This window comes from Rhinopithecus roxellana, chromosome 19, assembly GCF_007565055.1.
Source record: "Rhinopithecus roxellana isolate Shanxi Qingling chromosome 19, ASM756505v1, whole genome shotgun sequence".
Classification (NCBI taxonomy): Eukaryota; Metazoa; Chordata; class Mammalia; order Primates; family Cercopithecidae; genus Rhinopithecus; species Rhinopithecus roxellana.
Window position 1 is genome coordinate 43,515,030 of NC_044567.1, and position 70,432 is coordinate 43,585,461.

A 70,432-nucleotide genomic window follows, 5' to 3' on the forward strand; every position below is an offset into this window, starting at 1 on the left:
ATGGATCTCTTCATTTGGCTGGTCCTGATTTGTACCCTTTATAATAAAACTATAATGGTAAGTATAGCACTTTGCTGAGTTATGTGAGTCATTGTAGCAAATTATCAAATATGAGGGGGTTGTGGGAATCCCCATATTTGTAGCCAGTTGATCAGAAGTGCAGATGTCCTGGGAAACCCCGTATTATGTAGGGTCTCTGAAGTGAGGGCAGTCTTGTTGAAGACTATGTCCTTAACCTGTGGAGTCTGTACTAACTCCAGGTAGTTGACACTGCAAAAGTATGTACTGCTGTATTGCAGAGCTGGATTCATGAACGCCTGTTTCCAGACTTGGATTTAATTTGGTTGGTGGTGGGGAGACATAGAAGGTTTATGAGCAGATGAATGACAGGATTGGTAACTGAGATTCTGGAAGAATAATTGGGTAGCAATAAAGGTTATGTAGAGCTCTCCCTGAGTCACAGGATCCCTTGGTCATGCACTCTCAACTTTGACACGTGATACTGGTCACCAAAGATGCTTCCTTTCAAAAATGAACAGCAGCTATAAAGGAACTCACATATATTGGTAGGGTTGGAGCCATCCCGGGGCAGGCCAGGCCCAGGAGCTACAGGAAATCCTCACTTCTAGAAGCAGAAGGTCAGTTGCTTCTTCCTGGACCACACCCTCTGCAGACACGGGCTCATGGAGGAGTCCTGGAGGCATACACAGCCCAAGCCTTTGCTTTCCACCATAAGGGGATGGCAGCCGAATCTGGGTACAGCTTCCTCTTGGAGGTTTGGGGAACCTGGTGACATTCAGGAGCCCCCTTTTTTAAACCTTGTGTTCCCTCCAGCTTGCTTCTTTCCAGCAACAGCTAGCCACTGGGGCATTGTATTTCAGTCTTTCTGGGGCATCCCCTACAAGATACGCAATGGCACTGCTTGCTCTCTCTCCCTGGATCTGATTTAGCCTTCACTGAAACCCTGCCCAAGGTGATGACATACACGTTCGGACTTAACCACATCCATGGTCATTCCAGTCACAAACACAAAGGGTGCTATGAATTCTTTCCATGAAAAGTAATTTCCATTGTATTGTTTCTGTCATCACTCATTTCATGATAAGTCAGTTAAAACAGCCAGTCCGAGTCTGTCATTGATCCCAAGAGCCCCATAGTCATGTCCTTAACTTATTGATGGTTTTAGGTCTTAATTGTTAGCAGCAAAGTTTCTTTTCAGGAATTCTGTTTTCTCATTGACTTTGATGAGAAAGAAAATTTAGAGAGATGCTAGCGAAAAAATTTCATTGCCCTCAAAGAAGTAGCAGTCTTTTTTCTTTAATATACATTGTGCATCAAGCAAAATCATTTTCTGAGAACTAGTTCTAGATTGCATCCAATGTCATAGGTTGTGTGTTTTATTTATTTATTTTCATATTGAGATATAATTCACATACCGTAAAATTCACCATTTGAAAGTATACAATTCAGTGGTTTTAGTATATTCAAAAGACTGTACAACCATCACCACTAATTCCAGAACATTTTCATGACACAAAAAAGAAAATTCATCCTCATTAGCAGTCACTCTCCACTTCTGCTGTCTTACATTCCCTGACAACAACTAATCTCTCTTCCATCTCTATGTACTTGCCTATTCTGGACATTTCATGTAAGTGGAGTCATATAATATGTGGCCTTTTGGTCTGGCTTCTTTTACTTAGCATGTTTTCAAGGTTCATCCATGTCATGAGATATATCTGTGCTTCATTTCACTTCATAGTTGCATAATATTCTATTGTATGTGATGCAGGGCAGGTGAGCCCCAAATTGGGACTTAGCCCATGAGGGTTTTTGGCTTTGCCCAGGAAAGAATTCAAGGGCAAGCCAGGGGTAGAAAACAGCTTTATTGAAGCAGCAGTGTTAGAGCTCTGTGACTACTCCTGCAGAACAGGGCTACTCCATAGGCAGAGAGTAGCAGCTCAGGGCGTTTTGTAGTCATATTTATACCTACTTTTAATTATATATAGATTAAGGGGTAGTTTATGCAGAAATTTCTAGGGAAGGGGTGGTCACTTTTGGGTCAGCTGGTCATTGCCATGGAAAGAAGTGGTAACTGCTGGGTGTTGTCATGGCAATGGTAAACTGACATGGCACACTGGTGGGCATATCTTATGGAAAGCTGGTTCTGCCCCTTCCTTGTTTTAGCTAGTCCTCAGTTTGGTGTCTGACCTTCATCTCTGGAGTCGAATCTTACTTCCTACCTCATATGGATATACCATAATGTGTATATCCATTCATCAATTGATGGATATTGTATTGTTTCCAATTTTTGGCTATTATGAATAGTGCTGCTATGAACATTCATGTGCAAGTTTCTGTACTGACATATATTTTCACATCTCTTAGCTATATACGTAGGAGTGGAATTGACATGTCATATAGTAAACTCTATGTTTAACCCTACTGAATTAGAGTATCTGGGACTAGGGCCCAGCAATCTGTTTTCACAGCTCTCCAGGTGATTCTATGATCACCACAATTTGAGAGGCACTGCCCTACAGTAAGGGGCAGTAAACAGCTAGGTAGTAAATATTGGGGTTTGCAGGCCAAGAATCAAAACTGAGGATGTTAGGTAGGCACTTATCTGATAAGAGTTTTTCTGTTTTGGAATTTGTTTCGAAATTTGATAACAAATTTCCAAAAATTTTTATTGACAAATTGAAAAATATAATCATAATAATTGGTAACAGGGTTGTTTCTGTTTGTTGGTTTTTGGTTTTTTGAGACAAGGTCTCGCTCTTCCTCCCAGGCTTGATTGCATAGCTCACTCCCGCCTTGACCTCCTGGGCTCAAGTGATCCTCCCAAGTAACTTGGAGCTACAGGCATGCACCAGCACACTGGCTACTTTTAAAATTTTTGTGGAGACGAGGTCTCCCTATGTCGTCCAGGCTGGTCTCAAACTCCTGGGCTCATGTGATCCTCCCACTTCAGCTTCCCAAAGTGCTATAGGCTTGAGTCACTGCGTCCTGCCAGGAACAGTTTTTTGTAATGCAGGTTTGCTAATGCGAAGAATGTGTTTGGTTTTTTGTTTTGCTTTGTTTTGTTTTTTTGCAGGGTTGGGAGGGCAACATTTTACTTAATTGGGATTCAAAGTTGGTGTTCCCTGTCATCAAATCAATTGCAGACATTCATCTGTAAAAACCATTCTGCTGGTCGGCACGGTGGCTTATGCCTGTAATCCCAGCACTTTGGGAGGCCAAGGTGGGCGGATCATCTAAGGCAGGGAGTTCGAGACCAGCCTGACCAACAAGGAGAAACCCTGTTTCTAGTAAAATACAAAATTAGCTGGTCATTGTGGTGCATACCTGTAATCCCAGCTACTTGGGAGCTGAGGCAGGAGAATCGTTTGAACCCGGGAGGTAAAGGTTGCAGTGAGCTGAGATTGTGCCACTGCACTCCAGCCTGGGCAACAAGAACAAAACTCCGTCCCAAAACAACAACAACAACAACAACAACAACAACAACAACAACAACAAAAACCATTCTTCTCTCATGGGCTGTGAAGTAATAAGCCGTGGGCCAGACTTGGCCTGTGACTCTATGGTGTCAACTAGTTCTGGTGCATAGCAGCCCCCAAAGTTTTAGCAGCATAGTTAGTGGAGAGCTGTGGCTTTTGCCTCCATCTCAATTTTCCTTTGAGCAAATTACCTCTCCTGAGAGTCTGGTTGGGGTTGTCAGTTGTGGGGTTCTGGCACCTCCCATCCTGGCCCCAGCTAGAGCAGGTAGGCCCACAGGAATTTGAATCTGGAGGGAGTTATCAGTGGTGGAGAGTAGAGGCTGCAGGAATCTTCATATAAGTGGAGTCATATAATATGTGGTCTTTTGGTCTGGCTTCTTTCACTTAGCATGTTTTCAAGGTTCATCCATGTCGTGGGATATATTAGTGCTTCATTTCACTTTTGATGGCAGGGCCCTGAATTAAGTCCTGCCCTGAGGATTACACTGTTACTTCTAAGCCTTGTGGGATTCCTGAGAATTGCATCCCATCTGCCCCTGCTCTAAAATCTACACAGCCTTTGCCATATCCATTTATTGATCTGGCTCAGCAACATCGACTAATGATGCTTAAATCCTGGGCAGGTATACTTGAAGTGGCCCCAGAGGTTAAAGATCTGGATGTTCTCCCTCCAGCAACAGCTCCACTGCCCCACAGCCTGGGGATTTTCTGTTCTGTTTGTTATTAATCACTTATTTATTGCATTATTATATGTGACCAAAATGGGATCCTCTCTTGCCCTATTTGGGTCATGAAATTGTAAAGTGGTACCCATCTTCTAGAAAGCAATCCAGCAATATATGAGAAGAGCCACAGAAATGTCCCCCCTTGGAGAAAAGAAATAATCCTAAGTAGAGAAAAATGTATTTGAGCAAAGTTGTTCATGGCTGCATTCTGCCCTTCCATGTCCAGAAATGGATAAAAGCTGAATCTACTGCCAGCAAGTACCACCTCCACTCATTCAGGATGCAGAGGGTCCCCACCATTGGGTTGCCCCACCATTGGGTTGCCTTCCAGAAAACAGCTTCCATGATGCCCAGTAATCTCTGTTTCCCTTGATCTCTCTCTTCTCCTTCCTTGTCTAAGTTTCTTCTCTTAGAAAAGGAGCTTCATCCCTTTTGGTCAGTAGCCAGCAAATCTGGATTGCTCCCCATGGCCCTTGTGCACAAGGTAGATAGAACCACCTGCTCCACATCCTCCCATCCTCTGAGTGGAGGGGCCTTGAGATAATCCATTTCCCTTACAGTGGATTCTTGATGTATCACTCTAATGATTTATGAGGTTAAAAGGCCCCCTTCTCAGTAGGGGTGAGGTTAAAAGATTCCCTCCTCAGTAGGGATGAGCATAGAGAGGGAAAATGGGTTGACAGGGCCAGAGGATCCCATCCACCACATTTACAATAGTGAAAATATTAGAAGCCATCAGATGTTCCAAACACCTCTTGTACCAGCCAAGGGGGCTGACCCAAGGCAGGATCCCAGGAGCTAGGGTTGAGTGGGTGGGGGAGGCACTCCAGGCAACAAAGCATCAGATCTGAGTATGGGTGCCAGACTCAGCCTAAGAAGGTAGGCCAAAGCCCAGTTCTAGAGAAGCAGCCTGGATAAGCTGTTTTATTTTGTTTTTAATTGGTTGTAGACACAAGGGGAATATGGAGAGCCATTGGCTCAGGTCTCAATGGGTGTCAAATTTAGACTTCTGCTATTTTTTTCTTCAAGTGCAATTGCATATTTAGTCCCAGAGAGTGACTCTGACAAGACCCAAAGAGAACATTTGTCATTTGGCCTTGACCTTGTCTCCACCTCTGGAGAGTTGGTATCACCTGTGGTACCTTATTTGTACATTTCTCGTGCGTTTCATAACAATGTTATACTACATTACTGGTGAAAGGAATATTAATTTGTTCAGTGTAAACATTGAAATAGTTGACAACCTTTTATTTTTAATTTTAATCTGTTTATTTGTTTTGAGACTGGGTTATGAGACTGGCTAATATTTGTATTTTGGGTAGAGATGGGATTTTACCATGTTGCCAAGGTTGGTCCTGATCTCTTGAGCTCAATAAATTGGCCGGGCACGGTGGCTCACGCCTGTAATCCCAGCACTTTGGGAGGCCGAGGCGGGCAAATCACGAGGTCAGGAGATCGAGACCATCCTGGCTAACATGGTGAAACCCCGTCTGTACTAAAAATACAAAAAATTAGCCAGGCAAAGTGGCGGGTGCCTGTAATCCCAGTTACTTGGGAGGTTGAGGCAGGAGAATGGCGTGAACCTGGGAGGCAGAGCTTGCAGTGAGACGAGATTGTGCCACTGCACTCTAGCCTGGACAACAGAGTGAGACTCCATCTCAAAAAAAATAAAATTAAAAAAAAAAAAGAAATCTACCCCCCTTGGCCTCCCAAAGTTCTGGGATTACAGGTGTGAGCCACCACACCCAGCCTAAAATAGCTGACAATCTTTATAACCCTCTTTAGGCATATTTACATTTTATAGTATACTAGGAACCTCAAAAATTGATGGCAGTTCAGGTTTTTCCAGTATTCAAGAAGGCATTATCTAAGTTGTCAGATCTAGGGTGGTGGTGAGTGTAATATATAAATTGGGAGGTAAATCGAAAAGTCTGGAGCAGGCAGAAGAATGTAGGAAGAGGTCAGGGAGTGAGGGACTGGATTGAGAGGGCCAAGATTTGGGGTCTGAAGAGGGCTGACTTTAGGGACCAGGAGTCTGGCCCCAAGTAAAACTTAATGTTATTGTGTGGGTCAGAGGACAATAGAGGATCCTTTAAGGAAACTATGGCCCATCATCTCAGTAGACCAGGCAGCTTTTAGGAATGATGGTCACAAAGACTCTGTGGCAACATAGAAAATGCTAATGGTGTCATACAGAATACAGAACTTTATGGACCTATGGTACAAACACACATATGCATGTACCTGCACACACACACACACAGAGGAAATAAGACTGGAAGGGGTTACACCTAAATATAAGCAGTGCTTGTGTTCAGGGGTGGAGTGATGTTGTGGGTTTATTTCCTCTGTATTTTTAAATAAAACAATGGCTCAACTCAGAAGATAACTGAGTCAGCGTCTCATCCAGCTGCCCCTGGGGCCCCTGGGAGAAGCCACCTCCCACCACCTGGCCAAGAAGATCTAGAAAGGCTGAGAGGCTCCCTCTCCCTCTTCTGGGGTCCCAAGCCACAAATCTAAAACCACATTCCCTGGGTGACCAGGCAGGGACTGGGGGCAGATGTCAAAATTGGCAAGGACCTGCTTTGTGGTACCGAGCCTGCTGTGGCTCCTGTCCTAGTGCCAGCTCCTCTGCTGTCATTCCGTCCCCACCCCACTCATCCCCACCTCTCCAGCCAATTGGGTCCAAGGTGCCCTCACTGATATGTTGGGGGAATAATCTGCTTCTCTCCATCTCCTCAGGAGACCTGCGTGAGAGGTCCTGCATCACGGGCTACTGTGACACATGCTCTGAGTCCCCTCCCGTGGGCCTGAGCCCACCCACCGTGGCTTAGCTCTTCCCACCCAGGATCTCCTCAGGGCTTCTCAGCATTCCAGAAAGACAAGGAGATTTTCTTGGGGCCAAGGCGTTGCTGGGTCTCTCTGTCCTGGCCAGGCCCTCAGCAGGCTCCATACCTCAACTCTACTGCCTTCTCTCTGGTCCTCTCTGTCACCCTTCAGAGACTTTTAAATCCCATAGTCTGGGCTTCAGGGCCTCCAATAAAAGCAGAATATGACCTATAGGGACTTAATAGAGCTTTTATCTATAAAAGAGACAGACCATCTAATCTAACTAGAAACTAAGGTAAAAACAATGAAAAGAGTTAGACTTAAACTCTTAAAACAAAATAAAAAAGATTCAGTACTGTCAGAGTCAGCCTGATGTGGTAGACAAATTGCTCATGAATTACTCATGGCGTTTGCTAAAAAATGCAGGTTCCTGGGAGTCTCTGAGCCTACTCTGGCTCGAGAGGCTGCCCAATTTAAAAAATAATAATAATAATAAAGCAAGTTCCTGAGCCTAGCTCCAGAACTACCAAATCAAAATCTTGGGGAGGTGAGGACTGGGAATCTGAATGTGTAACATGTTCCCTAGGTGATTCTGAAGCACACTGCACCGGTGGTTTAGTGGTTTCCATGCCAGGAGAGCATTGCGCCCTCCCTGGGAACCCTGCCTCCCTAGCACTAGCTGCTGGGAGTCCAGCCAGCACAGACACAGTCCTCCTTCCCAAGAGATTACTAGACCTGGCGAGGAGGAAGACTCGATGGGTAACAGGAGTTGCAATATGGATTTGTACCCAGTTCTTGGGGAGCACGGAGGAGAGGGGAGTTCTCGGAGAGGGACGATGTCTCAGGGAATGAGTCTCTGGGGCTAGATCCTGAGGGCTCACTGTAGCATTGACTAGCTAAAGAAGAGAGCAAAGGTATCCCAAATTGAAGGCATAGCATGGGCAGAGGCACAAGGGGGAGCTGTAAAGAGTTTAGGGCCTGGGCACAGGTAGGGAGTAGAGGGGAGGAGGCCAGAGAGATGAGTGGGGCTGATCCTCCTGCTGTTTTGTGTTTTGTCCATTTGGCTAATTTGGGAACAATACCTCCCAGAATCCCCTTCTCCAGAGTGGTCTAGGGTAGAGTTGGTCAAAAGAGGAGCTTGCATGAGATTTGGAAAATAAAAGTGAAGCAGCATCCTGACTCTCAGAGGGTTGTCATGGTCATGTGCTGTGATGACACCGAGGCAGAGATGCCTGGCCGATCCACCTCTCGGGTTGCTGGCTCCCTGTTTGGCCTGTGTTCTGGCCAGCTGGCCTTGCTGAGCCACAGCTGCCCGCAGACCTGTCCACTTGGCTCCCTTCACGGCCTTACTCAGGCAGCCAATGTGCTTGGTTTCTTGGGCTTCCCTGCAAACTCTGACTTGTCACCCATATTAGGCCATTCTTGCATTGCTATAAAGAAATATCTGAGACCAGGTGCGGTGGCTCATGCCTGTGATCCCAGCAGTTTAGGAACCCAAATCAGGAGGATCACTTAAGCCTAGGAGGAGGAAGTTGCAGTGAGCCAAGATTGCACTACTACACTCCAGCCTGGGAAACAGAGCAAAACTCTGTCTCAAAATAAGAAAATGTTAAAAAAGGAAGGAAGGAAGAAAGGAAGGAAGGAAAGAAGGAAGGAAGGAAGGAAGGAAGGAAGGAAGGAAGGAAGGAAGGAAGGAAGGAAGGAAGGAAGGAAGGAAGGAAGGCAGGCTGACCTGAGTCTGGGTAATTTATAAAGAAAAGAGGTTAAATTGGCTTGTGATCCTGCAGGCAGTAGAGGAAGCATGGTGCTGGGCATCTGCTGGGTTTCTGGGGAGGCCTCAGGAAGCTTCCAATCATGTCAAAAGGCGAAGGGGGAAGCCAGCACCTCACATGGAGAGGGGAGCAAGGGAGAGAATGGGGGAGAGGAGGGAGGTGCTACACACTTTTTTTTCTTAGACAGGGTCTTACTCTGTCACCCAGGCTGGAGTGCAGTGGTGCAACCACAGCTGACTGCAGCCTTGACCTCCCAGGCTCAGGTGATCCTCCCACCTCAGCCTCCCTAGTAGCTGGTGCTACAGGTACACACCACCATTCCTGGCTAATTTTTTTTTGTGTTTTTTGCCACATTGCTTGGGCTTGTCTTGAACTCCTGGGCTAAAGTAATTCACCTGACTCAGCCTCCTAAAGTATTGGGATTACAGGCATGAGCCACCACGCCCAGACAGGAGTCCCCCCCACTTTTTTTTTCTTTTAGACAGAGTTTCACTCTTGTTGCCCCGGCTGGAGGGCAGTGGCACAATCTCGGCTCACCACAACCTCCGCCTCCTGGGTTCAAGCAATTCTCCTGCCTCAGCCTCCCGAGTAGCTGGGATTACAGGCATGTGCCACCATGCCCGGCTAATTTTTGTATTTTTAGTAGAGACAGAGTTTCTCCATGTTGGTCAGGCTGGTCTCGAATTCCTGACCTCAGGTGATCCACCTGCCTCAGCCTCCTAAAGTGCTGAGATTATAGGCATGAGCCACCGCACCCAGCAGGAGTCCCTTTTTAAGAGCAGGAAGGCCGGGCGCGGTGGCTCAAGCCTGTAATCCCAGCACTTTGGGAGGCTGAGACGGATGGATCACGAGGTCAGGAGATCGAGACCATCCTGGCTAACACGGTGAAACCCCGTCTCTACTAAAAAATACAAAAAACTAGCCGGGCGAGGTGGCGGGCTCCTGTAGTCCCAGCTACTCAGGAGGCTGAGGCAGGAGAATGGCATGAACCTGGGAGGCGGGGCTTGCAGTGAACTGAGATCAGGCCACTGCACTCTAGCCTGGGAGACAGAGCGAGACTCCGTCTCGAAAAAAAAAAAAAAGAGCAGGAAAAATATTTTCCATAAGCAACTCCTCCAACACACACACACACACACACACACACACACACACACATGCTCACAGTCCCTCCATGGCTCATCAGGGGTAGACCTTTTAATGTCCAGGGCTGGAGAAGGACAATCCCTTCACACGTGAATGCTGTGAGGGCTGTGTCCTTGTCCAGGGCACCTGCCAGGAGGAGTAGGCAGTGGGTCCAGTCTTTCAGTGGAGGGCTTCTGCAGCTTCACATCCTCTCTAGGAGTCTGGAGGTCTATTTTGTGGCTTGTATTTCTGGAACCCAGTCATGCCTGCTTGAAGATAAGGGGATCAAACAACAGGATGCTGTGGCTTCTCCTGTTCCAGGGGCCTCAAGGGCAAATCAGTTCGCTTCCTGGGGGACCAGATCCTCCTGGCTGGGATCTTTGGGCCAAGTTGATTTAATTTATATCCTTCATGTCTGGCTTCTCCTGCATGTTCAAGTCACAGGAATTTTAAGTCAGGATCTTTTCTGCATCCCCGAGTATGACAGCCAGCCCCTGCCCTCATGAAACTCCCAGTCTAAGGGAAGAAATAATAAATCAGTGGCTGGGCATGGCAGCTCACGCCTATAATTCCCAGCACTTTGGGAGGCCGAGTTGGGCAGAACACTTGAAGTCAGGAGTTCGAGACCAGCCTGGACAACATGGTGAAACCCTATCACTACTAACAACACAAAAATTAGCCAGGTGTGGTGGCATGTGCCTGTAGTCCCAGCTACTCAGGAGGTTGAGGCAGGAGAATCGCTGGAACCTGGGAGGCAGAGGTTGCAGTGAGCCAAGATCGTGCCACTGCCCTCCAGCCTGGGCGACAGAGCAAGACTGAGATTATTATCATCTCAAAATAATAATAATAATAAATTGGCAATTAGAGGGCACTTTGCCAAGGCAATATGAGGGAAATTACAGTCTGTCAGGAAAACACAGGGGAAGGCCCTAACTGGCCTGGAGGCTCAGCGGGACATCCAGGGGGATGTATGAGAGCCGAGGCAGGAGTAGCAGGTGGCACAGGAAAAGCACTTAGCTGAAAGACCCGCTGCCCAAAGGCCGGAGGTGGGAGAGAGTGCGGGACTTGCAGGAACTAAGAGGAGCCCAGAGAGGCATCTGAGAAGAGAAGGGCCTGGAGAGCTGGGAGCATCAGATCGGTTTTAGACTGGGGGCCTGGCTGAGGTAAGTGCTCTCCATCCTGAGGCCACAGGAAGCAGAGGAGGGACAGGATCAGATTCTGTGCCCAGAGGAAGACTGGCTTAGAGGAGGTGAGTCCAGAGGCCAGGAGAACATCAGAGGCTGGGACAAGGGAGATAGCGGCCAAACCAGGGAAGTGGCACTGGAGAGAAATGGATGGATTCAAGAGACATTAGGCAGATGGATAGAAAACAGAAACGGCACACGTGGTGGTTGGTGAGTTGAATGCATGCAGGAGATAGGGGAGCAAGGGAGAACCATGGGGGTTGATTCCAAGGGCCTGGTGGAGCCCCTGAGGGGTTGGAGACACCCAGCTGGTCAGCCACGCAGAAGCTAGGCAGTGTGAATGGGTCCTGTACCGACTTCAAAGTGTGCACCTCTGTCTCCCCAGACAGCAACAGAAGGACCAGGGAAAATTCAAAAGGGAGTCTATGAATGATAATGTAATATAAAATCTCTAATGAAGATGTGACTATTAGAAAAAAGGGAAATAAAGTGATTGAGGAAAGGAAAACATCTTGCGCATAAAGAAGCAAAGAACAAGCAACCGAAAAGCTCAAAACATTTTTCCAGGCCTGGGGGATGAAGTGGAGAGAGTCTGTTACTCCCACTGCAGAAGGACTACCTGGGACTAAAGCTGGTGTTTGTGATCCGATATATATATATATATATATTTTTGAGACGGAGTCTCGCTCTGTGGCCCAGGCTGGAGTGCAGTGGCTGGATCTCAGCTCACTGCAAGCTCCGCCTCCCAGGTTCACACCATTCTCCTGCCTCAGCCTCCCTAGTAGCTGGGACTACAGGCGCCCGCCACCACGCCCAGCTAATTTTTTGTATTTTTTAGTAGAGACAGGGTTTCACCGTGTTAGCCAGGATGGTCTTGATCTCCTGACCTTGTGATCCACCCATCTTGGCCTCCCAAAGTGCTGGTATTACAGGCTTGAGCCACCGCGCCCGGCCTGTGATCCGATATTTAAATGACATTCTTAGTGGTGGTGGTAGTGGTAGCAGAGCAAGTGTGCCAGGGCCCACCGGCCCCTTGCTGGTTCATTCACTTGCCAACATATACGAAGCACTTGCTGCAGGCCAGGCTCTGTGGTCTCCGATCTCAAGAACAAGCCAGCTCAGTCCCTGCGTAATAGAGCTTACAACTGGGCAGCGGAGGCAGACCTGCCATGAGACAAATATAAAATGACAACTTATGACAAGGGTTAGGAAAAAAAATAGTGGGATCCTGTTTTAGATGGGATGGTCAGGGAAGGCCTCTGAGGAGGTGACATTTGAGCCGACATCGGATGGATGGCAGAGAATGCAAGAAGAGTGTCCCTGGCAGAGGGAACAGTGTCGTCACAATCAGGAGCCGGTGCTTTCGAGGAACTAACAGATAGGCAGGGTGGGTGGAGGGTGGGAGCCAGGGCCGGGCTGGGGGTGTGAGGACACTGACAAGAGACCAGCTGGAGAGGGGGGCAGGGGCTGACCATGCAGGAATTGGAATCTTTCAGTAAAGGCCAGACCAAATGATTCTTCAGGGTCCTTGTTCCCCCAGGTTTCAATGGCACCTGAAAGGAGCTGTCATAAAAGGCTGGGGAGTCTGTTTCTACCCCCCCATCTCATTTAAGAAGGGGGGTATCCAGGCCATCATGGAACAGATGACCTGGAAGATGTTCTTTGGTCCAGTTTCTGCAAACTGCCCCGCAGCATTTTTAGAAAATGTTCCCTTTTAGATTCGATTTGTCTTAGCCAAATTGACCAGGGAAAATAAGTGCCTACAAATAGCGATCACTGGCAAACAAGGAGAGTTATTATCTTAAATTGAGGCTGGTTTCTAAGAAAAAAAACAACAACAACACTAAATGCTACTGGGCCACCCCCCACAAGCCCCAATCCCCAGTGCATATGTGAGGATGATGGCTCCACCACCCTCCCTGTAAGTACCAGGCTCAATGCTGGGCTCTGTGCAAACGGAAAGAAACAGACAGAGGAAGGAAGGCAAGAGATTAGAGAAGCTGACAGATGTAAATAGCCTCAGAGGGGCCACACTGTCCCGGCATTTCTCCCCCGGGAGCCTTTTGTACCAAGGAATCTGGTTGCCTGAATGAAAAATGATATCATTTATTTCTTTAGTCAGAGCTGAGCTGTTTTCTTCAGACATAGAAATAACTTAACATCACAACACCAAATTGTTGGCCAAATGACAGAGATATCTGTAACGTGGGCGCTTAATAATGTCCAGGGTAAACAACCATGGACTTGGTTTCTTGGGAAGGGCCCTGTTCCCCGCTATGGTTGCAAAGCTACAGAGGGACTTGAATGAAAGAAATGCTTTGGAAAAGTTGTCCAAAGCTTTTGCCTGCTGCTGAGCTGGGAGGAAGCTGGGCTTTTCATTCCTGCTGCTCAAATCATGCTCCAGCAGCCAAACATCCATTAATTCAACAAATATTTATGAAGCCCAGATTCTGGCCAAGCCCTGTGCAAAAGCACTGAGGCTACAAATGTGCAAAGGCCGGGGTCCTGTCCTCAATAGCCTCATAGTCCAGAGAAGAGACAGCCAAGTTCAGCCTGTGTGGCAATCTTGTAACACAGCGTGGATGTGGTGTGGTCAGCTCTGTGGAGGAGGCAGTCTCCTCAAAAGGAGACTTGAAGGGGAATTTCCAGGCCAGAGGAGTTGGAGGATGGGATCCTAGGCAGACTAAGGAGAATGTGCAAAAGCAGAGGCTTGAAACCCCCTGGGCGATTTAGAAATTAAGAGAAATACGATATTGCAGAGAACAAAGTGCTAAGGAAGTCAGCAGTCAAATGCGTGGCTGGACAGGTAGGCAGATATCAGATCATGTACTCGTAAGCTAAGGAGTTTAGAGTTGACCTTTTAGGTAATAAATTCCATGGAGGAATTTGAGCAGGGAAATGGTATGATTAGATTTTTGTATTAGAACACTCACTCCTCTCTGTCTTGAGGAAACTCTAGCATATGTCACATCAGGAGACAAATTCAGGCATCTTCCTTAGTGCATTGGTTTTGATAGTGAAAACACTGGAAACAAACTAAATCAGTAGAAAAATAGATAAGCAGGCCAGGCGTGGTGGCTCATGCCTGTAATCTCAGCACTTTGGGAGGCCGAGGCAGGCAGATCACCTGAGCCCAGGAGTTCGAGACCAGCCTGGCCAACATGGTGAAACCCCGTTTCTACTAAAAATACAAAAAATTAACTGGGCATGGTGGCGCACGCCTGTAGTTCCAGCTACTCGGGAGGCTGAGGCAGAAGAATTGCTTGAACTTGGGAGACAGAAGTTGCAGTGAGCCGACATCGCGCCATTGCATTCCAGCCTGGGTGACAGAGCGAGACTGTCTCAAAAAAAAAAAAAAAAAAAAAAAGAAAAGAAAAATAGATAAGCAAATAGTGGTATAGTCATAAAATATAATGCCATTCAAGATTTTAAAATAATCCAACATGGCTAGATCTTAAAAGCATAATTTTGAGTAAAAAAAAAAAGGTGAGTTTCAGAATATGTATGATATGATAAAATGCATGTGAAATTTAAAAATGTTTGTATATTGATTATAAATAATATATGTAGGGCTGTATAGAAACATGGATTATTGCCTTTGGAGCTCAGGAGTTCAAGACCAGCCTGGGAAACATAGTGAGCCCTCGCCTCTAATAAAAATAAAAAAAACATTAGCTAGGTGTAGTGGTGCACACCTGTAGTCTCAGCTTCTTGGGAGGCTGAGGTGGGAGGATCACTTGAGCCCAGGAGATAGAGGCTGCAGTGAGCTATGATTGTGCCACTGCGCTGGAGTCTGGGCAACAGAGTGAAACCCTGTGTAAAATGTAAAGAAGTACTGTAGATGGAGCTAAAATGCTAACATATTCAATTTCCTGTGTTTAAAATATTGTTTGAACTTTGCTTTTTTGAAAAACAGAGAAAGCAAAGTCCATCTGGCAGTGGCATAGCAGATGGAAGGGAGGGGATTGGGGAATGAGACCCCAAGCCAGTCTCTGTCTCCACACAGCTCCTCCTGGGTGGAGGACAGCTGGAGGCCAATCTTGGGGGACCTGGGGGTAATGCATACAGAGAACACCTCATCTTCTTGGGCTGCTTTTGGCCTCTGGGCAGAGTGGAGGTGTGGTCCTGGCATCTTGTCTGGTGTCCCTGGAAGATATGGGGCTCTGTCTTCATCGGAACTGGCCACCATTCTGACCTGGGATGTCAGCACCATTTTTGGACACCTGCCAACCAAGGGGCAGAAACAGGAGGATTTTAGAATACCTGGGAAAGCTTGACATTGTATATTCAGAGTAAAGATGGTGTGAATGTGTGTGTGCACATGCAAGCGAATGTGCACATCCAGAAGCACAGTGAAAGCAAGTCTTCCCCAAGGGGGTTTGCAGTGGATGCTGTGATGAATACATTCACCGATGAGGATGCTCTTACGGTTCAGACAAGTAAGAATGAATCATGAATCTTTCCAGAAAGAATTCATTTCTAGACTCCTTCTTACCCTTCAGATCTCCATCACTTGACCTAGAGTCTCAGCTGAGTAGCATAAACCTGTATCCATCTACATATATTTATGCATCTGGCTTAGAGCCACAGCAGGTCAGAATTCACAGCAGGAAAGTGCTTGCACTTTCCCAGGCCAAGATAATCCTTTGCCTCCAGCCCAGCCTGGATCTTATAGGTATCCATTAATGAAAACTTCAGGCATTTCTGCAACTAAATATGAATTGTATCACATCTGCATGTTCTAGAAGGAGTTCAAGGGCATCAATATTCCTATTGTAATACATCTGCCCAGTGCTAGCAGCATTACTTAAGCAAACCTATCAAGAGCCTAAAGTATAAAGATGTGGCCGGGTGTGGTGGCTCACACCTGTAATCCCAGCACTTTGGGAGGCCAAGGTGGGGGAATCACGAGGTTAGGAGACTGAGACCATCCTGGCTAACACAGTGAAACCCTGTCTCTACTAAAAATACAAAAACAAATTAGCCGAGCGTGGTGGCACATGCCTATAATCCCAGCTACTCAGGAGGTTGAGGCAGGAGAGTCACTTGAAGCCAGGAGACAGAGGTTGCAGTGAGCCGAGATTGCGCCACTGCACTCCAGCCTGGGCGACAGAGTGAGACTGTCTCAAAAAAAAAAAAAAAAAAAAAAAAAAAAAAGAATAAAGATGTGCACCAGCTTGGGCAACAAGGTGAAGCCCCATCTCTACAAAAAATACAAAACTTAGCCAGATGTGGTGGCAACTGCCTATAGCCCAGTTACTCAGGAGGGTGAGAAAGGAGGATGGCTTGAGCCTGGGAGGCAGAGGCTGCAATGAGCCATGATCACTGCCACTGTACTCCAGTCTGGGTGACAAAGCAAGACTTTGTCTCAAAAGAAAAATGTGTATAGCTACATAATTAATAATATGCAAATATTCTTCTTTAGGGTCACTGGTCTTCAACATATGGAGCCAAGAGAATGTACAGAGACTCATTCTCTCTCTCTTTCAATCACACACACACACACACACACCCCTCTCCACTATAATTATAATTACTATGTTGGTTTCCAGATCAGGGGGTAGAGCCTTGGCATGGAGACGCCTGAAAGGCACCCAAGGCAATTAGTGGTGTCCCTCCTCCACCCCTACATACCTTCAGGCCCTTTGCACTTGCTTCTCCCCCTCCCAGTGCACATCCCCCCAGATCCTCGTGTGGCTCCCTTCTCCCATCACGTTTTCGTCTTAGTTCAAATGCCCCCTCCTCAGAAATGCCTGGCCTGGCCGCCTTCAGGGCTGTCTATATGCCCACCAACTTTATTTTTCTTTGGAAAACTTTCCATTCCCGGGCATTGTGCTAAACATTTATTTGTTATCCGTCCATTATCCATCTCCTTACAGCACTCACTGTGAGCTCCATGAGGCTCCAAGATCACAACCACACGCCCAGAGCTAGGGTGGTGCCTGGCTCACAGCTGGCATCCAGTCAAGTAGCAATGGAATGAATGAATGATCACCCTCTCTTCTCCATCCCCACCCTCTCCTTTTTCACTTCCTCTCCCGCCACATCTCCCCTGCCTCCGCCTTAAATCTGCTGGCAGGACCAGCCCTCAGGAAGTTGTCAGGCAGGGGAGGTGTGTGCTCTGCACCCCTCTCCTTCCATCTCTCTTTCCCGCCTCCCTCATGGGTACCTATCTCTCCTACCTGCAGCTGCTCACTGCCAGCTCTGCCTCTCTTGGTGGGCAGAAGCTTAGGCACCTCAGACAATTGTAGGGAAATTGGGCATTGGAGGGTGGCGATAAGAAAGGATTCAGTACATGCCGAGGAATGATGAGTGTCTCACCCATGAACAGGCATGCACTTGCAGGGCTCGGGTTTGGTCTCTAAAGCAGAAGGTCATTCAGGGCACCCTTCAGTACCCATGACCTAGTGTCTCGCCCTTCCTGCAGGAGTCGGTGCTGCCACTATGGGGACTCAGCCCCTCTCTTCTCCTGATTCGTTCCTGGGTTCTTCCTGCAGTAATTGACAGTATCTTTTTTTTTTTTTTTTTTTTTGAGATGAAGTCTTGCTCTGTTGCCAGGGCTGGAGGGCAGTGGCATGATCTTGTCTCACTCCAACCTCTGCCTCCTGGGTTCAAGCCATTCTCCTGTCTCAGCCTCCCAAGTACCTGGGATTACAAGTGCATGCCACCATGCCCTGCTAATTTTTGTATTTTTAGTAAAGATGGGGTTTTGCCATGCTGGCCAGGCTGGTCTCTAACTCCTGACCTCAGGTGATCCACCCGCCTTGGCCTCCCAAAGTACTAGGATTACAGGTGTGAGCCTCCGCACCCAGCAAGTTGCAGCTCTTAGTAGCATGGGCACCATATAATTGACTGCCCGAATCGGTCATTTTTTAGAGTAAAAGTGGGAGCTGTTAATCATTACGCTCGGCCTACAGGTGTAAACGAGACCACCCTGGGCAAACCAGGCATGTGGTCGCATGGACTAAGAAGAATATTCCCCTGCCTCCTGCATCTCCAGCCACAAAAGGAACCTCCGCTGTTGGTCAAAGCTGCCCAATAACTGAGCCCTTGCCTGCCCTTGGACAAGGGAGAAGACAGAGGGCACGTTCTAAGAATGGGGTGGGGGTGTGGCAGGAAGGACGATGCAGGCCCCAGAGCTATAATCAATGATCTTGGAACCAGGTTGTGGAGCATAGAGCTGTGTCAAGGAGCAGGTGGGAGGTGGGCGGGTGTGGGACATGGCACCAGCATCTGGTGTTTGTGACTCTGAACTTGGCTTACTCACAGGTGGCTTCTGCAGGCTCTCCACCCTCCCAGCTGCGTAAGTCCTGCCTGATTCAAGGAAAACAGGGAATTTTGGGGTCCTGTGGCTTCTCCAAGTTTCTTTTCCTTTACCTCCTTGTGTAAACGTGGCCTGATTTGTACTTGGAGCCTAAGTAGACCCCTACAGAACCTGTGTGTGTGTGTGTGTGTGTGTGTGTGTGTGTGTGTGTGTGTGTGTGTGTGTGAGAGAGAGAGAGAGAGAGAGAGAGAGAGAGTGAGAGAGAGACGTATTTCCTTCTATCCCTCTGTCTGTCTTACTCTCAGGCTATTAATACAAGCCCTGAGTCTGGTTGTACCCCCAGAACATGTGCCCCGCCCCCTACAACAAAATGGTGCCCCTCCCAGCTGGGTCTGTTGTTTGTTCCTTTTCTGATTGGCGCCAGGCTCATAGACCCCATGTAGGTAGAATATAACTTTCCATAAATAACCTCTAACCCGACCTACAATTTAGGCTTCAGGTTTTTTTTTTCCCCTCTTGGTAATGGGATTGCAGCCTGGGCTGGTCCGTCCTGTAACTTCAGGTCCCAGAAAGCAGACCCTAGGTTTGGGCATTGCTTGGAATTCCTGGTATCCCCATGTTGCCTTGCACATGGCAAGGACTCGGTACATGTTGAGGAATGGTGGATTCTCTTCTAACCATAAGCAGCCATGTACTTGCAGTCTTTGCTTAGGCTATGCCTTCCGCCTAGAAGCCCCCTTCTCCACCCGGAATATCTCTAAGCAGCACCCACTTCATGAAGCCTTCCCTAACCCCTATCCCTCATCCCCTCCACAGAGCAAATTACTCCTATCTTGGGTTCCCATAACACTTCGTACAGAACAGTGTGACCTGATTATTGCCCATGTGCCCACCAGGCTCTGAGCAGCTCAAGTGAGGGGTAGGGCCAGGAACTGAGCTCAGTATGGCTGTGGGCAAAACATTTAACTCCTTGGTGCTTCAGTCTCCTCAGATTCAAACACCAACCTGGAGCTAGGTGCGGTGGCTCACGCCTGTAATACCAGCACTTTGGAAGGCCCAGGCAGGCAGATCACTTGAGGTCAGGAGTTCGAGACTAGCCTGGCCAACATGGTGAAACCCTGTCTCTACTAAAAATGCAAAAATTAGCCAGGCGTGGTGGTGTGCACCTGTAATCCCAGCTACTCTGGAGGCTGAGGCAGGAACATCACTTGAACCCAGGAAGGCAGAAGTTGCAGTGAGCCAAGATCGTGACACTGCACTCCAGCCTGGGCAACAGAGCGAGATTCTGTCTCAAAACAAACAAACAAACAAACAAACAAACAAACAAAAAACCAAAAACACAAACCTGGCCCAGAGCCCGTATCCCCACCCCCTGGACCACACTGCCTCTCAGGGATGGAAGACATCTCTGTTTCCTACCTGCTCTCATATTCCGGGCCCTGAGACACTCATGAAGCATGGGTTTTCTGCGGGGGCTCACTGAGGCCTCCACAGGGGCTGGAGCCACAGGAAGGGACCAGCCACTGATACCCACTCACACCTATCAAAGACTTGATGATAATGATTAATTCAAGTGGGTTATTGGTAGTTAAACTGACAAGTCATCAGGAGGGACCTCAGCTTTCTTTGTGGGGGTGGGTTCCCGCAAGGTAGGCTGGACTTAATTTAAAGCTTTCCAGTTGACCATCACACATTAGGGCCACTAAAGAGTAACTTTAGGGTTACTCTTCATCTGAAGATGCTAACTCAGCTAGCATCCAGCACTATTAGACATCCTGGGGAGGTGAGACTTTGAGAAAAGTGCAGGAGGCTAGCCCGCTTTTGAAGATCCTACATTTCTACCCGGGAGACATAAAATCCCCACTTCGAAGAAGACCAAGTTTCCTGTGAACTGGTCCTGAATTGTACTTGGCTTTGTGTTGTCTATGCCAGTACTAAGCAGAGCTTGGCCAGGCTGGTCCTCCATGAATGACTGTCAAATGGAAAACAGAATTAGGAACCAAACTAGAGGTGTGGACTAAAGGGGCTGGAACCTCAGAGGAGAGAGGGATCATGGGAGATTGGAACATCTCTGGAAGGCTGGGGGAAGAGGTGACAAGTAACGTGAATCCTAAAGAAAGAAGATAAGTTATTGGGTGGGCTAAGTGTGGATGGCAAACTAAGGAAGCAGGGATCTGCGTGACCATTTGGAGTCAGTAGGAAGCTTGGCGGAGTAGGAGGTGGGAGTCAAGAGAGAAGCACTCCCATGTCAGACTGGGAAACCTGTACTTGATCCTGGGCAAGGGGGAGCTATGGAAGGCTCTTGAGCAGGTGAGTGATACAATGAGAACAGCATTTTTGGAAGCCAGCATGGAGAGGAGGCTGCTAAAAGGATACAGGGTTGAGGTTATTACTATGCCCTGGGTGAAGAAATGTGGTCTGGGTTTGGAAAGGAAGGGACAGACATGACTTTTCAAAGGAAGACATAATTGCTGCAAGGGCCACCAGAGAGCAGTCAAAGGTGTGTCCAAGGTTTGAACTCTAGTGACCAAGAGAAGGGTGTCAACTTTGACAGAAATGACATCATGTGTGGTTGGCAAAATGAGACCACATCCTTTCGGTCATGATTCATTGTCTTTATTAACAATGTCTCTGGACTCTGGAAGAACAGACTGTTAATTCATAAAGCAATATTAACATTGTCATTCTCTACAAGAAAAACTTTTGCATAAATAACTTAAGTGAGAAAATAAATATGTAACTTAACTCTTTAAAAACCAGTACTTTCATTCTTGTGGACAAGTCCCACGTGGAAGGATTGCAAAAAAACGACCAGTTCTGCAGGCTTTCGTATGGCACGTGCTTCTGTTTAAAACATTTTTTTTAACAGTTAAAAACTACACAGAAAGTAAGAGGTTGTCTGGAAAAGATTTTCAAAAAGATTTTTGGATGGCAGCTATTATGCTCTGCAGCTTCTCAGCATATGTACAGCACTTGTCGTTTTCCCCCCAATAATATTCTTTTCGTGTAAGATATGCCATCACATGTAAGAGCAGTAAGAAGCAATTTTCTAGGCAGAAATGTGTCTGCGAGTGGTGGGCAGAAGGCGGTGTCTCAAAAGGGATGTGCTGGTCTGTGAGTTCGTGATGGCTGCTCCCTTGAGCCTGGTGTCCTGGGACTTTGCACTTCTCTTCGGAAGGTGACTTTAACATATGGCTATGGGTCGGGGTAGGGATGCTGCTCTTTGGGAAGTTGGGGTGGATGTAATTTCTATCCCTTCCACCACCCTTGGACCCTCTCCTTTTCTACCCCAATGGGTGATGTTATTTCTTTGAGATGGAGAAGAGGTGGAGGTAGCCAAACATCTGGGGAAGCCAGGCTGGGAAGCAGCATAGCTTCTTCCAGGAGTTTGTCAGCCATAAATATGTCAGCCATAAATAGACTCTTTACTTTTTTTTTCCTGTTTGTTTTTCATCTTTGGCTGTCAGATGAGAGCATCACAACTCTGAATTCTGGAAGTGACCTTGGCACTGAGTCAATGCAACCTCATTCATTCTCTCTCTCTCTCTCTCTCTCTCTCTCTCTCTCTCTCTCTCTCTCTCTCTCTCTCTCTCTCTCTCTTTCTCTCTCTCTCTCTCTCACTTTTGCCCATTCAAAAGGCACTGGAGTCCTTGGAATCATATGCCAGTAATCTCCTCGAGATCCTATTCCCACATCCATCCTCATTTTACAAAGTGGAAACTGAGATCCCGAAAGAGAATTGTGCAGTTCAAGGTTACATAGCAAGTTAGTGGCAGAACCAGGCCTAGAAACCACATCTACAGATGCCCCCAGTCTTGTGCTCTGGGCACGCCGCAGGCTTTCTGATGGGCAGTGAGGTGCAAGCGGGAATCTTATCCAGCTTTCTTAACCACTCCCTGGACTTTTCACACTCCCACACCGCTCACTTAAAACCCCAGGGCGGTGAAAATGCTTCCATTTCTGCCTCCTCTGAAGTGGGACCAGCAAAGGTCGGCGGCCCCGGAGGCGGGGCTGCGTGGCTCAGTGTCTGTGACTCTCAACTCCCTCCCCTGCCCCGCGGGACCCCTCAGCTGGCTGACTGAGGGGGGCCTTGCCGGCGCCCGGGATTCCTCAGGGCCTGGAAGGTCTCAGCCCCCTGCCCTGGGTTGCAGGCATTTACAATGAAATATAAACAATCAAACCACGCGCAGAGGACAGAAACGTGGGGCGCGGGGCCCCGCCGGTGGGGAGGGGCGCGGGAGGGCTCTAGTAGGCGTTCTCCAGCTCGGCCTGGTTGGCTTTGGCCCCCCGGGCGCGGGGCCGCGGCTTCCGGCCCTTCTGCGGCCGAGCGGCCTCGGGACCGAAGTCCTTGAGCTCCGACTGGTTGTGGAAGCGGGTGAGGCGCTTGCACTTGCACGAGGCCACCAGGCGCACCTTGCGCGCGCGCGGCGCGGCACCACCGGGACACAGCAGCTGCACACGCTGCGCGCGGTAGCGGTCGGGGATGCAGCGGAAGTCGGGCCCACTTGGGCGCCACCACTTGCCGCGGCCGATGGCGTTGGGCAGCAGGCGTGCCGGGCCGCACTGACCGGAGCACACCAACTCAGTGACTGGCTTGGCGCTGCGGCACGGCCCGTCGGTCACGTAGCGGGTGAAGTGCAGCTCTCGGCAGCTGTACTCGGACACGTCTGAGGAGAGAGGCGCGCGTGAGGGTGGCCGCCCGCCTGGCCACCCCTGCCCTGGCCCGGCCCGACTCCCTCCACCCCAGCCCTGCTTTTGCCAAGCCTGTCTCCAGAGGCTTGCAGGAAGGTCCCAGATGCTCTAGAGCTCGTGGAAAACTATCCTGCGCACCCTGTCCCCTCGGAGCCAAATGACTGCTGGGGTTCGAACACCAGGGCTCCATCGCTCACTGCTGGTGTCATCTTGGGCAAGTTCCTTAATCTCTTCTTCCGGTCTGTAAAATGGGCCGCCCCAAACATTGTGAGTTAATCCATTCCACACGCAATGCAGAGAATACCATTTGGCAGATATAGCTGAAAGCATCAGCTGTTATGTTAAATTACTATTATCATTTCTCTCCTAGGGTCCTCTTATGATTTAAGCCACACTTGTGCAGCAGGGTCCCTGGCCTGGGCAGGGTAAGTACTCGGCACACCTTCTGCCTGGCTCTGGCTTCTCCCAAATTCCTTTTCCAGCCACTTGGGAGGGGTGGACAGGAGATGGAGAAAGGAGTAGAGGTTAATTGAAGGTAATAAATCAGGGCAGCTGCTGTGGTGGCGAGGGACCGAAGGGGAGGTGATCAGGACAGGAATTCATTAGACTTGAAAGGAATCAAAGGCAGTGTGTCCAACCCCCTCATTATCAATGAGAATACTGAGGCCCAGCCAGAGAAAAGAACTTGCCCAAAAGGCTGGGCTGCATCTCCAGACTCCACTTCCCTGGGGTCCCAGCACCTTTTGGCTCCCACAAGAGTGGAGGCTCTGTGTTCGAGCACCCATGGGAGGCTGGGCTGGGGGATGGAGCCGAGGGCTGTTTTTTACTCTAGTTATTTTCCTACCATAGGGGGACTGAGCTCTGACCCAAAACCTACAGGTTCAGCTGCCATAAACATTTACCTGGCTCTCTGCTGGGCACATTTCTCGTTCTGTGTTATCTGAATGGGCGTCTCATGGTGATACTCCCTGGGCAGGCAGAGATGGGGCTCTGAGGCCTGGCCTGATCCCCTGCACACACCTTGACCATGTCTCCTATGGTGGACTTAGATGGGTGGGAGCTTTTTAAATAGCTGGTCATGTGAGTACCAGTCCACCCCCCAAAGGTTTCATGGGGATAGTTCCAATGTGACACGAAAGAATGAAAAATAATCTTAAGACCAAACCAGAGAGGAGACAGAGAAGGCCGACCCCCACCCCCCAAAGGTTTCATGGGGATAGTTCCAATGTGACACGAAAGAATGAAAAATAATCTTAAGACCAAACCAGAGAGGGGACAGAGAAGGCCCACCCCCACCCCCCAAAGGTTTCATGGGGATAGTTCCAATGTGACACGAAAGAATGAAAAATAATCTTAAGACCAAACCAGAGAGGGGACAGAGAAGGCCGACCCCCACCCCCACTCTGGAGAGCAAGCACAGTGGGAGAGATGTGGCCACTGCCATTGTCTGGGGCTGCTTTCTGGTTTGTGGTCTGGTTTGCATCCTCACCTCTGCAGGGCTGGGGTGTGTGTGGTCAGGGGGACATTTGCCCAGGGAAGGGGGCATTTGGGGGCTTTCCAAGAATAGTGCCCCAGGTCAGGCACTTCCTCTGCAGATTGTGACTTTGTTTTGAGCACGTGGCTTCCTCGGGGGCTGTGGCCTCTCATGGGAGTCCAGCAGGGTGGACATTTTGTGTTTGGGTTCCTTACAGCCCTTCAGGCGGTCACTGGAGCCCAGCTGACCTTGCCTAGAAGGGGAGCTGTGGGAGGAGGCACCCTTGTCCTCCATTTGGAAGACACAGGGTCCTGGCTGGCCTCTCATACAGTTGCCCTTTTTAGCACCCCATAGCCCCAACAGGTTATGAGGCAGGGAGGGCTGGGGTCCAGGAGCCTGGGCAGTGGACTTCTCTGCCACCTGGATAATGGCCAGAGGGCAGGGAAGCCCTTAGTCTGAAGTGTCATTCCAGCCCCCACCCACGGCCTCGTGATTCCTGCCAACCGTAGAGCCAGATGCACGCTGTCACCTGGGCTTCTCTGTGCAGGCCTGACCAGGAACCCAGGGTCCCTCTTCCTTCTCCTCCCCTGGAATGAGGCAAGGCTGGGAATGGGGTGGCCGCAGAGGACAGATGTGCCTACTCCTGCGCAGAGGATGCTGCCTCCCCTCCAGGGCCTGAACTCAGCTGCACCCATGTCAGGGGCTAAAACTGTGGAAAACTCTCATTCCTTCAAGTGCCAGCTCCCTGGGTAGGCCATGGGCAATGCACACTGCAGGGGTGTCTCTCTGGCCTTCCTCTCCCACTACTTTGTGGAGATCTATCCCCAACACCTCCCACACACACCAGGGCTATCTTGCAGTTGGATCAAACCAGATTCAAACCTCAGCTCTTCTCCTCACTACCAAGTTACTGAGTGCGTGGAGCCTGTTTCTTCCCCTTCGAGCTAGGGGTTCAGCTCCTGGGGCTTCCATGATGTGGGTCTGTGTCATGGGGACAGCCACTGCCAGCATAGAGTGTCTGGCGCCCTGCAGGTGCTGTTCTGTGGATGGGAGGCTCCCTTACCTTGTTCCCTCCCCAATGGTACCAGCAGCTGGACGTGGCTCCTATGTTCCCAGGAGGAGATTCTTTGAAACCTTTTCTGAGTCCCGGAGCCTGTTGTGATAACCTGATGCCATACCCTCACCACCCCAGGCCCCTCCCTGCCCTGGGCTCTCACCAGTGTCTGTTGCCTCATGCCCCTGCACCTGAATTAGAAGGCTGCACCAGTGAGCCATCCTTCCCCCATCTCCAGGCAAGACTGTTCCTTGACCAGTGCTGGCAGAGGCCAACAATCTTCACTGGGTCTACCCCAGTCTTCCCAAAGCCTCCCAAAGAGAAGTTTCTAAAACCTCCCCAGGACCTTTTACTAAGAATTCTCTCCACCACCCCATACCTTTGGTCTCAAAGGGGTGGTGGGGAGGCCGCCCTCCGTTCTCCGCCCGGTTCATGGTCTTGTTGTTCTCCAGCTCCGGTGGAGGCTCGGGGTACTCTCCGAGCTCGGGGATGATTTCCGTGGCATCATTCTTGAAGGCCTGCCACCCCTGGCCCTCCACTACACGGAAGGCTGCGTGTACCAGCAGGCAGACAAGACACAGGGCTAGTGGGAGCTGCATGGTGCCAGCCAGAGGAGGGCACACAGCCTTCCAGTAGCACAGGCTCTGGTCTCCAGCGGAGACACGGTCGCCTTTTTAAAGCCCCCCTCTGCCTCATGCCAGCCAATGAGGACAGGCTGGGGCAGGGCTGGTCCCATGTTTCCCTCAGCCCCGGTGGGGGAGGGAAAGGGGTGTGCTCAGAGCAAACCCTCACCAAAGACTTCTCATCTAGCTCAGCAAACTTCCAAATTGCTGCTGGCACTCCCAGGTGACCCAGAGAGAGGGGGCGTGTGAGGCAGGGCCCAAGCCTGCTCTCCGGCACCTCCCACGTGCTGGCGGCTGTGGTTTTCAGATATCAAAATGAGCTCCGGCTTTTAATTGTCTGTCTCCCTGGGCCCTCAGGCATTCTCAAAACAAACTGTGGACCCGCTCAACAAAGAAAATGTGCAGTTTTGAGTGCTTCGTGGGGCTGAGCCCAGCCTATTCCATTTCTCAGGTCAAGTTCATTTGTCACCCCACCAACAAATGGCCCAAGGGGTGTCTGACCCCCATAGACCCAGCTAGAGGCAAAATGATGCTTTTAAAGAAATCCCATTGGTCCTAACTCCACAAGTCTCAGCATTGATTGACCTGACTAAGAAAGCCTCTCTTGGCATTCTCCAGAAGGCAAGAGAGAGAACTAGAGGGCCAGAGCAAGGGTCACTTGGGAGATGGGGCAGGATTCTGGTTACAAATCGAGGATGTGCTGGTCACTCAGGCTCCTGTGATGGAGAGCACAGAGGAAATCCCAGCTCATGCTCCTCGGGGATCCTGTGCACCGTGACAGGCACTTCTGAGCCAGGGCACTCACTGTGGCTCGCAGGATGATGTACTGAAGACAGTCATTTCCCCAACCAGGCTGTGCGTGCAAGCAGACAACACCAAATTCCTTTCCTTAGCAAAAGCCACATCCAGCGTTTTTAGTGCTGACATTTTATTTTCTTGTCTTCCAGCTGGTTACATTTTTCAAAAACATTTTTGAGTCCTGTATGGAGAGCTTCATTGGTGCACACCACAGGATGTGTTCCATGAAGCCATCCCAGGACCATGCCTTCTTGGCCCTGCATATAATAAGCGGCACAGGGCCAGAGGCGGTGGGGAGGGGAGGGCCGGTAAAGGCATGGGGGAGAAAGGTTTACACCTGAGGTGCCAGAAGAGAAAGGAGGGCCAGAGGAAGCTTTCATTGAAGACAGATTGTTTGAGGACAAGCAGCTCCTGCGAACAGGCTGCCCATATCTTCCTGGTATTTTAACTGGGTAATGAATCAGTATGCCCCACCTGCAGAGCCTCTGCAAGCCCTTTGCCACCTGCCTCAACTTGCAAGTCGCTGTGTCCATCTGCAGCCCAGTGTCCTCCTTTCCATCATCCATCATCCGACACATGAATGCAGCTGCTCTGACAGTTTTACAAGCCAGACAGAAGCCCCCTCAGGAAGGGCCCTCTCTGATACCTGCTTCCTAAGTCAGTTTCCTTCAGGGCAGATGAAAACAGCTGTGGCCATTGTTGGGGGTGATCTATCTCTCCCAGCAGAGCCGGTAGTGTTGTGAGAAGCTGGCCCTCCGCGCCCCGTCCCCTTGTCTATGACCCTCCAGCCTCCTTTTCCCTCGCTCTGGAATGTGGACTGTTAACCCTCTCATGCCCAGAAGACTGCCTTCTCACAATGGACTTGGGAGAGAGCAGTTCTGATGCTTGGGTTCCTTGAGCAGGTAGGATGGATGCTTATAGCCCCACCTGCTGTTGGGAGCGGCTGGACCATCTGCATTAAACAGAGGCAGCAGGGTTCATCCCTGGAACACGTCTGCCACCTGCGGGTGACTGCAGGATGGCAAGGCTCAGGACTGGACGTGATTGCCTGTCTTTTCCTTATTTGGAAGTGAAGTAATATTAAACGGAAAAAGAAGAATCCGGTGGACTTGAACCTCTAAATGATCTCCACCCCTCCGAATGGCTCAGCGAGAAACTGCTGTGACATCTTCTGCCATTTCATTTAATGTTAAGTAATTGACAGCTCTTTATTTTTACTCAGTCCACAAACTTGTCATTGTTCACAGTATTCCCTGGAATTAAACCCCCAGGGTTTTAGCTGACTCCTATTGTGAGTAGTTTAGGCTATTTCCAGTTTTTTTCCTATTTTCAGCAAGGCTGCTATGAACATCCTTGTACGACTGAATTTTTTTTTTTTTTTTTTTTTTCAGAGTCTCTCTGTGGCCCAGGCTGGAGTACAATGGCGCAGTCTTGGCTCAATACAACTTCCACCTCCCAGGTTCAAGTAATTCTCCTGCCTCAGCCTCCCGAGTAGCTGGGATTACAGGCATGCACCACCACGCCCGGCTAATTTTGTATTTTTAGTAGAGACGGGTTTTTCCATGTTAGTCAGGCTGGTCTCAAACTTCTGACCTCAGGTGATCTGCCCAACTCAGCCTCCCAAGGTGCTGGGATTAGAGGCATGAGCCACCACACCTGGCCTCGGAGTAATTTTTTAAATTAAAATTTTTAAATTAGGATATAATTATAAATTTAAATATACTTATAAGAAATAAATAAAAGCCTGGGCAACATGGTGAGACCTAGTCTCTACAAAAAATTTAAAAATTAGCTGGGCATATGGTGTCGCATGCCTGTGGTCTCAGCTACTCGGGAGGCTAAGCTGGGAGGATCACTTGAGGTTGAGGTTGAGGCTGCAGTGAGCCATACTTGTGCCACTGCACTCCAGCCTGGATGACGGAGTGAGACCCTGTCTCAAAAAATTAAAAAAAAAAAAAAAAAAAAATACAGACTCCATGTATCCTTTATCCAGTTTCCCCCAACAATAACACTTTGAGAAACTATAGGACAATATGACAACTAGGATATTGATATTGACACAATTTACCAATCTTACCCACATCTCCCGTGGTTTAACCTGTACTCTCTGTGGGCACACACACCACAGTCAAGATAAAGCACAGCTCTGTGACCACAAGTCTTTCTCCTGTTGCCCACCTCCTTCCCTCCTTTGCCCTCCCTCCCACAACTAACCCCTGGCAACTACTCATCTAATCTCCATTTCTGTCTTTCTTTTTTTTTTTCACTTCAAAATTGTCACATAAATGCAGCCAGGTGCCGTGGCTCACTCATGTAATCCCAGCACTTTGGGAGGCCGAGGCAGGCAGATCACTTGAGGTTAGGAGTTCAAGACCAGCCTGGCCAACATGGCAAAACCCTGTCTCTACTGAAAATACAAAAATTAGCTGGGCATGGTGGCTCATACCTGTAATCCCGGCTGCTTGGGAAGCTAAGGCAAGAGAATCGCTTGAACCCAGGAGATGGAAGTTGCAATGAGCCGAGATCGCACCACTGTGCTCCAGCCTGGGTGACAGAGTGAGAGTGTCTAAAAATAAATAAATAAATAAATAAATAAATAAATAAATAAATAAATAAAACTTATATAAATGGAATTGATTAGTTTTTAGCCTTTGAGGATTTTTCTTTTTTCACTCAGCATTATTTCCGTTATCAAAGTTGTACGTATCAGTAACGTGTTCCTTTTTTTCTTTTTCTTTTTTTTTTTTTTTTGGCTGAGTAGTATTCCACAAAGTTAAAAACAAACAAACAAACTTCAGAGTTATTTCTAGAAGTGAATGCTGTGTCTGAGGGAGTGTGAAGAGTTTGGTGGGTCTGATGAGGATATTACATGGCTGTTTTCCAGAAAACCCGGCCTGGTCCCTGCCCTCACCCACAAAATAGAGGCTCTCATAGACAGCACTTTGCTGAGGCTGCCGTAACTAAGTACCAAAAACTGGGTGCCATAAACAACAGAAGTCGTCTCACAGAGCTGGAGGTTAGGAGTGCAAGTTCAAGACGCTGGCAAAGTTGGTTCCTTCGAGGACAGTGACAAAGGCCTTTTACCTGCCTTCTGCTGACTGCTGACAAGCTTGGCATTCACTGGCTTGCAGAAGCGTCACCCCCAATCCCTGCCTTTATCTTCACATGATGTTCTCTCTGTGTTTGAGTCTTCCCCTTTTCCTGAGGATGTCAGGCATATTAGATTAGGCCCAGCCTAATGATCTCATCTTAATGAATTACATCTGTAATAGCCCTATTTCCAAATAAGGTCACATTCTCAGGTACTGCAACTTAGGACTTCAATATACGCATTTGGGAGAAATGCAGTTCAACCCATAAACAAGACTGTCGACACTGGGTTTGGGCGGTTACTTTTTCTTTTTTTTTTTTTTTTAGACAGAGTCTTGCTCTGTTGCCCAGGTGGGAGTGCAGTGGCGCGATCTCAGCTCATGTAACCTCCATCTCCTGGGTTCAAGCAATTCTCCTGCCTCAGCCTCCCAAGTAGCTGGGACTGCAGGCTCCAGCCACCACACCCAGCTAATTTTTTTTTTTTTTTTTTGTAGAGATAGGGTTTCGCCATGTTGGCCAGGCTGGTCTTGAACTCCTAACCTCAGGTGTTCCCACAATCCCACTAAGTGCTGGGATTGCAGGCGGGAGCCACCAGTGGCACCCAGCCAATTTTTTTAAAAAATTGAATTTAATAGTTGAACCTTAATTTCTAGAAAAACTGTTTTTCTATGTGATGATTTACTAGCTTTTGTTTCTGTCGAGTTGCTTCTTCCAATGTTCACTTGCCAAACATTTAATAAAGCAAGGAGGACACGCACTCCCTCTCTAGGAGCTCACATACCATGGAAGAAATAATTTCTGCATCCAAACAACTCCACTACCAGATGGAAGGTGATCAGTGCCACTGAAAAAAGGTTTGGATGCTTTTTTCTAAAAAAAATACTTTATTTTTTTTTTCTGGAGCAGTTTTAGGTTCACAGTAAAACTGAGTGGATGGCACAGAGATTTATCATGTACTTCCTGTGCCCACACATGTACAGCCGCCCCCGTTATCAACATCCCGCCACCAGAGTAGTGCATTTGCTATGATTGATGAGCCTACATGACACATCATTATTACCTGAAGTCTATGGTTTACATCACAGCATTAGTGTTGTACATCCTATGGCTTTGGACAAATGTATAATGACATACATCTACCATTATAGTATCACACAGATTAGCAGTATTTTCATTGTCCAAAAAAACTATGTGCTCTGCCTATTCATCCCTCCCCAACTTTCCCCAACCCCTGGCAATGACTGATCTTTTTACTGTACCTTTATTTTTGCCTTTTCCAGGATGTTCTATAGAGTTGGAATATACCCATACATAGTCTTTTCAGATTGGCCTCTTTCACTTATTTCACAAATATTCATTTGGGGTTCCTCCATGTTTTTTTTTTTTTTTTTTTTTTTTTTTCCCCAGGCTAGAGTGCAATGACACGATCTCAGCTCACCGCAACCTCCACCTCCCAGGTTCAGGCAATTCTCCTGCCTCAGCCTCCCAAGTAGCTGGGATTACAGGCATGCACCACCATGCCTGGCTAATTTTTTTTTTTTTTTTAGTAGAGACGGGGTTTCTCCATGTTGGTCAGGCTGGGCACAAACTCCTGACCTCAGATGATCTGCCCGCCTTGGCCTCCCAAAGTGCTGGGATTACAGGCATGAGCCACCGCACCCGGCCCTCCATGTCTTTTCATGGCATGAACAGCTTATTTCTTTTTAGCACTAAGTAATACTCCATCGTCTTGATTTACCACGGTTTATCTAGTCACCTGTTGTCACCTACTGAAGGACATCTTGGTTGCTTTCAAGTTCTGGCAATTATTAATAAAGGTGGTATTAATATTTTGTACAGGTATTTTGTTTTAAGACGGAGTCTCACTCTGTCTCCCAGGCTGGAGAACAGTGCCGTGATCTCAGCTCACTGCAATCTCCGCCTCCTGAGTTCAAGTGATTCTCCTGCCTCAGCCTCCCAAGTAGGTGGGATTACAGGTGAGCACCACCACACCTAGCTAATTTTTGTATTTTTAGTAGAGAAGGGGTTTCCCCACGTTGGCCTGGGTGTTCTCAAACTCCTAACCTCAAGTAATCTGCCCACCTCAGCCTCCCAAAGTGCTGGGATTACAGGCATGAGCCACCACATGCAGCTGTGTGCAGGTTTTTATATGAACATAAGTTTTCAAATCATTTGAATAAATACCAAGGAGCATGACTGCTGGATTGTGCAATAAAAATATGTGTAGTTTTGCAAGAAACTAAACTGCAAACCGTCCTCCAAAGTGGCTGTACCATTTTGCATTCCCCATTGAAACAAAGAGTCCCTGTTGCTCCACATCCTCACCAGATGCATTTTTTTAAAAGGATAATTTTCTTATGGGCCTTCAAAGGAGAGAACAACCTCTTTCCCCTGGGGAGGGTCTGGGATCCTTATGGTAAGATGTGACATTTGGGCCGGGCGCAGTGGCTCAAGCCTGTAATCCCAGCACTTTGGGAGGCCAAGACGGGTGGATCACGAGGTCAGGAGATTGAGACCATCCTGGCTAACCCAGTGAAACCCCGTCTCTACTAAAAAATACAAAAAACTAGCCAGGCGAGGTGGCAGGCACCTGTAGTCCCAGCTACTCGGGAGGCTGAGGTAGGAGAATGGCATAAACCCGGGAGGCAGAGCTTGCAGTGAGCTGAGATCCGGCCACTGCGCTCCAGCCTGGGCGACAGAACGAGACTCCATCTCAAAAAAAAAAAAAAAAAAAAAAAAAAAAGTGACATTTGGACCAGACTTTGAATGACAGGCCAAATTTGGAAAGTATATTACGTTCCTTTGACTCCTTGGGATCATAGAATCTTTGATCTGGAAGGAATCTCAAAGGTCATCTTGTTTAATTCTCCACTTGGTTCTGGAGGAGGCCCCTATCTCTAATTAATGGAAACTGAGGATTCTCCTTATTGGCTGCATTTTAAAACAGATTTTGCTCCCACTGATAGGTGGTAAAAAGGAAATATCTGGATTGGGAGGGAAAACTTCTGCTTTTAGGCAGTAGCCTGCATTGAGGGATGTCCAAATCACCTTGTCTTTATTTGCACATCCATACACAATGGAGGCCATGTAGCTGTTAAGATGAATGGGGTAGAACGAAAAAACAATAACTAAAATGTAAGCTAAGCAAAACAAACAACAAAGCAGAGATATCTCTGTATATACACATGTATGTACATGTGTGTGCTTATATACGCTTGAGATTTTCCTGTAAGGATATGCTTATGGGGAGAGAAATTGAAGGAGCAAGTGACTCATTTTTCCACATAAGCCTTTTGCATTGTTTAAGTGTATTACTATATACATATTATTTTTAATGAAAATTTTCTTAAATTGTACTTAAAAACACTTTTACCTGTTTTATATTTTAGTGCTCTGCCTTTAGATTTTGTGTAGAACCATAAAGATTATGTTGTCAGAGGTTTGACAAATAGTGAACGAGTCCAATTGCTTCATATGATAGAGGCAACAGGAACCTCAAGGGGCTTTCTCTGCCCAGACTTCTGTCTGGGAGAAAAGGCACCCACTTTCTCTAAGGTTTTTTATTCAAAGGAACATAACACCAATAGTGGAATTTAAGGCATCTGGGGGAAGGGGATATGTTTAGTAATCGTTCATTTGCAGGATCACTCAAATCCCAAAATGCCACCCAGTCATCATGTGAGGCTACCTTGAGATGAACACCCTAGTCCCCTACTGTCTTAGGAGTACAAATCTTACCTCCTTCATCCAGGTGGGCCATTCTACCTAAGAATATTCCTAACAGAACATTTCTGGTACTGGAGAGATGTTCATCAATATCTACTGCATAAACAGGACCATCATGGAACCTATAACTAGCTAAGAACAGCTATGTTTTAAAGATGATTATTTTTAAAAAGTTAGAAAAAGCAAATATAAAAGCTAAGCCCTCACGAAAAAAGCTAAGCATAAAAACACAAAAGAAAATCAGCTGTGATAAGAAGGACAAAAAAAAAAAAAAAACAATACTTTTGTAATGTAAGACATTTATTTTGGCTACAGTTTTGGTGTTTTAACACTGATTTGTGATACAATGGACATTAAACTTCCTTTAAAAAAGAAAAAAACAATTTGGTAGCTCTCCCTTTTCTGTCCAGAAAATTCACTCTTTCACAATCAAATTACCCTAAAATCTGGCGGAGTTAAGAGGCAACAAAAGTTAAGCTTCCAACCAATCTGTTCTCTCAACCTGAAATGTCTTCTATTTCCAATCAGGTTAAAACCTTGACTTGGAAGAACCATCAGTTAGCCCTTCAGTGATTCCTGACACTAGTTCTGTGAAAAAGAAAATTTCCTATGAGAAAAGCTCATGTCTTCATATTGAAGATCAGTGCTTTATTTATTTATTTTTATTAAAACAGTAGCATCTTAACTTGTGGCACAAAAGGCCCCAACATTCCCTTTCCGAACCATCCATCACGATGGGTGGAAGGCAGCGCCACCTGCTGGCCATCGTATTATGACTCTCATACCCATAATTTCCTTGCGGTGCTTAATTCCAAGTGGAGATTATTAGAGACCCCTCAGAGCCAAAAGGGACCTGAGAGGTCTTCTAGATGAGTCCCCTCATTTGTAGGTGGTGGTTTCTGGATAACTCAGAGTGGCAGGGACACAGACCAGCCTGTGGAACGGTATACTGCTTTAAGATTGAAAAGAAAACCATTTGGCGCTCTAATTTTGCCTGGATGGTGCTCTGTCTGTCAAAGAAAGGGATCAGGTCTGGGGAGGGGGTAAGGGCACCCTGAGTTCCTGTTCCAACACTTCCCAGGTGGTAGAAGGCTGTCCAGGAACAGCTCCCATCCACAACTGGGCATGTGTTGGCTCTTACACAAGAGACTTTTATTTTACTTGAACTAGGAGCTAAATTTCATTAAGTAAATACGGGGTTTTGGGGGTGAAGGACTATCAAGAAATCCCAAGTTATCAGCATAAAAGTAGTTTCAAAGTAAAGGCAGTAATTCTCCCAGTGGCCTTTTCTCCCTCATGCCCCCACAGAGGCTTTCGAGAGGTCCTTGTTAGCCAGCCACACCAACCTGCTGTGTTCACATAAGTAGCTGTGCCTGTCCCATGGGGTGACCACTGCCTGGGCATGGGAGGGGAGCCCCAGCCCCAGCTCCCTAGCCTCTTCCAGGAGCAGAGCAGAAAGCTCTACTTAGGGGTACTACAACCCACCTGGAGAAAGAGCTGCACATTCTAGGCTATGAGGGACCCACCCTTTTTACTTGCTTCTCCGGGGCTGGATCAAGGGCATGTGCAGTACACCTGGAAATCCCAGGGAGCCCTTTTCTTGCAAAAGAGTATCATATGAAAGAATCCAGCTTCAGGGAGCAGCAAACCCAAAATCTTACCCAGCTCCACCTTATAGAGCTGGACAACCCTGGGGGCCATGCCCTTAATCATTCTGAACCTCAATTCCTTTTTTAATAAAGGCCACAATACAAGAACAAGCTCTACTAACTTTACAGAGTTATTGTGAGGCTCAAGTTAGATTAAGTTGGAAGGCTACCTGGAAGCTGTGCAGTGAGGTACCCAGTTTAGAGGATGGCCATTTCACTTAGGTGGCTTTATCTGGACACCTTTTTCACTATCTGGAGAAGAAGACACATCCTAGTTGTTCAGGGCTGCTGTGGTCACAGAGAAAAGTGGACAGCAAATGACCAGGCTGGGCAGGACTGCTCCTGTGTGATCAGAGACCTTCATAGCCGGGAGCGAGGCCTTACACCACACCTGCTTCTCCGTGTCCCAGCCAGGAGCTCCTGGCCAACTCTGAAAAAGGCACATTCCCCACCCTGGCATATTAACACTGCCTGAATTTAAATGTAAAACTGAGTTGTAAATAGTCAACAAAAGTCCCTGATATTTCATTTTAGGTAAGATGCCTTCACAAGGCCTTGCAAGTGATCCTACCATGAATTTAGGCTTCTGGGAGCGTGAAACACCCACCAGAACAATGCCCTATATATATTTGGTGCTCAAAAAGCGTTTAATTTCTTAAAATTTTATCAGACAACTATGTGCAAGGTGCTGGGGGCATGGCTGAGGACCTTCTCTTTGCCCAGAGTGACCCTGAAGATAAATAGCATCACACTCACTTTCCATAATAACAATAATGTAAAATCCTAACAAGACTGTGTTTAAAACAAAACTCTTATATTCTGGCAAATGTGCGTACACATGTGAGGGCTAGTGCATTCCAAAATCATCCTTAGAAAGTCTTTTGAAAGGTTGACTGTGTTTGGGTTTTTTTGCTCTACCACCAGTAAAGGATCCATTTGGATACTCCGCCATGTCTCGTGTCTGCCTGGCTGAGTCACTTCAGGAATCCCATGCTGGCACCAGAGAGCTCTAAGAGCCACCTGCAATGGGCAGGGTGTGTGCCTGGGACTTTTCACTTCCCTGCTCGTCTTCTGGCTGCATTTCTGAGAGGCACCCCCCCCACACACACCCATGCACACACGCTGTAATTGGCCACCTTCCTCCTTCTGTTCTTGGAATAGCAACCGAGACAAAAAGCAGTTAGCACGAGTGGCTTGGGCTTGCCAATGCTGTCATTCAGGACAAAACCCTTGTAATTCTCCAAATGGTGGGGTTTTTAAATAGGTTGGACTTCAACACCCTGTTTTCTAAAAAAGAAAAAAACAAAAGCATGCCCAAGGCATCACTCTTCTCAAAAACGAAGTGACTGAGATAAGGTCAAAGCGAAATATTCCAGAGCAGCAGATTCTGAACTCAAGGCTTCCAAAGATTCACATTTTGAAAACTCTATGGATTTAGGAGGGTTCTCCAGGTTTGCCTACACAAGGCCTCTTTGTGTAGGGACCATTCTTCCTAAGGAAATCATTCAATGCAGCCTTGCTATGGGAATCTCCATCCACTAATGACTGACAGACACCCCTGCCCCAGCTCCGGACCTCAAGACGTGAGAGCTCTGCCTATGTACAGGGTGTGGAAGGCTGTGGGGACAGTGGGGAGCACAGACGTGGTGGGGAGAGTGGCCTGCATTTGCATAGTTCCTTTACTAGGGCTCAAGGTGTTGAGGTCCCCACTCGAGAGGATTTGGGAGTAGGGGAAGGGAGGTCATGAGAGACCTCTATGAGCATCCTAGGCCTTACGCTTCCACACACCTCCTGCCCTGGGCCATCGGGAAGCATGCAGGCCACAGGCCTTCCCCCTCTGAGCCCCCATCCTAGGGAAAAGACATCATAAGTTACAGAAACAGGACCACTGGGGAGCAAGGACGCCCCCCTTGGCAAGCTTCTTTATGTACTCCCCAGGGTGGGGAAAGTGGCCCAGGACTGTGTTGAGACAGACTTGTAGACAAGTGCCTTGTGATGTTGGGAGCAGGGTACAGTGTGTTTCCTAAACATGGCAGCTCGGGACATCTTTGCCCACGGCCTCCCCCGCAGACCTCTCAAGCAGAGGCAGCGGGGATGCCCTAGGGTTTCAACTTCCCCTCCTTGGCTAGTCTGTCATTGAGCTGGCACAGCTGGGCCAGGAAGCCATCGTTGGGGCCAATCTCACGGTTCTGCCTCACGATGCTCAGGGCAGACTTGACATCCATCTTCTGCCGCATCATGAGGTAGGCAATAACTAGCGTTGGAGAGCGGCTGTAACCTTCCCGGCAGTGGACGAGCACCCGGCCTGTAAGAAACAGGGGAGATGCGGTGAGCTGGGGGCGTCCCATCACACCATGGCATCGGTCAAGAATCTTCCATGAAGTGCCACTTAAAAGCACAATGTCACGCCACGGTGTGCCCGCCAGAATGGCTAAAATGAAAAGGATGGAAAACCCAAAGTGACGAAAAAGGATGGAAGATACGGGGCAACTGGAACTCTTCTGCGTGGCTGGGGGAGGTGGGGTGTGAATTGGAACAACCACTTTGGAAAGTTGTATGGCAAGGCAGTATCTCCTCAAACTGAACACGTGCATCCCCTCTGGCCCAGCAATCCCACTCCCAGGCCCAGGTCCAATAGAGATATGCATTCACATTCACGAACATGGGTCAGAATGTTCATAGGCAGCACTGTACATCATGGACCCCAGCTAGACACCCCCAAAGGCCCATCTACAGTAGAAAGGATAAATACAAAGAACGATCAGCCCACCACTTAGCAGAAGCAACACGGAGGCAGCACACAGATATGAGGTGGACGAGCTCACAGAGTAGGAAAGTGGGTGAAACCCATCTGTGCTGTCAGAAGCCTGCAAGGGGCCGGGTGCGGTGGCTTATGCCTGTAATCCCAGCACTTTGGGAGGCCGAGGCAAGTGGATCACGAGGTCAGGAGTTCGAGACCAACCTGGCCAACATCGTGAAACCCCATCTCTACTAAAGATACAAAAAAATTAGCCAGGCATGGTGGCATGCACCTGTAATCCCAGCTACTCGGAAGGATGAGGCAGGATAATTGCTTAAACCCAGGAGGCGGAGGTTGCAGTGAACTCAGATTGGGCCATTGCACTCCAGCCTGGGTGACAGGGCGAGACTCCGTCTCAAAAAAAAAAAAAAAAAAACGGCCAGGCATGGTGGCTCACACCTGTAATCCCAACACTTTGGGAGGCTGAGGCAGGTGGATTGCCTGAACTCAGGAGTTCACGACCAGCCTAGGCAACACAGTGAAACCCCATCTTTACTGAAATACAAAAAATTGGCCAGGCATGGCAGTGTGCGCCTGTAGTCCCAGCTACTTGGGAGGCTGAGGCAGGAGAATTGCTTTAACCCAGGAGGTTGAGGTGAGCCGAGATCGCACCACTGCACTCCAGCCTGGGCAACAGAGTGAGACTCCGTCTCAAAAAAAAAAAAAAAAAAAAGAAAAAAAAACTCACATTGTTGAAGCCACATGAACCCAGGTTTAAATTTGACTGACTGATTGTAATGGTTAAACGCATCCATTTGGCTAATGCACAATGCCCAGTCACTTGATCAAATACTCATCTAGATATTGCTGTGAAGGTATCCTGTGGCTGTAATTAGCATCTACAGACAGTCGACTTTAAGTAAAAGGGGACCACCCTTGATAATGTGGGTGGGCCTCATCAAAACAGTTGAAGACCTAATGGACAAAGATTGAGGTTTCCTGGAGAAAACGTAATCACACCTTGACTGTTACACAGAAATCCTGCCAAAGTTTCCAGCCTGCTAGCTTGCCTCACTTCAGACTTCCCAGCTCTGAGAAGCACATGACTCAATCCCTTAAAATAAATCATATATGTATATATAAATCAATATAATAAAAATATATAAAATAATATATGGCCAGGTGCAGTGGCTCACACCTGTAATCCCAACGCTTTGGGAGGCAGAGGCTGGAGAATCACTTGAGGCCAGGAGTTCAAGACAAACCTGGTCAACATAGTAAGATGCCATCTCTCAAAAAAAAAAAAAAAAAGAAATAGCCAGGGGCAGTGACGCATGCTTGTAGTCCCAGCTACCTGGAGGCCAAGGCAGGAGGATCCCTTGAGCCTGGGAGGTCAAGGCTGCAGTAAGCCAAGACTGCGCCACTACACTCCAGCCTGGGTGACAGAGCAAGACTCTATCTTTTTTTTTTTTTTTTTTTGAGACGGAGTCTCGCTCTGTCGCCCGGGCTGGAGTGCAGTGGCCGGATCTCAGCTCACTGCAAGCTCCGCCTCCCGGGTTTACGCCATTCTCCTGCCTCAGCCTCCTGAGTAGCTGGGACTATAGGCGCCCCACCACCGTCGCCCGGCTAGTTTTTTGTATTTTTTTTAGTAGAGACGGGGTTTCACCAACATTTTAGGGTCCAGGATGGTCTCAATCTCCTGACCTCGTGATCCACCCGTCTCGGCCATCCAAGTGCTGGGATTACAGGCTTGAAGCCCACCGCGCCCGGCCAAGACTCTATCTAAATATAATATATTAATATATAATAAACTAGATATTATAAATTATGTAATGTATAGAGATGACATAACATATATCTTATAGTAAATAATTATATAACACATAAACTATAATTATAAGTATATAATATAAAATTATGGATGATAAAATAGATTAGTTAGATATATTAAATAAAGAATATATTTAATATATTTATTTAATGATAGATTTTATATTAAGTATATGATATTATTAGTATATTACTTAATAATATTATATTATATAATATATAATTTAATTATTATAATATAATTTATATTATTTTAATATATTTAATATATATATTTTATCTATATATATTTATAAATTTATATATATTCTATAATATATACAATAATTTAATTATGTAAATTTAATTATGTATATTAAATTTAAATTATGTAAAATAGATTATGTAAAATAATTATGTAAAATAATTATGTAAATAGATTACATATAATTATGTATTTATATATTTATAATATATATTATGTATTTATATATAGGTTTATTTTTATTAAAAATATATATATAACATTTTAATATAGTGTGTGTGTGTGTGTGTGTGTATATAAAATAGACACCATCTGTCAATATCCACAGGGGAGATTGGTTCCAGGACCTCCTGCAGATACCCAAATCCACAGATACTCAAGTCCCTGATTATAAAATGACATCATATATGCAAATAACCTCTGCACATCCTCCCCTATACTTTAAATCATCTCCAGATGACTTATGATACCCAAGACAATGTAAACAGTTATTAGACTATATCATCTAGAGAATAACAAGAAAAAAGTCTGTACATGTTCAGTACAGACATAACTTTTTTTATGTTGTTTTTAATACTTTCAGTCTGCAGTTGGTTGAATCCACAGATGTGGAACCCACATACACTGTGCACATACACTGCAAAAGTGTGTGTGTGCCCTTTTACCTGTTCTTTGTTTTGTGGTGTGTGTGTGGTGTAAGCGTGGTGTTTTGTCTCGAAGAAGCATGAGTCAGGCACAAATAAGCCCACCCTACTAGGAACTATGTTGAAAATTTTCAAGACAGGATTTAAGGGAGACTATGGAGTACTCTGATGCCAGGAAAACTTAAAACTTTGTGTAAAATAGACTGGCCAGCATTAAGGGTGGGTTGGCCATCAGAAGGCCCTTGTTTCACACGTATGGCACAAGGTAACCTGTAAAGCCACAGCACCCAGACCAGTTCCCATACATAGATGAGGAGGACCGACTGTATATTCTATTGGTCCTATTTTTTCTAGAGAATCCTGACCAATACACTGGTTATTAACTCATGATCTACCTACCTCAAGGTGCCTCTGTTTTCTTATCTGGCCAATAGTACCCATTGCACAAGGTGGTTAGAAGATTAAAGGAGATGACACATGAATCCTCTAGGTTAGCACCTGGCATCCATGAGCACTCAATAAATGTTACCCAATATTGGGCATCCTCTGGTGGTACCTAGTACACCCTCAGCTACAGCAGCCCTGGTCCTGTGTCATTGCCAGACATGCACAGATCGACTTTTCTCTCCTAGACGACAAATTCCTTAAGAGCAAGAAATGGCTGGGCACGGTGGCTCACACCTGTAATCCCAGCACTTTGGGAGGCTGAGGTGGGTGGATCACCTGAGGTCAGGAGTTTGAGACCATCCTGGCCAACAAGGCAAAACCCTGTCTCTACTAAAAATACAAAAATTAGCTGGGCATGGTGGCACATGCCTGTAATCCCAGTTACTCAGGAGGCTGAGGCAGGAGAATCACCTGAACCTGGGAGGTGGAGGTTGCAGTGAGCTTAGATCGCGCCACTGCACTCCAGCCTAGGTGACAAGAGCCAGACTCCATCTCAAAAAAAAAAAAAAAAAAAAAAAAAAAAAGGCAAGAAATGTGGGGCATTGATTTTTGGATGTGTTACAATCTCTAGCATACACCATGTGCTCAATAAATATTTCCTGACTAGCTGAGTGAATTATTACCTACTAACACCTCTATAAGGGCATTGTTTGGCAAGGAATCTGCTAGCCCAGAGTCCAACAGAGTTTCTTCTGCTCCCATCACCCTACCCGCAAAACACCACTCTATTTTCTCAATGCCTTCCAAATCAGGAAGCAGGAGTCCTCCACTTTCTTGCCCATTCACCCTCTGGCCTGTATGCCCAAAATATTCAGAATGGGGCTTCCCCTGCCCCACCTTAGGAATGAGACCCTCTGCAGAGCAGCCACCTCACCATCTAGAACATACTCTGCATGCCCAGTGCACACAGAGCCTACTGGGAAAGGGGCCAGTTCAACCTCCCATTCCTCTAAGCTCAGCCCAGATACCACCTCCTCCATGAAGCCTCCCTTGGTTTTCCCAGCTGGAAGTGACTGCTCCCTCTTGAGCATCCTCAGCCATCCCACCCAGCTCTCAGTGATGGGTCCCTGGCCCCCATACCCTGTCGGAGGCCAGCATGTTTCTGTTGACTCACTTAGCCACTCATTCCTAGAAGCATTTATACTTGGCATTAGAGCCCATGGAATTCTTCATCACTTGCTCATTAATCATTTGTGGTGTACCTACTATGTGCTAAGGAGACAGACAAGGAACAAAGTGGACCCAGCCTGAGGGCAGGCTTCATGGAAGAGAGGACACCATGCCAAGGACGAGGTGGAGTTTGCCAGAGGACCGGGTAGGGAGAGGCAAAGAGAACTTTTCAGACTGAAGACCCAGCACACCTGGACTGAGACAGGAGGTCAAAAAAAGAGAATGTTCCTAGGTTTTGGGAAGAGGAAACAAAGTCAGAGAGCTTGAAATTCCCTGAATGAATGACCAATTGGTATTACATGAGAACAACAAAATCCTTCCCCTTCACCCAGCCTATGTCTACACAGGGTGAGGAGCTCAGTACAGCTGGAGTGGAGGGGGTGGGCAGGGTCAGGGGTGACAGTGACCGGGAAGGACCATGAGGGGCCTGTCAGCAAAGTCTGCAGATACTCCCACAGTAAAGCTTCTCTCTGAGCCCTGAGCGTGCACTGTCCAGTGGTCTAGAAAATTGTGTTTACTGGAAATAATTCAGACGGTGAGGCTGCTGGGCCCAAGAATCATCAGAGTAGTAGAGCCAAGGCTGATCACACCTCATGGGGGTTCCCTCTGCTGGGAGGGTTTGGGGTCGGGAGGGAGGAAGAGGCTAAGGGAGGAGCTGAGAGAAATAGCTAAAAGCAGAAAGGGAGAAAGGGCAAGTGGCCCAGGCTGCTCAGCTGATGTCTGCTTTGTGGCCTTCTAGGGTTTCTTGCTGTAGCGCCTTGGTGACTGCCAGCACCTTGGTAGTTCTCCTTCAGTCTTACCTTATCTTTGGGGGCTGCAGGAAGTGTTTTTTAAGTGGCTGGAAGATTTGGCCGGGGGGGCTGTGGTTTGCTGACTGCCAACCTAAGCCAACCACAGCTACCCCTTTTCCCCTTGCCAGGCAGTCACATGAATCTCTAGCCAATGAGATGTGAGGGGAATTTCTGGGAAATGTTTTACTTGTTCTTAAAAAAAGAGAGAGACCAGGCATGGTGGCACGGGCTTGTAGTCCCAGCTATTCAGGAGGCTGAGGTGAGAGGATTGCTTTAGGCCAGGAGTTGGAGACCAGTCTAGAAAACATAGCAAGACCCTGTCTCTTTAAAAAAAAGAGAAAGTGGCTGGATATGGTGGCTCATGCCTGTAATCCCAGCACTTTGGGAGGCTGAGGTGGGCAGATCATCTGAGGTCAGGAGTTCGAGACCAGCCTGACCAACATGGTGAAACCCCATCTCTACTACAAATACAAAATTAGCCAGGCGTGGTGGCACATGCCTGTAATCCCAGCTACTCAAGAGGCTGAGGCAGGAGAATCACTTGAACCCAGGAGGTGGAGGTTGCGGTGAGCCGAGATCGCGCCATTGCACTCTAGCCTGTGCAACAAGAGTGTGACTCCGTCTCAGAAAAAAAGAGAGAGAGAGAGAGAGAGAGAGAGAGAGAGAGAGAGAGAGAAAGAGAAAGAGAGAGAGAAGGTGGGAAGAGATGGCTGCAGTGCCTCATCTGCTGTACTTTGTCCTACTTGGATGTGGTGACCGGATCCCATCTTGGGACCACGATGGGAGCACCCAACACTGAGGTGGCAGAAGAGAGAAAGGGAAAGGGCCTGGTCCAGATGCCACCACGGAACTGCTCCATCAACCAGCCCCCATGCTCCTTCACCTCAGGACTTCCTGCCATGCACATTAACACACTAACACATCTTCCTCATCGTTACAGCTGTTTGAATGGGGGATGTGTAAGCAACTGGAAACCAACCTCCAGCCAAAGTGCAATCAAATGCAAGGACCCTGGGGCTGCCATGGTGTGAATGAGTTGCACATCCTGTGACACATGGGGCCACTTGACAGGCAGCCAGGTGAGCAGAGAGAGACCTACAGCTCTGTCATTCACCCCAGAAGATGGGAAACAAGGAGGTTTCCAAGAAGAGACCTGTTGTGGGCCTGTTTTCCAGAGGGACAGTCCAGTCAAAGCTGCCTCCCATCTTTTCCTGGCGGGAGGTCCCTTACCATTCTTTTGAGCCAAAGCCTGGTCGATGAAGTCAGCAGCCCTTTCAAAGTAAGCACTGAGGTTGAACTCCTGTGTGTCGTTGGCCTTGATGCCCAGGTATGTGATGCCGGAGTCCTTGTAGAAGTTGGCATTGGTGTTGACGTGCATGAAGGACCTGCCCTCAGCCGCGTTCAGAACATGGGTGATGCCTAGTTTCTGCAGCTTGGGGATATCCTGAGCCACAGACCTGGACGGGAAACAATGGTGGGGATGATTAACCAACCAAATGGCAGCCCCAGGGGGAGGAAGATGAAGAAGGATTTAAACCTCTTGGCAAAGCAAGGAACCCCTCCATGCTCTGGCCCCTGCTGGCTTCTCCTGCCTCAACTTATGACCTCCTCCCTGACTCTGGCCATATCGAATTGCCAGCAGCTTCCCCAAATAGACTGGTGGTTTCATAGCCATGCTGTTCCCTCTGGAATGCTCTTTCCCACCTTTTCTGGAGAAATGCTCCCTCTCATCTTTCACACCCTCTGCAGTGTTTGTCTCCCCTCCATTCCATTTGGCCCCATGCTCCCTAAGCTGTGGTGGGGGTGTACATAGCCAACTGGTTACAAATGGGCTCTGGAACCAGACTAACTGGGTCTGCACCCAGCCCAGGTACTAGCCAGGCAACCTTAAGAAGCCATTTAACCTTTCTGTGCCTCAGTTTCCCTCTCCGTAAAAGGAGGATAACAGTGCCTTCTCCCTGAGGTTGTTATGAGTATTAAATGGGCTATTCCGTTGACAGAGCCGGACATGGTAGTGAGCACTACGATTCTAATGCTTGATTGTGCTTCTGTGTTTAGACATCCAGGCTTTGAGCTCCTTGAGAGAGGAACCATGTCTGCTTTAAGTCTGTTTCCCCATCATCTGCTATAGTACCTGCCACTTAGTAGGTGCTGAATAAATAAGCAGTGAATGAGTGCAGAAAAAATAAATTTGTCATGCGCCAGGCAGCCCCCTCCCTGCCCCCAGAGGGATCCTACCTACCACATTCCACTAGCTACGTTTCCAAAGCTCTTTTGGGTGATTTAGTACTTGGGGAGTAAGTGGCCCCAACAGAACTATGGGAGGTTACAAAATAATTGATCTAAGGCCGGGTGCGGTGGCTCACACTTGTAATCCCAGCACTCTGGGAGGCCAAGGCAGGTGGATCACCTGAGGTTGGGAGTTCGGGACCAGCCTGGCCAACATGGTGAAACCCCGTTTCTAATAAAAATACACAAATTAGCCAGGTGTGGTGGTACATGCCTGTAATCCCAGCTACTCGGGAGGCTGAGACAGAAGAATCACTTGAACCTGGCAGTTGGAGGTTGCAGTGAGCCGAGATTGTGCCATTGCACTCTAGCCTGGGTGACAGAGTGAGACTCTGTCTTGAAAAATAAAATAAAATAAAAATAAAAATAAAATAAAAAATAAAAATCATAATTGGTTTGAATGGTGAAAAGGCCCTTTTATTTCATCTCACAAAACATCCCAGCCCAAATGGCAGTTTATACTTTATAAAATGCCGCCTCCTATGTGATCTTGTTTGCTCACTGAGCAGCCCTATGAGGAACAAGGATGGCAATATCCCCGCTTAACAGAGCTTGAACTCAGGGCCAACAGGATGGGCAGAGGGATGAGCACAGGCCCCATGTGCTGCTGGTGGCAGAGCTGGGAGAAGACCTCCTTTCTCCCGATATCCAGCCCTGCTCTATCTTCCACCTCACTCTGCCCCTCATGCCCACATCTGCTGCAAAACCCCCAAGGCCTGGCAAATGTGGCTCACACAGGCTCTGTTTCTGCCTTGTGAGGACATGGCTGCAGCCCTGATTTTGTTAAGGGGATGGAGCCCAAGTCCTCTTGGTGCTTGGTGCTCATTGATCCTCCCTGTTGAGGAACCTCCCCACCCCTGGCCAAGTCAAAGTCAGATGTGCTTAGAGGGCAAGGGATGTATTTTCTACAGGGGCCATCAGCAATTGCCACTCTGGCTACACCAGACGTGCACAACCTTGGTTTCCACTTGGGAAATGATGACAGCTGAATGGCCAAGCTGCCCAAGCAAGCGGCGTTCCTGAGGCTAACAAGGCCTGCTTGCTGCTTGGGGCAAGAGGAAGGGTGTCTCTAGAACTTTGCAATTCCTGAAGCCTTTGGCTGACACTGTGGGACTCTGTTTATTCCTGCGTAGGACACTGCACAAGACTGTAAAGCAGTGGCTGAGAGAAAAAAATACTTTGAAGAGTCACTCCCATTCATCTCCCTTCTCTAATACTTTTTTTTTTTTTTTTAGATGGAGTTTCACTCTTGTTGCCCAGCTGGAGTGCAATGGCACAATCTTGGCTCACTGCAACCTCCACCTCCCGGGTTCAAACGATTCTCCTGCCTCAGCCTCCCGAGTAGCTGGGATTACAGGCGTCGGCCACCACGCCCAGCTAATTTTTGTATTTTCAGTAGAGACAGGGTTTCACCATGTTGGTCAGGCTGGTCTTGAACTGTTGACCTCAGGTGATCCGCCTGCCTCAGCCTCCCAAAGTGCTGCGATCACAGGTGTGAGCCACCACGCCAGGCCTCTAATACTATTAATAATTCAATATTCAAAAAATTTACCATTATCATTATTACTATCTCTACTATGAATGAACATTGTACAGTGCCTGACATACAGTAGGTGCTCAGACTGGTGAATGAATGATGGAATGGATGAGAACTGTCCCCTTGAGGCTAGGGCCTGATGGACCCCTTCTAGTTCCGCGATGAACCCCATTTCTGTGGCAGTCCTTGGCAGGCTGAACAGCAGGTCCTAGCAGAGGTCAGGAAATACATACATGAACAAGACATTGACCCTGTCCTTGTAGTCCCTCACACACTCTGAGACACCATTTCCTCCTCTGTAAAATGGGAGGAGGGTTAGTTTTGAATTTTCAACATGCCATCCTTGGGCTGAGCCATGGAGCTTAGGATTTTGGTAACTGGGTCCTCAAGAGTCTCATGAAAATCCAACCTGAGCCTTTCCAAGGCTGTACAGGCATGCTAATCTATTCTTTCTTGTGGCTCCTATTTCACATCTCAGAATTCTGACACTGGTTCTCTCCTGCTGATCAGACATTCTTACTAGAAAAAATTTTAAAATTTAAATTAAAAAAAAAAAAATTCTTACAGGTGGTGGCTGTAACAGGCAGTGGCTAACGCCTGTAATCCAAGCACTTTTGGAGTCCGAGGTGGGCAGGAGTTTGAGAGCAGCCTGGCCAAGAGACCAGCCTGGCCAATATGGTGAAACCCCGTCTCTACTAAAAATACAAAAATTAGCCAGGCGTGGTGGTGGGCACCTGTAATCCCAGCTACTCGGGAGGCTGAGGCAGGAGAATTGCATGCACCCAGGAGGCAGAGGTTGCAGTGAGCCGAGATCGCGCCCTCCAGCCAGGGTGACAGAGTCTGGGAGTGAAAGGTCAAGAGCCTTTTCTAGGTAGTGGCTCAGGTCCTTAGGGGGATTATCAGTAGACCGTTCTTCCTGTAAATCAAACCACATCTGGAAGGTGTGGGCCTGGAAATCCCGGCCCAGCTCCCCGGACTCGCTCGTTTGGGGTGTTTAGGTTCCCTGATCCGGGACTGCCGGGCCAGGAAAATTCCATGCCCGAATTGTGACGTCGGCCCGTTGCCATGGCGGCGAAGACAGACATTCCGCGGTGACCTCACTGCAGAACCAGGCAGCTGTCACATGACGCGCTGGCAGGAGACCGGCCGGGCGACCGAGGGCCACCTGTTAAGTGAACATGGTAGCCCCGACCCCGCCCAAGGCCAAGCCCCAAGCGGGTGGCAGCAGAGGGCCCGGGCAGGCGCCCCTCGGGTTCCGTGCGTCCCGCGACGGGGAATGGCCGCGCCCGGCCAGGCAGGGTTCCAGTTCCTTGGCCCCACGCGCGGGGGTAGGCGTTGACTCCAGCCACCTCCCAAGCCCCCGCTGTGGCTCCCGGAGGGGCAATCGCGCCCGGGCTCCCCCAACCCAAGACTCGCGACACCCCGACCCCGGCCTCGGGTGGGCGGGGCGTCCCGAGAGGGACGGCGGGGCCAGGCTCACTGGGGGGACTCACGCGTTGCCTACGTAGATCCGCGGGGTGACCTCGTTGCAGGGTTGGCTCGGGAGGCTGTAGCAGCCGCTGCCGTCCGAGAGCAGGTCGTTGAGATCCTGCACCGAGAGCTCGAACGAGCCCGACATGGCGGCGGCGGGGCCCAGCACGCCCGGCAGGAGCAAGCGAGGCGGAGAGCAGCGGGTCAGCTGGGCGGGGGCTCGCGCCAGGAGCCGCCCAGTCCCGCCCCAGGGGCGGGCCTGCCGGGCTCCGGGAGCTGCGGAGCGCGGGCGCCGGTGACGCTGGGGCCCCGCGCGCCACTCCTGGGCGCGTCCCCGGGGGAGACGCCACCGCCCTGGAGTCTCGGGAATCCTCGCCCCATCCCGGTCCAGGCCGTTTGTGTTTCTTTGTGTATCTTTGTAAACTGGGAAGCGCGGTAACTTCCTTCCCTGAATTAAATGCAGGGCCCAATAAACGTTTCTGTGGCGGGGGTACACCTAGAGGTCCCTTCAGTCAGGATTACAGGGACCGCGGGGTTCGGCTCGTGAGCGGCTCCCTGCTGTGGAGGCATCACCCGGGCGCTTGACAGAATCAAGCGCCCGGGTGATTGCTGGAAGGGTTAAATGTGACATTCAAGGAAGGCACCCAGCCCTGCATGGGGAGCACTCAATAAGTGTTGGTCCTTCATCAACAAATGCGTTGAGCACCCAGTGCTGGGGTGGAGATCAATCAGACTCCTGCAGCCCTTCCTGGAGCAGATGCCAGCCCACCATAAGCCGCTCAGCATTTCCTGAACTCCTACTAAGTACAAAAGATAGTCTACTGGAGGAAAGCCGCCCTCCCCTACTGCCATGAAAAACTGGCAGTTCCCTTCCTGCAAAAGAGCAAATTTGGCCTTGAATTCAGGAACCCCACATCCTGAGCCCAGCCCTGCCACCAGTTTGGTTCTTGAGTAACATTGCTGCTGCTGTGGTCTTCAGTTTCCTCATTTGCAAAAGGAATTGGATCAGATTATCATTAGGGTCAACTTTCTCCTCCCCCAAAACTTGTGGTCTTGCACCTTCAGGCAAGCTATTGCAGTGGAGACTACTTAGCTGATAGCCCAAGATGTGTAACCAAGGCTGGAATTTCTGTATCCCTCACCCCACCCCATCCCTGGCCACCCCTCCCAGCGCACCACTCCTTTCCGTCTGGTGTTGGCTGGCAGCATCTGCATTCTAAGCAGGGGAGAAAGCTTTCGAGTTCCTTGACTTGAGCCTAGGTTAGCATTAAAAACACAAGCCCAGAGGCAGCCCAGCCATCCTCCGCTGCTCCTACTCCCTTCCCGGGACCTGTCCCTGATGTCATAACTGGGTAACTATGACAGCTTGTCATGGGGACAGCTAGGCACCTCACAGAGGAGTCTGGGTACCTCATTTCTGAAGTGAGACTAGGAAGAGAAGATGAACAATTCCCTGGATTATCTGGCCTACCCTGTTATCGTCTCTAATCACAGGCAAAGCACAACCTTCAGAAAGAAACTGGACTTTGGCCACTACATATCTCACAAGAATAGAATACAAATAGGTATGTGGGCACTTTGGGCTGGACACCGCTATCAGGGGTTTTGGAATGGTACCCCATGAAGAGATCGACAGTAAACCAGACCAGGTCACAGCTTTGGGATGATATGGCCTTATCTGCTGAATTTGGGCAAGAGGGCATTAGCACCAATAACAAAATGTATCTTCCACCAGGGAGTTCACTGGATGGAAATACTCCCTTAAACTCTTTAAAGCCAAAGTACGTTAGAGGATAGGACTTCAGAAGCCAATAGACAGGCTAAAAATATTGGAAAAGGATTGGAAGAGAGGCTCTTTCTTTGGATTAAAAGGATATTTATCTCTGTAAATTTTACTTTCACTATTCTTTTGTTTCTGCTCAAAAGTCTCCAGAGATGTGCATTTGATAAATTAAACCAAACCAAACTTCCTGAGTCGCATTAAGGTCCTAATTCGAAATTGTTCATTAGTCAAGGACACTGTCTAGTGCTGGTTTTCTGAGGCCGCTACTGGAATTCCTGTGATGTAACATTGTTCCCTTTTATCCCCCTTCTCTAGTGAAGCCTACTGTTGATACCAAACCTCCAGTGGCGCACACACATCACATTTTAAAATTGAGCAAACTACAGGTATTTGTTCTCGCTGTTTGCAGATGTGCAGATGTATTTTATTGACTTCCAGTCCATTTCCTAAAGAGGTTCAATTTCTCAGAGCCTTCTAAATACCCATCTACTCAAAGATTTGTTAACATTCCTCCTTCCCACACACGTCACCCCTAGTCTTTTTTTCTTCCCCCCCTGAGGCGGAGTCCGCTCTGTCACCCAGGCTGGAGTGCAGAGGCATGATTTCAGCTCACTGTAACCTCTGCCTCCCAGATTCAAGCGTTTCTCCTGCCTCAGCCTCCCGAGTAGCTGGGATTACAGGTGCATGCCACCATACCCAGCTAATTTTTCATATTTTTAGTAGACACAGGGTTTCACCATGTTGGCCAGGATGGTCTTAGTCTTCTGACCTCATGATCTGCCTGCCTCGGCCTCCCAAAGTGCTGGGATTACAGGCGTGAGCCACCGCGCCCAGCGCCCCAGTCTTTTAAGTTCTGCTCCCAGTCTCCCCTGTGGCCCTCAATGCACCCCTTTCCCACGATCTCAGAGGAGGGGGACACTAAGTCATTGTGTGTGGAAGCAGTGTACTGATGGTGTCACCAAGGTGAGGTGTGGTTTCTTACCAGGGTGAACAAAAGAAAATCAACAAAATCGAGTATGAAAACAAGCAACTGTGTCAGAAAATCGCAAATGCCCATCGCGGCCCTGCCAAGGTGGATTGCTGGAATGAATATTTTTCCAAGAGGTAATGTTCTTTGTCTTCATTTCAGTTTTGAAAAGTCAAAATTGACTTTCCTCTTGGGTTTTAGTGTGAGGTTTTCCCAAGCCAGAGGAGTACTTAAGGGAAGTTATTTTGAGGGAGAACCAAACAGACCATGTTACACAGAATGAAAACTTTAAAAATGGGGACCTTTCTCTAGCATTAAAGAGCTTTTATTTCATCTAAGAGACTTTTCAGAGTCCTATTCAGTTTGTCACAAGAATGCACTGCCCACTTTTATAAAATGGTGGCCGTGTGTCTTAGTCCATTATAGGGTGTTATAGCAAAATGGTATAAACTGGTGGCTTATAAACAACAAAAATTTATTTCTCATAGTTCTAGAGGTAAGAAAGTCCAAAGATCAAGGTGCCAGTAAATTCGGCATCTGATGAGGGCCTGCTTCACAGACAGCCATCTTTTCACTGTAACCTCACGTGGCAGAAGGAGCAAGGGGTTTCTCTCAGGTGTCTTTCATAAGCATACTAATTCCATTAGGGTGACCTAATCATCTCTCAAAGGCGCACCCCCTAACCATCACCTTAGTGGTTAGGATTTCAACATAAGAATTTTGGGGACACAGACAACTGGACCATAGCACCATGGCTGGGGCTATGATGTGACATTCTTAAAATTGGTTCCAGAAATCTTTCCTGAGCAACTACTATGTGCTAGGCACCAGGAATAACAGAGATGAAATGAGATGTATATTTCCTAACCTCAAAGAACTCAAGGTCTTGTAGGGGAGATATTTATGGAAATGATGACAATGCAGTGTGATTAGGATACAAAAGAAGCACACGCAAGAGAAAGAATTTGGTGTGGGGGGAGGAGATGGTCAAGATGCCATTCCTATATCCTGCTATATTCTGGTATAAGTTGAAAGCTGAGAGGAGTGAGGTGACCCAAAACTTGTCACCAGGGATTTATCCACAGGGAGACCTTCTCCCAACCAGAGGTTCTCAATCCTGGTTTTACATTATAATCCTTGGGGAATTGTAACAAAATGCCAGTGTGCGTGGTTCACCTCAGATCAATGAAGTAGAATCTTCTCATGGGCAACAGGGTTGAGGACCACTGATATAAACCTCCAAATGCTGTGTACATTTCCCGGAGTGCAGTGCGGATCAACAGGCTGCCCCAGTGGCCTGTGGGCTCAGCAGGACAGTTTACTCCCTGCACTTAGACAGCCTGGCATTTATGATCTCATGACTTCATCTCCCCCACTTGTTAAGATGAGCATTTTCTTCTTCACCCATATCAGGGTTTTGTGTTTTTCAGCTTAAACAGAGAAACGAGGAACCGTGAGCTAGTGAGAATCACCATGGAAAACCAGGGCATTCTGAAGAGGCTTGTTGATCGCAAACCCCACTATGACCGCAGGGCATCTGAGATAGACTGGCAGGCACGTGGGCACTTATGTTATATTCCCAGACACACACAAGAGTTTGTCCCTGTTCAGCCTAGAGAGAGTCTCAGAAAGATCCCTAAACAGCTAGAGTCAGATCACCTGAAATGTAACAATCATTAAAGGAAAAACCATGCAAAGCAAACAAAACTAACAGGCACAAACCATCAAACAAACAGCTAAAACATCTTGGTAACAAAGCTATTATGTGTCAGTTTCATAACATAACAATTATGTGTCAGTTCCAGAAAAATAATCTAGTAGCATCTTCCCTCATCCCTTAATTCATTAAGAAAGCTGAATGTACAGGGATTAGTGTATAAGAATCAATCAGTATGTGGTTGGTTTGCTTCATTTAGGAATGACCCTTAAAAAGGTCAGGGGAGGGGAAGCCATCTGTGGTGTTTTAAAAAACCTCCACTTACTGACTTTGGTCTTTAAATCTTTTCTAAGTCATCCCTAGGATTTAGAACTTCAGTAATAGCACCAATGCCCTGGCATTGACATAAACCAATTTTTTTTCCTTCAAGAATTCAAGGCGCTATATCAGAAATACCACGAGATATCTTCTCTCCCAAAATGAATAGGTATGTCTCTTACTATCAAGCATTGTGACCAGAGCTGATACCAAAGCCCTGAGAACCCCATAAATGGCGAATGAGGGGCCCAGTTAAGGAGACGGATTTTGCTCTTCTCATATAATATTGACTAGTCATCCATTCGGGAAACATGGGGCTCTCTGACTTTATTTCTTCTCTCCATACAAGAAGGAAATGATATTGCTTTTTGTCATCATCTTTGAGGCTTTGTGGGAGTCTAAGGGGAAGTGATTTGTTCCAATAAGACATAAACTGGAGGACTTGTGGCTTTGAAGTTGTGCCAAAGTTACATTCCAGGTCTCTCAGTATTCAAAAGTACCTGCGTGTTGTCATTTTGTATTATTTAACATTATTAGTAATGACTAAATGGACACTCAGGTGTTCCAAAGAATAGTTCTGTGTAATCGATGTGTCTCCTCTCTTCTCCACTGAATACAAGGTTACTCACCCTGGAAAAGGTACAAGAGAAGGCCCTGGGATTTCCTGGCTGCTTAGAATCTTAAGACACTCCTGGGTGGCTGAATGCTCAATCTTCAGATGCTTCAATAAAGCTTGGAGCATAGAATGTGTAAGTTACATTTAGGGGACCCAAAGGCTTTACGTTCTCATTCCCAAATGGGGCAGGCAGAAGGAAAGATGCAATGAGCATTTTTATTTGGGGCTATGAAAAGAAGTTTTAACGAGAGAAAGAGAGAGAAATCTGAGAGAACTCTTTAAAACATACACCATCATCACCATCCCACGGAAGAAGAAAAGCTGGGGCTGAGATCATCCAGCCACAAGTATAGCACTGTCAAAATGGAAAACAAAATCACATGACAATATCAAGGTTCAGAAAACACAAGGAACAAGTGCTGTTAGTTCCTCTGTGAATATACACAATTGGAAAAGAATGCCTCATTGAAGTTTCCATGGACTCTGTTCATTTATAGGGAGCAGCAGCAGTGAAAATGTCTCAAAACATATGGTGTGACAATGTTGCAGGCCTGCTATGACTGGTCCTGCTGGTTTTTAGCTCAATTATATTAGTCAGCATTTTCCAAAGAGACAGACTCAATAGGAGAGAGAGAGAGACAGAGACAGAGACAGAGACAGAGACAGAGACAGAGAGAGGATTTATTTGGGAATTGGCTCACAAGATCATGGAAGCTGAAGAAGTCCCACCACAGGCCATCTGCAAGCTGCAGACCCTGATGCAGCAGGGCAGATAACCCCCAAAGTGGGACTTAGCCTGGAAGGGTTCTTGGCTTCACCCAGGAAAGAATTTAAGGGTGAACCAGTGGTAGGGTAGAAGAAGACAGTTTTATTGAAGCAGCAGTGTTACAGCTCTGGCAGTGTCACAGCTCCATGACTGCTCCTGCAGAACAGGGCTACCCCATAGGCAGAGAGCTTTGCAGTCATAGTTATACTTACTTTTAATTACATGTAGATTAAGGGGCAGTTTGTGCAGAAATTCTAGGCAAGGGGTAGTGGTTTTTTTGTTTTTTTTTTTTTTGTTTTTTTTTGAGATGGAGTCTCATTCTGTTGCCCAGGCTGGAGTGCAATGGCACGATCTCAGCTCACTGCAACCTCCACCTCCCGGCTTCAAGCGATTCTCCTGCCTCAGCCTCCCAAGTAGCTGGAACTTCAGTCATACGCCACCACACCCAGCTAATTTTTGTATTTTTAGTCGAGACGGGGTTTCACCATATTGGTCAGGCTGGTCTCGAACTCCTGACCTCAGGTGATCCATCCCCCCTCGGCCTCCCAAAGTGCTAGGATTACAGGCGTGAGCCACCGTGTCTAGCCTATAGGAAGGGGTAGTAATTTTGGGGTCCTTAGATCATTGCTGTGGAAAGGGGTGGTAACTCCTAGGTGTTGCCATGGTAATGGTAAACTGACATGGACACACTAGTGGGAGTGTCTTATGGAAAGCTGTTTCCACCCCTTCCCTGTTTTAGCTAGTCCTCAATTGGATCCTGTGTCCAAGCCCCGCCTCTGGAGTCAAGTTCTGCCTCCCACCTCACTGGGATGCTGGTAGCATGGCTTGGTCCAAGCCCGAAAGCCTCGGAACCAAGAAGAAGGTGGTGTAACTCTCAGTTCAAGGTCAAAGGCCTGAGAACCCACCAGGGGGGACAAGGGTACTGGTATGTGTCTTGGAGTCCAAAGGCCAAGGAGCCTTGAGTTATTGTTCCAGGACAGGAGAGGAAGAGTGTATTCTAGTTCCAGCAGATAGATTGACATATTCACCTCTTGTCTGTTTTTGTTCTCTCTGAACCCACAGCAAGTTGACTGATGCCTCTCCACATTGAGAGTGGATCTTCCCACATAGTTCACTCAGACTTACATGCTAATCTCCCCTGGAAACACTCTCACAGACACACCCAAAAATAATGTTTTACCAGCTTTCTATTCAGTCAAGTTGGCACCTAAAATTAACCATCGCACTGACTTTTTAAACTTTCTATTTTGAAATTTTTAAACTTTCTATTTTGAAATAATGAAAATTCACGGGTAGTTGAAAATAAAGGAACAGGGAGGCCTCCTGCAACCTTCACCCAGTCTCCACCAATGTTAGCATCTTGCATAACTGGAGTACAATATCAAAACCAGGAAACTGACATTGGGATGATGCACAGAACCTATGCAGGCTTCATCAGTTATACATGCACTCATTTTTGTACATATGTGTATAGCTCTATGCAGTTTTTCTCACATGTATAGCTTTGTGTAACCACAACCACATTCAAGATACTTAAAAGCACTATTATCAAAAGACACTCTTGTGCCACCCTTTAGCCACAGTCACCTCAGACCCTCAAGCCTAACTCTTGGCAATCACAATCTGTTTTCCACCTCTCTGTTAGTTCATGGTATTACATAAATGCAGTATATGTCCATCCTTTTGAGACTGGCTTTTTTCACTCAGGATAATTTCCTTGATGTTCATCCAAGTTGTGTGTGCCTTTTTTATTGCTGAGTAGTATTCCATGGTATGGACGTACTACAATTTATTTAACCACACATCCATCAGAGGACATTGGGGTAGTTTCTAGATTTTTAAACATTATTATTATTATTATTATTATTATTATTTTGAGATGGAGTCTTGTTCTGTTGCCCAGGCTGGAGTACAGTGGCACGATCCCGGCTCACTGCAACCTCCACCACCCAGGCTGAAGCAATTCTCCTGTCTCAGCCTCCCGAGTAGCTGGGACTACAGGCACGTGCCACCACACCTGGCTAATTTTTGTATTTTTAGTAGAGAAGGGGTGTCACCATATTGGACAGGCTGGTCTTGAACTCCTGACCTCGTGATCCACCTGTCTCAGCCTCCTAAAGTGCTGGAATTACAGGCGTGAGCCACCGTGCCCGGCCTGAATATTATATGTGAAACTGCTGTGAACATTTGTGTGCAAGTTTCTGCACAAAAATATATTTTCTCTGGAATAAATGCCCAAGAGTATAATTGCTGGATTGTATGGCAAGTCCAATTTTAGTTTTAAAAGGAATTATGAAACGATTTTCCAGCACAGCTATACCATTTTATATTCCCACCAACAATGGATGAGTGATCCAGTTTCTCCACATCCTCATCAACATTTGATGTTATCACTTTTTTTACTTTAGCCATTCTGATGTGTGTGTAGTGAAATCTCATCTGTATATCCTCTTCAGTGAAATGTCTGTGCATATCTTTTGCTCATTTCCTAATCTGATTTTTTAATTTTTTTAATTTTTAATTTTTTTATATTTTTGAGACAGAGTCTCGCTCTGTCGCCCAGGCTGGAGTGCAGTGGTACAATCTTGGCTCACTGCAACCTCCGCCTCCCGGGTTCAAGCGATTGTCCTGAGTAACTGGGATTACAAGCATGTACCACCAAGCCCGGCTAATTTTTATATTTTTGGTAGAGATAGGGTTTCACCATGTTGGCCAGGCTGGTCTCAAATTCCTGACCTCAGGTGATCCACCCGCCTCGGCCTCCCAAAGTGCTGGGATTACAGGCATGAGCCACCACACCTGGCCTGATTTTTTAAATAGCAAATTTTGAAAGTTATTTACATATTCTAGATATAAGTCCTTTGCCTGCTATGCACTTTGCACGTGTTTTTCTCCCAGTCTATAATTTGTCTTTTCATCCTCAGGGTCTTTGACAAAGCAAAATATTTTTGATGACATCCAATATATCAATGATGAAACTGTTCTATATCTTGACTGTATCAATGTCAATATCCTTGTTGTGATACTGTACCATATAGTTTTGCAATATGCTACCACTGGGGGAATCTGGTAAGGAGTTTACAGGATCTCTCTGTATTATTTCCTACATGCATGTGAATCTACAGTTATCTCAAAATAAAAAGCTTTAAAAAAACAACATGTCTAAATACTAATTCATTATTAACTGGTTCCAGTTAATCTCAGTTTGAGGAACAACCATTCTTCTAGACACCCAGGGTAAAAACCTGAGGTCATCTTTTACTTCATTCCTTCTCTTTCCTCCTATCCCCCTCCCTACATATCGTTTCTTTTCTTTTTTCTTTTTTAAAAAGACAGAGTCACTCTGTTGCTCAGACTATGGTCTAAAAGCTACAAGGCTTATGTCTCAATCTCTATATGAGCTACTGCCCATATTTCAGGCATTTGTGATTTACAACTTGTATTACTAATGCAAAAATATGCCCATATCACTTTCTAGCTTAATGGCTTCAGTGATTTGCCATTCTTGCATAATGGGCTGGAGCTTTAAATAGAGCATACAAGGCTTTTCATGATCCAGCCCCTTAACTGCTCAGGTTATATTAGTTATAGTTTCAAAGGTTTGGAGATTTTCTGGTTATCTTTCTGTTATTAATTTTTAATTTGATCCCATTATGTCCAGAGAACATACTCTATCATTTCAATTCTTTTAAACTTGTTAAGGTTTTTTTTTTTTTTTAATCAAGGTGAATATTTTATGGACATTTGAAAAGAATGTGTATTGTGCTGTTAATGGGCAAAGTGTTCTATAAATATCAGTTAGGTCCCGTTGGTTGATGGTGTTCAGTTCTTCTACATCCTGATGATTTTCTATCTGGTAGTTCTATCAATTGCTAAGGGTGGGGTGTTGAAATCCCCAACTGTAATTGTGGATTTGTCTATTTCTCTTTTTAACTCTGTTTTTGCTTCATATATTTCGAAACTCTGGTGTTTGGCACATACACATTAAAGACTGATATATATTTTTGGTGGATTGATTTATTGATTTTTTTTTTTTTTTTTTTTTTTTGAGACAGGGTCTCACTGTGTCACCCAAGCTGAAGTCCCCAGCGGTGTGATCTCAGTTCACTGCAACTTCCACCTCCTAGGCTCAAGCAATCCTCCCACCTCAGTCTCCCGAGTGGCTGGGACTACAGGCATGCACCACCGTGCCCAGCTCATTTTTGTGTTTTTTGTTAGTAGAGATGGGGTTTCATCATATTGCCGAGGCTGGTCTCGAACTCCTGGGCTCAAGTGATCTGCCCATGTTGGCCTCCCAAAGTGCTGAGATTATAGACATGAGATCTCTTTATTATATAATGTCCCTCCTTGTCCCTAGTAATTTTCTTTCTCTGAACTTACTTTATCTGATATTAACATACTCAGTACTGCATTCTTAAAATCAGTGTTTGCATGATCTATTACCTTTTATCATTTAACTTTCAGCCTACTTGTGTCATTATGTTTGAAGGAACATACACTTGCAGACAGCAGATACAGACGGTCCCTGACTTACAATGGTTTGACTTAAATGATTTTTTTTTTGAGACGGAGTCTCGCTCTGTCGCCCAGGTTGGAGCGCAGAGGCACGATCTTGGCTCACTGCAACCTCCGCCTCCTGGGTTCATGCCATTCTCCTGCCTCAGCCTCCTGAGTAGCTGGGACTACAGGTGCCCGCCACCACGCCAGCTAATTTTTTGTATTTTTAGTAGAGACGGGGTTTCACCATGTTAGCCAGGATGGTCTCGGTCTCCTGACTTCGTGATCCACCTGCCTCGGCCTCCCAAAGTGCTGGGATTACAGGCGTGAGCCACTGCGCCCAGCATGATTTTTTTTTTTAACCTTGTGATGGTTCAAAAGCAATACACATTCAGTAGAAATCATACTTTAAGTACCCATACAACTACTTCTGTTTTTCACTTTCAGTACCGTATTCAACAGATAACATGACATATTCAATACTTCATTATAAAATAGGCTTTATATTAGGGTAATTTTGCCCAACTATAGGCTAATGTAAGTGTTCTGAGCACATTTAAGTTAGGCCTGGCTAAGCTATAATGTTTGACAGGTTAAGTGTATTAAGTGTTTTTTCGACTTCGAATGTTTTTCAACTTACCAAGGATTTATTGGGAACATAACCCCATCATAAGTCAAGGAGTATCTGTACTTCTATTTTTATGTATTGTGTTGTTTCTTTCTTTTCCCTCCCTCCTTCTTCCCTTCCCTTACCTTCCCTTCCCTCCTCTCCTCCTCCCCACTCCGTCCCCTCTTCTCCTCTCCCCTCCCTTCCCCTCCTCTCCCCTTCCCTTCCTTCTACCTTCTTTCTCTTTCTTAGGTCCCAGCCTCCTTCTGTTGATTTATTTCTGTTTGGAGAGCTTCCTTTAGCCATTCTTTAAGGGTAGGTCTCAACAAACTGTTTCTCTTCATCTGAGAATGTCTTCATTATTCCCTTTATTCCTGAAGGCTAGTTTCACCTGATACAGGATTCAAGGTTGACGGTTTTGTTTTCAGCACTTGATAAGTGTTGGACCACTTCTAGATGGCCTCTATCATTTCTTTTACAGGTACTGCAAAAATACAATTTGAATTAGCATTCCTTCCTGGTTGTTTCTCCCTGATTGTTTTAAAGATTTCTTTTTTCTTAATCTCCAGTTTTTAGAAGATTAGTTATGATGTGTCAGTATGGCTTTGGACTGTTTTCTCTATTTGGAGCTCAATCAACTTCTTGAATCTGTGTTTGTCTTTCACCAGATTTGGGAAGTTTTCAGCCATTATTTCTCTGAATACTTTTCAGTCTCACACTTTCTCCTTTCCTGCAAAGACTCTGATGATACAAATGTTAGTAGCTCTATCACGGGATCCTTAGGGTGTCACTTCGCCAGCCAGAAACCTCTGTGGCTAGTGGCACCTTCTGCCTGAGTATTGCTTGTGCCCGCTGGGCTTGTTCCACCCACTCAGCTCAGCAGGCTGCGCTCGGCTCACACTACAGGCCCAGATCCCACACCTGCCGGGCTGAGCCAGGCATGGAGTGGCAAGGCGTGTGTGGGCAAGTGAGTTCAGGGTCTGGCCACTATGCACAGCCAGGCATGCTGGCTGCTGTGGTGGGGTGGGGAGCTCAGGTGCTGGCACAGGTGCCAGCTCCATGCGAGGCTGTGGCTGGACCAGATGTACTGCACACGGCTTCCACTGCAGGCATCCACGTCTGGATGAGGGGAATGCAGTGGCACTCAGAAGCTTGGAGATGCCAGAAATCGCAGAGCCCCAAAGAGGATGTCACAGCCCTAGCTCAGGGAGCTGCAGCTCTTCTCTCCTTCTCATCACCCACAACATGGACAGCAGGGGTGGTGGCGGGGCCGTGTTTCAGCCCTATTTGGGTTACGGCTCTTTTAGCCCTGCCATTTGGCAGACCCCCAAGTTCTTGTCCTGCGTCCAGGAAGAACAAGGTACATACAAGGACAACTGAAAGATGAGCAAGACAAAGAGGTGCTTTACTGAGCGGCAGTATAGCTCGCAGGAGACCGAAACGGGTAGCTTCTATCTGCAGCAGGTCGTCCCAATGCCTGCAGCCCTCAGTGGAGAGGAGACCTGAAGTGGGCAGCTCCTATTCACAGGCAGGTCATCCTGCCATCTCCATGAGTCTGGCTGAGTCTGGAATTTTTATAGGCTTCAGAAGGGAGGAAGTATGTGCTGATTGGTCCATGGGTGACCATAGGTGAGCCTGGAAAAAGCACCGTAAGTTCTCACTCTGTGCTGTGGACTCCACCTGGAACTAACAGCCCAGTCCCCATGCTTCAGGCTGTCCCTGGTCTTCAGTGCCCAAGGTCTGGAGGGGGCCAAGGTGGCAAGGGGCTGGCATGTCAGCGCTGCCCCAAGTGTGCTCACACCTGGCCGGGTCACAACATCCAGGCTCAGTCACAACTTTGCTGCAAAATCAGAGCAGGCGCTGGAAGTGGGGAGAGGCCAGGCAGTGGGACTCAGCACTTCCAAGCCTGGAGGGGCAGGGGGGCCCTGGGCCCCTGAGAGCACAGGGATGCCCAGGTCTGCAGTTGCAGCTGGGCAGCTGGAAAAGCGACACCCTAGGAGCCTGAGACGGATATTTTGTTACTGTCTCACAGGTCTCTGAGGCTCTTTTTAAAAAATCAGTAAGATTGAGTAAACTATATTGATCTGTCCTCAAGTACACCGATTTTACCTTTTATTGTCTTCACTCTACTACTGAGTTCATTTGAGTTTTTTCTTTTGCTTATTATATTTTTCATTCCCATAATTTCCATTTGGTTCTTTTTCATATCTTCTATTTCATTGCTAAGATTTTCCATTTTTAAATTTGTTTCAAAAGAAGTTACAATTAATCATTGAAGTATTGTTATTACAACTACTTTAAAATCCTTGACAGATAAATTCCAGCATCTGAATCACATTGGTATTGCTACCAGCTGACTGTCTTTTCTTGTTTAGACTGTAGTTCTCTATCGCTTCTTGGCCTTTTGCCTTAGATTATGTGTAGACTGTGATTCTTCTGGTTTTTGGTATAGTGATTTCCTATTGCATTCCAAATATTTGAGTTATGATGTTATTTTTCCTATTTAAACCTTCTATTTTAGGAAGCAGTAGTCCTGTTAAGGTGCAGTGTGGAGGTTCTTGCCTTTTGTTGTTTTTAGTTCCAATGAAAGTTATTTTCAGAGCCCTCACAGTGCTATTTTGGTCTGCTTTGTTCTTGGGGAGCTGCTGGGACTCCCACCCAATCCCTGCTGATGTCTTCTACTGATTCAGAAGGTGCTTCCTTGGGGTGCATGGTGTCACTTGGCCACCTTCTGCTGAACCTGGGTCTCCTTTTGCCACTGGGTTGGAGGGTAGAGAGACACAGGATCGCACTGCTGCTACTCATGAATTGAGAAACCTGCTAGTGACCCAGTATGGAGCTAGGGTTGGGAATCCCTATGTGGATCTCCATTGGGCTTCCTCCTTCCCACCCTTTGGCCAGAGAAAGCAAGCTTCTTTTTTTGCTTTGTTTTGTTTGTTGTTTGTTTTTTCTGTCTAGGCCTGTTGGCAGAACCCCCTCCATTGTCCAGTCTGGGGTATACAGAGATAAAGAAAACCCAGCAAACTCACGACATTGCTTTTCCTCAAGTCCTGAGGTCCCCAGTCAGCTCATCATCTTCTTTCCAGCTTTCAGAGTCCGTTTATCATTGTTTGTAGAATAGTTTCCAAGGTATTTTGTTGTATTTAGAGGAGAAGAGGAGGAAAAAGTGGTTCTATACCATCTTGTTCTGAAACCATAAGCCTGGCTTTTAAAGGAAGCAGTGGTTGGTGACTGTATTCAAAAGGCAGGAAAAATGGAGTAAGAAACTGATCAGTGGCTGGGTGCGGTGGCCCACACCTGTAATCCCAGCACTTTGGGAGGCCAAAGCAGGTGGATTGCTTGAGGTTGGTGTTCAAGACCAGCCTGACCAACGTGGTGAAATCCTGTCTCTACTAAAAATAAAAAAAAATTATCCAGGCGTGGTGGCAGGTGCCTGTAATCCTACTGTAAATCCTAGCTACTCAGGAGGCTGAGGCAGGAGAATTGCTTGAACCTGGAAGGTGGAGGTTGCAGTCAGCCGAGATCATGCTATTGCACTCCAGCCTGGGTGACAGACACTCTGTCTCAAAAAAAAAAAAAAAAAAAAAGAGAAAGAAATCGATCAATATTAACTCCACCAAATAGAGAAATGCTGCTTATAGGTTCTTAACTATCTGATTAAAAATGGGCTTTGTGCATAATGCTGAACTCTGCAGTTATTAAAGAAATCATCAAGTGTTATTGTCTGGATGCATGGTCCTGTGATTGGTAGCATAAATGATATGATACTGGATAAGTGGATACACAATTTGATTGGCCACATGTTTTAGAGCATGTATTTGAACATACAATTGGGTAATCTATCTGAGCACTGCCTGTAAATGACAGATGGTTCTAACTTTCTTAAACCCATTCACGGGGAGTGAAGTGGATAGCAGGGAAGGTTACAAATCAGTGGATTGAGAATGGCAAACAGGAATAACTCACTAATTCTGCCCAACGGATACTGAACACTGTCCTGAAAGAGCCAAAGACATTACTAATTGATCACAGCACTCTCCTATTAAATTCAACAGGAGAATGCTGTGATCACATTAGGAGAGTGCTGTGATCAATTAGTAATGTTTTCCATAGGTGCAGGAATGGGCATTGGCTGCACATATGCCACCTATTTAACACTTCTGACCTAGAAAATTCCTCTAGAGAGCACATCCTCTCTGGCTGTAGATACAGGCAGCCAACTTATCTGTTTGAAGACCCAAGGATTAAAAAAGGTCCATCTTGAGGGGTTTGTAAAGGAGATTTATTAGTGTTGGGCCCAGAGTGATGGACTTTTTCCAAAATTTTGCCCAGGGTCTCAGAACATATGGACTGCTAGTTGAAATGGGGCTTGGAATTACATTTACACACATTCCACCAATAAATATTTGAACACAGGTGCATTTTTTAACAACAGTTTTCTGCATGAACTGCAAAAATGCCTTCCAAATGACCTCTGTCTCTGGGGCCCTACCCTTCCTACTCCCATAAATCTGGTAGCCAACTAACAGCTGTAGACACAGCTTGTCTTGGGGATTAGGGGCTGCCTTGACAGGAAATAAAGCAAGGATCACTGTTTTTTTTTTTTTTTTTTTTTTTTTTTTTTTTTTTTTGAGACAGGGTCTCACTTTGTTGCTCAGGCTGGAGTGCAGTGGTGCAATCAGAGCTCACTGAAGCCTCCATTGAGTGAGGACTCAAGCAATTCTCCCACCTCAGCTTCCTAAGTAGCTGGGACCACAGGGGCATGGCACCATGCCCAGCTAATTTTTTTTTTTTTTTTTTACTTTAAGTTCCAGGGTACATGTGCACAACGTGCAGGTTTGTTACATATGTATAAATGTGCCATGTTGGTATGCTCCACCCGTTAACTCATCATTTACATTAGGTATATCTCCTAATGCTATCCCTCCTCCCTCCCCCCACCCCATGACAGGCCCCAGTGTGTGATGTTCCCCACCCTGTGTCCAAGTGTTCTCATTGTTCAGTTCCCACCTATGAGTGAGAACATGCGGTGTTTGGTTTTCTGTCCTTGCGATAGTTTGCTCAGAATGATGGTTTCCAGCTTCATCCATGTTTCTACAAAGGACATGAACTCATCCTTTTTTTATGGCTGCATAGTATTCCATGGTGTATATGTGCCATATTTTCTTAATCCAGTCTATCATTGACGCACACCTGGGTTGGTTCCAAGTCTCTGCTATTGTGAATAGTGCCGCAATAAACATACGTGTGTATGTGTCTTTATAGCAGATGATTTATAATCCTTTGGGTATATGCCCAGTAATGGGATGGCTAGGTCAAATGGTATTTCTAGTTCTAGATCCTTGAGGAATCGCCACACTGTCTTCCACAATGGTTGAACTAGTTTACAGTCCCCCCAACAGTGTAAAGTGTTCCTATTTCTCCACATCCTCTCCAGCACCTGTTGTTTTGTGACTTTTTAATGATCGCCATTCTAACTGGTATGAGATGGTATCTCATTGTGATTTTGATTTGCATTTCTCTGATGGCCAGTGATGATGAGCATTTTTTCATGTGTCTGTTGGCTGCATAAATGTCTTGAGAAGTGTCTGTTCACATCCTTTGCCCAGTTTTTGATGTGGTTGTTTGATTTTTTTCTTGTAAATTTGTTTAAGTTCTTTGTAGATTCTGGATATTAGCCCTTTGTCACATGGGTAGATTGCAAAAATTTTCTCCCATTCTGTAGGTTGCCCATTCACTCTGATGGTAGTTTCCTTTGCTGTGCTCTTTAGTTTAATTAGATCCCATTTGTCAAGTTTGGCTTTTGTTGCCACTGCTTTTGGTGTTTTAGTCATGAAGTCCTTGCCCATGCCTATGACCTGAATAGTATTGCCTAGGTTTTCTTCTAGGGTTTGTATGGTTTAAGGTCTAACATTTAAGTCTTTAATCCATCTTGAATTAATTTTTGTATAAGATATAAGGAAGGGATCCAGTTTCAGCTTTCTACATATGGCCAGCCAGTTTTCCCAGCACCATTTATTAAATAGGGAATCCTTTCCCCATTTCTTATTTTTGTCAGGTTTGTCAAGGATCAGATGGTTGTAGGTGTGTGATATTATTTCTGGGGGCTCTATTCTGTTTCATTGGTCTATATCTCTGTTTTGGTACCAGTACCATGCTGTTTTGGTTACTGTAGCCTTGTAGTATAGTTCAAAGTCAGGTAGCATGATGCCTACAGCTTTGTTCTTTTGGCTTAGGATTGTCTTGGCAATGCGGGCTCTTTTTTGGTTCCATATGAACTTTAAAGTAGCTTTTTCCAATTCTGTGAAGAAAGTCATTGGTAGCTTGATGGGGATGGCATTGAATCTACAAATTACCTTGGGCAGTGTGGCCATTTTCACAATATTGATTCTTCCTATCCATGAGCATGGAATGTTTTTCCATTTGTTTGTGTCCTCTTTTATTTCGTTGAGCAGTGGTTTGTAGTTTTCCTTGAAGAGGTCCTTCACATCCCTTGTAAGTTGGATTCCTAGGTATTTTATTCTCTTTGAAGCAATTGTGAATGGGAGTTCACTCATGATTTGGCTCTCTGTCTGTTATTGGTGTATAGGAATGCTTTGTGATTTTTGCACATTGATTTTGTATCCTGAGACTTTGCTGAAGTTGCTTATCAGCTTAAGGAGATTTTGGGCTGAGAGAGTGGGGTTTTCTAAATATACAATCATGTCATCTGCAAATGGGGACAATTTGACTTCCTCTTTTCCTAATTGAATACCCTTTACTTCTTTCTCTTGCCTGATTGCCCTGGCCAGAACTTCCAACACTATGTTGAATAGGAGTGGTGAGAGAGGGCATCCTTGTCTTGTGCCAGTTTTCAAAGGGAATGCTTCCAGTTTTTGCCCATTCAGTATGATACTGGCTGTGGGTTTCTCATAAATAGCTCTTGTTATTTTGAGATATGCTGCATCAATACCTAATTTATTGAGAGTTTTTAGCATGAAGGGCTGAATTTTGTCAAAGGTCTTTTCTGCATCTATTGAGATAATCATGTGGTTTTTGTCTTTGGTTCTGTTTATATGATGGATTATGTTTATTGATTTGCATATGTTGAATCAGTCTTGCATCCCAGGGATGAAGCCAACTTGATCGTAGTGGATAAACTTTTTGATGTGCTGCTGGATTCAGTTTGCCAGTATTTTATTGAGGATTTTTGCATCAATGTTCATCAGGGATACTGATCTAAAATTCTCTTTTTTGTGTGTGTCTCTGTCAGGCTTTGGTATCAGGATGATGGTGGTCTCATAAAATGAATTAGGGAGGATTCCCTCTTTTTCTATTGACTGGAATAGTTTCAGAAGGAATGGTACCAGCTCCTCTTTGTACCTCTGGTAGAATTCGGCTATTAATCCGTCTGGTCCTGGATTTTTTTTTGGTTGGTAGGCTATTAATTATTGCCTCAATTTCAGAACCTGTTATTGGTCTATTCAGGGATTCAACTTCCTGATTTAGTCTTGGGAGGGTGTGTGTCCAGGAATTTATCCATTTCTTCTAGATTTTCTAGTTTATTTGCATAGAGGTGTTTACAGTATTCTCTGATGGTAGTTTGTATTTCTGTGGGATCGGTGGTGATATCCCCTTTATCATTTTTTTATTGCATCTATTTGATTCTTCTCTCTTTTCTTCTTTATTAGTCTTGCTAGCAGTCTATCAATTTTGTTGATCTTTTCAAAGAACCAGCTCCTGGATTCACTGATTTTTTTTAATGGTTTTTTGTGTCTCCATCTCCTTCAGTTCTGCTCTGATCTTAGTTATTTCTTGCCTTCTGCTAGCTTTTGAATGTGTTTGCTCTTGCTTCTCTAGCTCTTTTACTTGTGATGCTAGGGTGTCAATTTTAGATCTTTCCTGCTTTCTCTTGTGGGCATTTAGTGCTATAAATTTCCCTCTACACACTGCTTTAAATGTGTCCCAGAGATTCTGGTATGTTGTGTCTTTGTTCTCATTGGTTTCAAAGAACATCTTTATTTCTGCCTTCATTTCATTATGTACCCGGTAGTCATTCAGGAGCAGGTTGTTCAGTTTCCATGTAGTTGAGCGGTTTTGAGTGAGTTTCTTAATCCTGAGTTCTAGTTTGATTGCACTGTGGTCTGAGAGACAGTTTGTTATAATTTCTGTTCTTTTACATTTGCTGAAGAGTGCTTTACTTCCAACCATGTGGTCAATTTTGGAATAAGTGTGATGTGGTGCTGAGAATGTATATTCTGTTGATTTGGGGTGGAGAGTTCTGTAGATGTCTATTAGGTCTGCTTGGTGCAGAGCTGAATTCAATTCCTGGATATACTTGTTAACTTTTTGTCTTGTTGATCTGTCTAATGTTGACAGTGGGGTGTTAAAGTCTCCCATTATTATTGTGTGGGAGTCTAAGTCTCTTGGTAAGTCTCTAAGGACTTGCTTTATGAATCTGGGTGCTCCTGTATTGGGTGCATATTATTTAGGACAGTTAGCTCTTCTTGTTGAATTGATCCCTTTACCACTATGTAACGGCCTTCTTTGTCTCTTTTGATCTTTGTTGGTTTAAAGTCTGTTTTATCAGAGATGAGAATTGCAATCCCTGCATTTTTTTGTTTTCCATTTGCTTGGTAGATCTTCCTCCATCCCTTTATTTTGAGCCTATGTGTGTCTCTGCACGTGAGATGGGTCTCACACTGATGGGTCTCGACTCTTTATCCAATTTGCCAGTCTGTGTCTTTTAATTGGAGCATTTAGCCCATTTACATTTAAGGTTAATATTGTTAAGTGTGAATTTGATCCTGTCATTATGATGTTAGCTGGTTATTTTGCTCGTTAGTTGATGCAGTTTCTTCCTAGCATTGATGGTCTTTACAATTTGGCATGTTTTTGCAATGGCTGGTACCAGTTGTTCCTTTCCATGTTTAGTGCTTCCTTCCAGAGCTCTTGTAAGGCAGGCCTGGTGGTGACAAAATCTCTCAGCATTTGTTTGTCTGTAAAGGATTTTATTTCTCCTTCATTTATGAAGCTTAGTTTGGCTGGATATGAAATTCTGGTTTAAAAATTCTTTTCTTTAAGAATGTTGAATATTGGCCCCCACTCTCTTCTGGCTTGTAGAGTTTCTGCCGAGAGATCTGCTGTTAGTCTCATGGGCTTCCCTTTGTGGGTAACCTGGCCTTTCTCTCTGGCTGCCCTTAACATTTTTTCCTTCATTTCAACTTTGGTGAATTTGACAATTATGTGTCTTGGAGTTGCTCTTCTTGAGGAGTATCTTTGTGGCATTCTCCGTATTTCCTAAATTTGAACATTGGCCTGCCTGGCTAGGTTGGGGAAGTTCTCCTGGATAATATCCTGAAGAGTGTTTTCCAACTTGGTTCCATTCTCCCCGTCACTTTCAGGTACACCAATCAGACGTAGATTTGGTCTTTTCACATAGTCCCATATTTCTTGGAGGCTTTGTTCGTTTCTTTTCACTCTTTTTTCTCTAAACTTCTCTTCTCACTTCATTTCATTCATTTGATCTTCAATTACTGATACCCTTTCTTCCACTTGATCAAACCGGCTACTGAAGCTTATGCATGCATCACGTAGTTCTCGTGCCATGGTTTTCAGCTCCATCAGTTCATTTAAGGACTTCTCTACACTGTTTATTCTAGTTAGCCATTCACCTAATCTTTTTTCAAGGTTTTTAGCTTCTTTGCGATGGGTTCGAACATCCTCCTTTAGCTTGGAGAAGTTTGTTATTACTGATCGTCTGAAGCCTTCTTTTCTCAACTCATCAAAGTCATTCTCCATCCACCTTTGTTCCATTGCTGGCGAGGAACTGCGTTCCTTTGGAGGAGAAGAGGTGCTCTGATTTTTAGAATTTTTCAGCTTTTCTGCTCTGGTTTCTCCCCATCTTTGTGGTTTTATCTACCTTTGATCTTTGATGATGGTGACGTACAGATGTGGTTTTGGTGTGGGTGTCCTGTTTGTTAGCTTTCCTTCTAACAGTCAGGACCGTCAGCTGCAGGTCTGTTGGAGTTTGCTGGAGGTCCATTCCAGATGTTGTTTGCCTGGCTATCACCAGCAAAGGCTGCAGAACAGCAAATATTGCAGAACAGCAAATGTTGCTGTCTGGTCCTTCTTCTGGAAGCTTCTCTCAGAGGGGCACCCAGCTGAGAGGTGTCAGTCGGCCCCTACTGGGAGGTGTTTTCCAGTTAGGCTAATTGGGGGTCAGGGACCCACTTGAGGAGGCAGTCTGTCCGTTCTCAGATCTCAAACTCTGTGCTGGGAAAGCACTACTCTCTTCAAAGCTGTCAGACAGGGACGTTTAAGTCTGCAGAAGTTTCTGCTGCCTTTTGTTCAGCTATGCTCTGCCCCCAGAGGTGGAGTCTACAGAGGCAGGCAGGCCTCCTTGAGCTGCCATGGGCTCCACCCAGTTCGAGCTTCCAGGCTGCTTTGTTTACCTACTCAAGTCTCAGCAATGGTGGACACCCCTCCCCCAGCCTCGCTGCCACCTTGCAGTTCAATCTCAGATTGCTGTGCTAGTAGTGAGTGAGGCTCCATGGGTGTTGGACCCTCCGAGCCAGG

General features: G+C 46.6%; 3 protein-coding genes across 4 annotated transcripts; 1 reads left to right on the forward strand and 2 right to left on the reverse strand.

The window, feature by feature from the left end:
- Positions 1–22,301: 22,301 nt before the first annotated feature.
- On the reverse strand, positions 22,302–26,231 carry SOST (sclerostin). The gene is made up of 2 exons (XM_010376233.2): positions 25,996–26,231; positions 22,302–23,063 (listed from the first exon to the last, which is right to left on the reverse strand). Exons 1-2 carry the CDS (start codon positions 26,213–26,215, stop codon positions 22,642–22,644), a joined length of 642 nt encoding a protein of 213 aa, XP_010374535.1. The 5' UTR covers positions 26,216–26,231; the 3' UTR covers positions 22,302–22,641.
- Positions 26,232–34,135: 7,904 nt separating this feature from the next.
- On the reverse strand, positions 34,136–48,933 carry DUSP3 (dual specificity phosphatase 3). The gene is made up of 3 exons (XM_010376232.2): positions 48,688–48,933; positions 44,599–44,825; positions 34,136–37,807 (listed from the first exon to the last, which is right to left on the reverse strand). The coding sequence occupies exons 1-3, from the start codon at positions 48,810–48,812 to the stop codon at positions 37,602–37,604; spliced, it is 558 nt and encodes a 185-aa protein (XP_010374534.1). The 5' UTR covers positions 48,813–48,933; the 3' UTR covers positions 34,136–37,601.
- A 1,144-nt stretch (positions 48,934–50,077) lies between these two features.
- On the forward strand, positions 50,078–54,453 carry CFAP97D1 (CFAP97 domain containing 1). 2 transcript variants are annotated; one of them, XM_010376231.2, is made up of 6 exons: positions 50,078–50,229; positions 50,763–50,833; positions 51,433–51,551; positions 52,845–52,968; positions 53,502–53,558; positions 54,010–54,453. In XM_010376231.2, exons 1-5 carry the CDS (start codon positions 50,106–50,108, stop codon positions 53,556–53,558), a joined length of 495 nt encoding a protein of 164 aa, XP_010374533.1. In that variant the 5' UTR covers positions 50,078–50,105; the 3' UTR covers positions 54,010–54,453. The 2 variants fall into 2 exon arrangements, with proteins under 2 accessions (XP_010374533.1, XP_030779678.1); XM_030923818.1 differs by lacking the exon at positions 52,845–52,968 and having other exon boundaries at positions 50,106–50,229; positions 54,010–54,073.
- Positions 54,454–70,432: the final 15,979 nt, after the last annotated feature.

What these genes read in the sequence shown, in the direction of transcription:
- SOST (XM_010376233.2), bottom strand. Translation starts at nt 26,215, where the DNA reads ATGCAGCTCCCACTAGCCCTGTGTCTTGTCTGCCTGCTGGTACACGCA. An exon ending in CCACCCCTTTGAGACCAAAG is followed by an intron (nt 23,064 to 25,995) that starts GTATGGGGTGGT and finishes CTCTCTCCTCAG; the next exon opens with ACGTGTCCGAGTACAGCTGC.
- DUSP3 (XM_010376232.2), bottom strand. Translation starts at nt 48,812, where the DNA reads ATGTCGGGCTCGTTCGAGCTCTCGGTGCAGGATCTCAACGACCTGCTC. An exon ending in CGGATCTACGTAGGCAACGC is followed by an intron (nt 44,826 to 48,687) that starts GTGAGTCCCCCC and finishes TTTCCCGTCCAG; the next exon opens with GTCTGTGGCTCAGGATATCC. An exon ending in GGCTTTGGCTCAAAAGAATG is followed by an intron (nt 37,808 to 44,598) that starts GTAAGGGACCTC and finishes TGTTTCTTACAG; the next exon opens with GCCGGGTGCTCGTCCACTGC.
- CFAP97D1 (XM_010376231.2), top strand. Translation starts at nt 50,106, where the DNA reads ATGAACAATTCCCTGGATTATCTGGCCTACCCTGTTATCGTCTCTAAT. An exon ending in TAAAATTGAGCAAACTACAG is followed by an intron (nt 50,834 to 51,432) that starts GTATTTGTTCTC and finishes GTTTCTTACCAG; the next exon opens with GGTGAACAAAAGAAAATCAA. An exon ending in AATGAATATTTTTCCAAGAG is followed by an intron (nt 51,552 to 52,844) that starts GTAATGTTCTTT and finishes TGTGTTTTTCAG; the next exon opens with CTTAAACAGAGAAACGAGGA.